The following is a 60,948-nucleotide window of genomic DNA, read 5'->3' as shown; positions in this document are numbered from 1 at the left end:
TCAACCTCATAAAACCGGCTCATGAAGTTGAGGTTGAGGTTTGCACCCATTTATACACAGTGAAAGGCTCTAATCTCTAGTCGATGTGAGATCTCCAACAATTTCTAATTTTAAAAAATTATTGCAACTACTTTATCAACTATTCATAAATGTTTAAAATTTAGGTTAGTCAGTGACTTTGACATAGTTCGAGAGATATAATAATAATAATAATAATAATAATAATAATAATTTTATAGGAACAAAAGTGGTGCCTCTAACCACCAGTTTTTCAAATTAAAGTTGTCTACCCTCTGGCATTTACCCATAATTTTTTTAAAAACGAAATAAAATTGGACCAGCTGTAAATTTCCCAAGACGTCCCTATCTAACTAGGAATAAATCATTTTCAATGGATTATGGGGTTTAATGTATGGATAATGATACATCAACAACTTCAAATTTTTCTAAAATTATTATATTTATAAATTTATTTTTTATTATATATAATTATTTTTAAATTCATTCTTTATATATAATTTTTAAAAGTTGTCAAATTATATTTTTTCTTAAAATTTTTTTTATCCCAATAAATATTAATATTTTAATTATTTATAATTTTTTAAATTTTAAAAATTATTTTAATATTTTTGCATTTTGTTGATATTTTGATTAAGGAAATTTTTTAACTTTTTTAATTTTTTATTATAAATATTAATATTTTGTTCTAAATGTAAAATGAAGTTGATTGTAAATGAATAAGGAAGAAGAAGACTGTGTACAAGGTAAGTGTAGATGGCAAGCCTTCCAAATTCAAGGTTCAATGGTGAAGAGAAGAGGAAGGAACCAGAAGAAGTAGAAGATGAAGAAAGCTTCCTGCGTGCCGCACAGCTTACGAATTCCGTGGTCCTTTCGATGGCACTGCAAACGGCGACGGAGCTGGGTGTGTTTGAGGTGCTGATAGAAGCGGGAGAAGGTGCCAAGCTTTCTGCTAAGGAAATAGCATCAAAGATTAGTTGCAGTAACTGTTGATTTTGGCTTAATCCCAAGTCCCACATCGGTGGGTTCATTGTTTGGGAAGGAGGTTTGGGGGTTATAAATTAAACTCTTCTCCTTCACTGTTAAATATCCCAATTTGTAATATCTTCTCTCATAGTAATAAAAGTGAGCTGTTTTTGCTGTGCTCGGAGATTAGGCTAAACAGGCCGAACTCCGTTAACAATTTTCGGGTGTGTTCTTTCCTCTTTATCTCTTTTATTATTCCGCTTTATTTATTCAATATTATTTGTCGGGTAGCTCTGTTAGAGTTTTGTTTTAGTGGGAAAATTACCCGTTTTTCCCAACAAGTGGTATCAAGAGCCGAAGGTTCGCCTTGGGTTGTTTGAAATTATTTGTAATATTGAATATTATATTGTGAGTCTGTAATGGCAAATTCGGATCAAGAAGGGAAGGCTCTGCAAGATGCAAATGTTGCAGAAAGCAAAAGTGATGTGTTGATTGTCTCGCTTTCAGCATCATTGCATCCAGATGAGTGGATATTGGATTCAGGTTGTACCTATCATATGTGTCCCATTCGGGAATGGTTCTTTGATTTTCAAGAACTCGATGGCGGGGTTGTTTACATGGGTAATGATAATCCATGTAAGACAGTCGGGATAGGTTCAATCAAGTTGCGGAATCACGATGGATCCACCAGAATTTTGCGGGATGTACGGTACGTGCCAAAGTTGAAGAAGAATCTCATCTCATTGGGGGCTTTAGAATCTAAAGGCCTAGTTGTGACGATGCGAGATGGAATTCTTAAAGCAACTTCAGGAGCACTGGTGATGTTGAAAGGCGTGAGGAAGAACAATTTGTATTACTACCAAGGTAGTACAGTGGTGGGGACAGTAGCGACAACAACTTCTAGCACTAAGAAGGATGCTGAGGCAACGAAGTTGTGGCATATGAGGTTGGGACATGCTGGAGAGAAATCCTTGCAAATTCTTACCAAGCAAGGATTGTTGAAAGGTACGAAGGCTTGCAAACTTGAATTTTGTGAGCATTGTGTTCTGGGAAAACAACGAAGAGTGAAGTTTGGCACTGCAATTCACAATACCAAGGGTATTCTGGATTATGTGCATTCAGATGTGTGGGGACCTGCCAAGACTCCGTCAATCGGAGGTAGGCATTATTTTGTCACTTTTGTTGATGATTTTTCCAGGAGAGTTTGGGTGTTTACTATGAAGAACAAAAATGATGTGCTTGGAATTTTCCTTAAGTGGAAAGCTCAAGTTGAAAACCAGACAGGAAGGAAGATTAAGGTTCTCCGAACAGATAATGGAGGAGAATACAAGAGTGATCCGTTCCTGAAGGTATGCCAAGATTGTGGCATAGTTCGGCACTTCACTGTTAGAAAAACACCACAGCAGAATGGGGTTTCGGAGCGTATGAACAAGACACTTGTGGAGAAAGTTCGTTGTATGTTGTCTAATGCTGAGTTAGGCAGAGAGTTTTGGGCTGAGGCTGTGACATACGCTCAACATCTCGTCAATCGTTTGCCATCATCTGCTATAGATGGCAAAACCCCGTTAGAGGTATGGTCTGGAAAACCTGCAACTGATTATGATTCTTTGCATGTTTTTGGTTCTATTGCATATTATCATGTGATTGAATCAAAGTTGGATCCACGGGCAAAGAAAGCTCTTTTCATGGGCTTTAGTCCTGGAGTGAAGGGATACCGTTTGTGGTGTCTAGAGGCAAAGAAGACGATTATCAGCAGGGATGTTACCTTTGATGAATCTGCCATGTTAAAGAAGGTAAATCCAGAAGGAGCTGATAGTACTCCGCAACAGGTGGAGTGTGCCCGGAAGCAGGTGGAGTTTGAGCCGACAGTGGTGATCCCAACACGAAATACCACAAGTGACTCTCCTATGGTAGAAGAAGAGTCAGATGAGGAAGAGGTTCCTACCCAAGAATCTCAACAGCAATCAGCGCCAATTGCAGTTAGAAGACAGAGACGAGATATTCAGAAGCCTGCTCGTTTCATGGATATGGTTGCCTATGCACTTCCAGTTGTTGATGACATTCCATCCACTTACCCAGAAGCCATTCTGAGTTCAGAGAGTGGTAATTGGGCAGGTGCGATGGAAGAGGAGATGCAGTCTTTGAAGAAGAACAAGACGTGGAAGCTGGCACAATTACCGAAAGGTAAGAAGGCAATTGGGTGCAAATGGGTATTTGCAAAGAAAGAAGGATTTCCTAATAAAGAAGATGTTCGCTACAAGGCAAGGTTGGTTGCTAAAGGCTTTGCTCAGAGGGAGGGAATTGATTATAATGAGGTATTTTCTCCAGTTGTTAAACATTCCTCCATTCGAATTTTGTTGGCCTTGGTAGCACAGTTGAATTTGGAGCTTGCTCAACTTGATGTAAAGACCGCGTTCCTACACGGTGATTTGGAGGAGGAAATCTATATGACTCAACCAGAAGGATACAAGGTTGATGGTAAAGAAGATTGGGTTTGTAAACTTAGCAAATCGTTGTATGGACTGAAACAATCTCCGAGACAGTGGTACAAACGATTTGATAAGTTCATGAAGGATCAGAAGTACAAGAGAAGCAAATATGATCACTGTGTGTATTTGCGCAGACTTGAAGATGGTTCCTACATTTACTTACTCTTATATGTTGATGATATGCTGATTGCAGCAAAGAGCCAAGTTGAGATTGACAGGTTAAAGGCTCAGTTGAGTAAAGAGTTCGAGATGAAGGATTTGGGGGAAGCCAAGAAGATTCTCGGCATGGAGATAAACAGGGACAGAGAGAGGGGAAAACTTTGGCTGTCACAGAAGCAGTATTTGCAGAAGGTACTACAACGTTTTGGTATACACGAAGATACAAAACCTGTAAGTACCCCACTTGCTCCTCATTTGAAATTGAGTAGCTGTTTATCTCCGACGACTAATGAAGAACGAGAATACATGGCGAAAGTCCCATATGCAAATGCAGTTGGAAGCTTGATGTATGCAATGGTGTGTACAAGACCAGATATTTCACAGGCTGTGAGTGTTGTTAGTAGGTACATGCATGATCCGGGCAAGGGTCATTGGCAAGCTGTGAGATGGATTCTACGGTACCTCCAAAATACCTTAGATGTTGGATTGACATTTGAGCAAGATAAATCACTTGGTCAATGCATAGTTGGATATTGTGATTCTGATTATGCAGGTGATTTGGATAAGCGACGGTCTACTACTGGTTATTTGTTCACTTTAGCAAAAGCGCCAGTTAGTTGGAAGTCTACCTTGCAGTCTACGGTGGCTTTGTCTACGACAGAGGCAGAGTATATGGCGATTACAGAGGCTGTGAAGGAAGCAATTTGGCTTCATGGGTTGCTTAAAGACTTGGGAGTTGGTCAGAAACAACTTGAGTTATATTCTGACAGTCAGAGTGCTATTCATTTAGCAAAGAATCAAGTCTTTCATGCACGGACGAAGCACATTGATGTTCGCTATCACTTTGTGCGTGAGATTCTCGAAGAAGAGGAGATTGTTCTCCAGAAGATTCACACTACGGAGAATCCTGCAGATATGCTCACCAAGGTGGTTACAAGGACCAAGTTTGAACACTGTTTAGACTTGGTTAATATCTTGCACATTTGAAGTTGGCGTCCGGAGGCGCAAATTTGAAGCACTGTAAAGTTTGTTTTTGTTATGTTTTGAGAAGATTTGTTTTAGGTGAGACTTGAAATTAAGCCAAGGTGGAGATTTGTTGATTTTGGCTTAATCCCAAGTCCCACATCGGTGGGTTCATTGTTTGGGAAGGAGGTTTGGGGGTTATAAATTAAACTCTTCTCCTTCACTGTTAAATATCCCAATTTGTAATATCTTCTCTCATAGTAATAAAAGTGAGCTGTTTTTGCTGTGCTCGGAGATTAGGCTAAACAGGCCGAACTCCGTTAACAATTTTCGGGTGTGTTCTTTCCTCTTTATCTCTTTTATTATTCCGCTTTATTTATTCAATATTATTTGTCGGGTAGCTCTGTTAGAGTTTTGTTTTAGTGGGAAAATTACCCGTTTTTCCCAACAGTAACCCACAAGCAGCCTCAATGCTACATCGTCTCCTCGCACTTCTTTCTTCTCACTCCATTCTTCACTCTTCTCTCATTTCCGACCACCGTGTTCCTCCCTCCTTTCACCGCCTCTACACCATCACTCCCGTGGCCGCATTCTTTGCTCCCAATTCTGATGGAGTTTCCTTGGGACCCTTGATGGCCTTATGCCAAGACAAAATCTTCCTACAAAGCTGGTTAAACTCTCTCTCTCTCTCTCTCTCTCTCTCCCAACTATTATAATCATTTTATCTACCTTTCCATCACAAACATATTGGTATGTTTTAAATTATGTCATTGGAAGTAAATGTTTCGTAGAGGATTTATGAACTGTGCAGAACTTTCAGGCTATGAACTGAAATAAGTTTCTTTATACATTATTAGGAGTGAGCTGAAAAATGCAATTAGGGAGGGGGGTGTTCCATTCAACAGGGTTTATGGCACTCATGCTTTTGACTATCCACGTTTGGACTCAAGATTCAATAAAGTTTTCAACACAGCAATGATGAATCACACCACTTTGGTGATGAAGAAGATTCTGCAATCCTACAAAGGTTTTGAGGGCATAAAAAGACTGGTAGATGTTGCTGGTGGTCTTGGAGTCAATATTAACTTGATCACTTCCAAATACCCTCATATCCATGGCATCAATTTTGACTTGCCTCATGTCATTCAAGATGCTCCTTCCTATCCTGGTATCATCCTTACACATTCCAATCCTGTGGTTCTGCAAAATTAAAAAAAACGATGTTCTTTTTGTCTTTTGAAGACTTATTTGGTAAATTTAGAGTTTTACAAGACAATAACATAAATAGAACATGTTACTAATATATGTTATGAAGCTATGAGGTGTGCAGTGTTAAAGAGGTTGAGTTTTGCAGGAGTAGAACATGTTGGGGGAGATATGTTTGAAAATGTGCCTAAAGGAGACGCCTTATTTATGAAGGTAAGAAAGTTTTGGTCAATTCATAATGATGGTTGCTGGGGAAATATAGTAGTATTTAATTTTAAAGAGGAGAGAAATCTCTCCTTTTATCAAACACCTTTTTTATTTGATATTTTATATAATTAATACAAATTATGAACATGTTCCTTATCTTGAATATGAATAGATATTTTAATCATTAATTTTTTTAATTTTAATTATAACTTTTTTTATTTTTTAATTATATATATTGTAATAACCGTTGGTTGAAAAAAGAGTTTAATTTAAACTGATGCATGAGTTATATCAACTTTATTGAATGAGCTTTGACATTAAGCAATTGTACAGTGGATACTTCATGATTGGAGTGATGAACATTGTGTGAAACTGTTGAAGAATTGCTATGATGCAATTCCTGATGATGGAAAGGTGATAGTTGTGGAGGCAATTCTTCCAAAGATACCAGAGAATAATAATGCTTATAAGGCAATTTCACAAATGGATGTTTTGATGATGACTCAGAACCCAGGAGGTAAAGAACGATCTGAAGAAGAGTTCATGAAATTGGCAAGAGAAGCTGGATTTAGTGGCATCAAATATGAATGTCATGTGAATAATTTCTGGGTTATGGAGTTCTTCAAGTAGACCACAACATATGCTATGCTTTGTGCCCCTACTTCCTCTGCTTTATTTCTTGTTTATGTGTTTTATGCATTTTGAAGTAACAGAACAAGCTCATGGTATGTAATATATTATGCTATATGCACTTTCATATTAATTAAATAATTGAAATATGCAAAAGATAAGATCAGTCCACAAATGTTGAAGAGATTTTTTTTATTTAAACTTATGATTTAAATACGGAATAATCCCTCCTTGTATTAGAAACATGAGTTGGAAAATTAGGATCAATTCATTACTTATTTGATTAAATTTGATTCGAAACATATATATAACTATCAAGTTTACCTTTCTTTTTTCTTTTTGAACCAATTTGAGTAACCTATTTTGAGTAATCCTTTCAAAAAAATGTCCAAATTTCCTAAAAAAAATATAATGATTGTTTATTAATTATTTCTTCTAGATTTTTTAGATGCTTATTAACTTTTAGCATCTCATTGCCTATATCATGTTTTTTCACAAATTTTTTTCTAGTTCCTTGATTTTCTTATGGCTTTCTTAAAAAATTAAGTTATTTGATGGGTTTCAATATCTTGTATAAGGAATTTTTCATTTAGACAATTCCAACATCTCATAAATCTTCTACAATTTTCTTATATATATATATATATATTAATGTAACTAACCTTGATTGAGTATAATTGGATCGATGGTGTCGGTCGGCCCACACGGTATTGACCATTCGACCCTTACCAGTACACTTTTCCCCAGACTCACTCGAACCTAAGTCCCAAATTAATACTTGAAGCAAATTGCAGTAGTTAGGAATTGAACCAAAGAAACTTCAACCACTAAACCATACAAGTTCTTTGGTCATATTACCATTTTTATTATACTTATTATTATTAATACAATTTATACATATTATTATTAATACAATTTATACATATTATTATTAATATAATTTATACTTATTATTATTAATATAATTTATACAATTTATAATAATAATAATATAAATTATATTCATATTATTAATATTATATTCAATATTTATATTCTTAATATTATATTCATTTTATTAACATTATTCATAATATTGTTAATATTATATTCATATTATTAATATTATATTTTATATTATTATGTTATTAATAATATTGTTAATATTATATTCATATTATTAATATTATATTTTATATTATTATATTATTAATATTATTAATACTAGCGGACACACAGGCGCTCTCGCGCCTGTGTATCCGCATTTTTTATGTGTTCATTTATATTGTATTTATATTTAATATTAAAATTAAAATAAGAAAAATGTTATTTTTCACACATTTATATTAACAATATAAATTTATAATACATTATGAATAAAAAATGACATTATCATCATCATTATGTAAAATCATTATACCTTGATGTCAATTGGCTTAACCAATGCGAATGATTGATCATCCTTATAATTAATCATCCTTATTCAGTAAAGTGTGTTACTTGGTGCTGCCTTGTTATTGTTTGATTCTTCAAATGTCAAGTTAAATGAAGGAATAAATAAAACTATATAAAAAAAATTAAAAATAATAGTTATGAAAAGTTAAATGTTTATATAACATTTTTGTTACCTGCATTATTGATTGATCGAGCCAAATGTCGAATTGATTTCAATCTTCTTTCTCTATAACTTCTGCTTTGTGTAGATAGTTCATTTGTCATTTGTTCCATGGTCATTCTTCGTCTTATGTTTGCAATATTTAGCTTCAAGTTTGGTTTTGTCGTTCTACTCTTCATCGGTATTTATATTTTCGATTTTGTTGTGTAATGTATTAAAATGTAGAAAACTAATAAACATTAGAAAAATTATTTAAAAAATTCTAAAATATAAATCAAAACTAAAAGCAAAACAAATTATAAAAACACTGTTGCAAACCAAGAATCACTAATGCAATGCAAACATACATACAGCAGCAAGAAAAAAAGATTAGTATGTGACAGAAAATAGATAGCTAAATTAAAAATATTTTCAGAAAATATTTTACAAAATGTGAAAATAAATATATAAAATATGATAATATTTAAAAAACACTTTGATCTATATATTAAATATTGTTTATATAAATGAAAAAATATAATTAAAAAATATCTTCATATAATAATTCGCAAAATGTAAAAATAAATATATAAAATATGAAATTATTTAAAAAAACATTTTAAATTTTAAATTTTATATTTTAAATTACCTATATAGGGGATCTCCTCTTAACTACCATTTAAAATTTAAAATTTTGAATTTTAATTTTAATGTTTTAATATTTAATTTTGAATTTTTAATATTTAAGTTTTAATATTTAATTTCGTATACGTTTTATGTACTAATAAATTTTAAATTTTAAATATTAAATTACCTATATATATAGGGATCTACTTTTAACTACCATTTTAAATTTAAAACAGTGAATTTTGAATTTTGAATTTTAAATAACATATATATATATGGGATCTCCTCTTAACTACCATTTTAAATTTAAAATAGTGAATTTTGAATTTTAAATATTAAATTTTAAATTTTAAATTTTAAATTACTTATATATAGGGGATTTCCTCTTAACTACCATTTAAAATTTAAAATTTAAAATTTTGAATATTTAATTCTTAATTTTTTAAAAAACTAAACCCCTAAGAAAACCATAATCCCTGCAACTCACCCATCACTGCAATGCCTCTTAATCACTATCCTTTGGATGGAAATTTCCTATATGTTTTCTCATATAGTAATACTTTCATTGGTTCAGTTTTTTCAGATACTTAATTTCTCTTTCAATTTTTTAATTGTTCTATTTATTTGTGTGAGCACAATAATTATAATATTGTCATCATATAATGCTAAAAACATTCATAAATGAATAATCAATAAAAGTAAAATCAGAATATATACTTTATAGTTGAAAAACAACACTATTTCGTGGTTCTGGAACGGAAGTGGTTATGGAACTTGCGACTTCTGGTAATTTGAATTTGAAAACAGAAAGTTTGATGGGATAAAAGTGAAGATGATCGGGAGAAAAAGATGATAGAAAGTTTGATGGGATAAAAGTGAAGATGATCGAGAGAAAAAAATGATAGAAAGTTTGATGGGATAAAAGGGAAGATGAACAGGAGAAAAAGATGATAAAAAGTTTAATGAAAAGGAGAAAAAGATGATAGAAAGTTTAATGAAAAGGAGAAAAAGATGATAGAAAGTTTAATGAAAAGGAGAAAAAGATGATAGAAAGTTTGATGGAATAAAAGTGGAAGATGAACTGAAAAAAAAGATGCAATTGTAGAATGTTTAAACTCTTTGAGATATAAAATTTAAACTCTTCACAAAATGACAAATAAAATAATAAGATATAAAGATAGAGATAAAATTAAAATAAAATAAGATGGTAGTTAAGAGGGGAATCCCCTTTATATATAGGTATAGATTATTAATATTATTAATATTATTAGTATTAGTAATATTATTAATGTTATTAGTATTATTAATGTTATTAGTATTATTAGTGTTATTAATGTTATTAGTATTATTAGTGTTATTAATGTTATTAGTATTATTAGTATTATTAATGTTATTAGTATTATTAGTATTATTAATGTTATTAGTATTATTAGTATTATTAATGTTATTAGTATTATTAGTATTATTAATATTATTAGTATTATTAGTATAATAAAAATCATAATAATACAAATGAAGTTGACTGTTGTAGTGGTTAAATTTTCCCTTTGTCATTGAAGGAACCTGTGTTTGAATCCCATTCCCGCTTCATGGCAACACAATTAGGCTTCTTTTGTTGACTACGGTTTAAATTAAAGGATAATGGTAATAAAAACTATTTTATTCTTTTAAATGTTTCTTTCCTTATATTTAATAATTTTACTACATTTATGCTTAGAAATTGCCAAAAAAAATAATAATAGAGAGAAGCAAGCATGATGGATCCAATAGCATTGCACGGAAGAAGGATGAGATCTGTTGTGTCCGAAGGTTTTGTTTTATTTGCCGCAAAATGAGCGACAAACAATCAGACAAAAACCTCCAACAATGTTACCAACCCCTCGGGCAAAGAGCTGATCCAATCCAACGTCGTTCCTATTAACGATCCTGCCAGCATTTTGCATCGGACAAGATCCGATCCTCCATGAATCAAAATTTGTGCCTTGGAGTTTTTAATGTGGGCATTCAGGTCCTGCTTTCCCATGAACGAACTAATATTTGAAAATACATAGCTTGTTGGAAATGGTTCATTCAGAATTTCCCCTGAAAATGATGTGAAATCTGGCTCCACTTCCTGCAATTCCCACCTTTTTGTCCTCCGATCTTCCAACTGCCTCTGCAACTCCTCATTCCGTCTTTGAAGTCGCTCTTGTCCTCTTAACGTTTCCTCCATCCGTACCCTTGTTTCTTCCTGCCCCCTTCTAAATTCCTCTGCACGCTCTTCATTTTGCCTCCTCATGGTTTCCATCATCTCCATCAGCACACATGTTGCTTCAGGCGGGGGCTCCTCGTTGGAAACCCCAATTGGCTCCTCTTCTGCCATTGTTCTCCTGGTTCCTCTCATTTTTTTTCCTCTATTTTGATTTTCTGGCACAGGAATAATTTTTCCTGCCCCACTAATGTGATTCCAATAGCAAAGAAGAGAACGATTCTTGACATTCTTAGGAATCAACTTGAGTTGGACAATTGTTAGGCACTTTTTCTTAGAATTGGATCAATATTCTAAGTCAAGAACTCACCAAAACTAGCACCAAATCCAAACTCACATGGAAGTTCCACATATTGTCAAATTGAACCAACAAAAAGAGGTAAAACTTAAAAACACCGAACAGAATTGGATAAGAATCAAATTGAACCGAACAAAATGAAATTAAAAGGCAAAGAACTGAAAATGATTGCTGGAAAATAAGAACAACCGAACCATAAACTCAAGAACACAAGACAGAATTTCAAGGAAACAAGCTTAAACATGAACAATTGAAAGAGAAGGAAGGAAGGAGAAAAGAATGCTCATGAAGATGGATGCAAGGTTGGATGATCACGCCACTAGAAGGATGGTTGCTCCTAGATGAGTGTGCTGCCGCCACTTGAGGACACCATGGATCCTTCAAGATAAGACTAGAGAAGAAGGCTCAAAAGCTCTCCAATGCTCACTCAAAATTTGAGTATAGTTTCTTTACTCTAAATTCCAATCTGAATTTTACAAAGGGAGCACCTCTATTTATAGCCTAAGGTGCTGAAAATGCAAGCTACACAAATTCAAAATTCCCTCCTAAAAAGTTTCTAGAACCAGCGCCAATTACAAAGCATGAGGAAGGTGTGACCTCTTCCTTCACTTTGGCACCTCCTATTCTACTCCTACACCTATCTACTAACGCACCCCCCTCCTAAAGCTCCTAACTAAAGGCTTAAAGATGCTATAACAAAAGAGGTTTCTAATGTTTGCCTCTAAGCACCTTCAACCAAAGAAATTACAAAAAGAGAAAATAATTGTCCCCTAGCTCCTAAAGCTTTGAACATGCTTCTTGTAAGCCTTTGAGGTGGGCTTTGACCTCCATGGGCGTCCTCCATTTGTGCTTCTACCTCTTCTTGATCTTGTTGATTGGCCTCCATGTCCACTTGAGCTTGATCTCCATCACCCACGGTGGGCACCAAATGTTTTAGACAAACGTAGCAATAATCTAGCCGTAGAACATCAATCAATAGGCTAGGGTAAGTGTACCATTTACAAGTGTGTAAAAGATAGATCTTCCTACTGACGCTCCTTACATATATTGATACATCCTGTGTAACGTAACCCGATTCTGTCTTTACTGAGCCATTAATTATGTGTGATTTAGTGTAATGAATAACGGATGACGCACGTTTCATGTTAATGATAGGATTTCGATTCTCATATTATGCATCGAGCCCAAACCCATCACTCTACTGCCCCTTAGTTTCTAACGTAAGCTATTGAGACTATTATTATCAAGTTGAACCAGTTCAAGTAACGACCACCCGATATGCGTCGGTCCATACCCATCACTCTACAAATAATAAGTCACCAATTTCAATATTAATTAACTTTATCTATTAATTTATTGTTACATATAGATTCTCTTTTATTTCTCATTCACTTATCCTCTCTTTTATCTCTCATCTATTATTAACTTCATTCTCCTATTAACTTCATTATTCTTAAGTGCTATAAAGAAATTGAGTTTTCCATGAAAACCGTAATTTACAAGTGTATTTGCCATTCATATCATCTAATCAATTATTTAAAATGATAATAAAGTTCTTATCTAGCTAGCACACCATAAACAATGTTTAACAACAAATGTTATTTATTACCTTCAAATATTAATGCTAGCTCTTTATTTAAATACGCTTCCGATCGGATCTGGAAATAATCCCTTAAAACCTAAAAAATCTAAAATAATATAGCCATGCACATGCACATACACATGCATTTCAACTTTAAATATTGGAGAAATGTCAATTAAACACATGAATAAGTATATTATAAATAATTACAGAAGTTGAGTCAACTAGAATGGTTTATTTTCACCCTAAAATCTAAACAAAAATGTTGATATCTATCTGTTTGTTGTTGAATAGAAAGTAAATGAAAACTATATTTATCTTACATTTTAATTATATAAGTATAACCTCAACTTAAAAGCAAAGTGTTAGAAACTTATAACAGAAATATTATGAATTTGAGTTAAATCTAAAGTTGATTTAAACGTGAATAATAAAGTATCCCAGATCTAGAATAATAAAATATAAAGGTTTTCAATGGATGGTTTAATATATAGTGGAGAAGTTGGTGAGTGATTGCACGTGTTGAAGTGGAGATGGCAAATCTTCCAGATTCAAGGCTCAATGGTGAAGAGAAGAGGAAGGAAGAAAAAGAAACAGAAGATGAAGAAAGCTTCTTGCGTGCCATGCAGCTTGTGAGTTCGGTGGTCCTTCCGATGGCAGTGCAATCGGCGACGGAGCTGGGAGTGTTTGAGGTGCTGAAAGAAGCGGGAGAAGGTGCTAAGCTTTCTGCTAAGGAAATAGCATCAAAGATTAGTTGCAGTAATCCAGAAGCAGCCTCAATGCTAGATCGTCTCCTCTTACTTCTTTCTTCTCACTCCATTCTCAACTCTTCCCTCATTTCCGACAACCGTGTTCCTCCCAGCTTTCACCGGCTCTACACCATCACTCCCGTCGCCGCATTCTTTGCTCCCAATTCTGACGGAGTTTCGTTGGGGCCCCTGATGGCCTTGATCCAAGACAAAATCACCCTAGACAGCTGGTTAAACTCTTTCTCTCTCTCAAGTATTATTATTATTTTATGTCCCTTTCCATCACAAACATATTCGTATTCGTATATCAGACACACGTCTATATAACCCTGTAAAACACATATGATTAAGTGTCAACTTTGTGTTTTATATTTTATATTTTAGAGATTACACGTATAATGTCCATATTCATGTAGTATTAGTGTTGTTACTGTTCATGTTATAACTAATGTGAAATAACTTTGTTTATACACTATTAGGAGTGAGCTGAAAGATGCAATTAGGGAGGGGGGTGTTCCATTCAACAGGGTTTATGGCACTCATGTTTTTGAGTATGCACGTTTGGATTCAAGGTTCAATAAAGTTTTCAACACAGCAATGATCAACACCTCAAATTCGGTGATGAAGAAGGTTGTGGAATCCTACAAAGGTTTTGAGGGCATAAAAAGACTGGTAGATGTTGGTGGTGGTCTTGGAATAAACATTAACTTGATCACTTCCAAATACCCTAATATCCATGGCATCAATTTCGACTTGCCTCATGTCATTCGAGATGCTCCTTCCTATCCTGGTATCATCCTTACACATTCCAATCCTGTGGTTCTGCAAAATTAAAAAAAAAAATGTTCTTTTCATCTTTTGAAAACTTATTTGGTCAACTTTGAGGTTTTACAAGACAGTAACATAAATGTGTTTTTTTATCAGCAAAACATTGATAAATTAAAGGGAAAACTTGTCCCAACTGTTATACATATCCAAACCATCTTACTTAAAACAACAATTCCAAAATTAATTTGAAAATGATTTGAACCAGTTCATAACTTGAGATTACCTCCTCATTTCAAGACCTTCACAAATTGTTTTAGTGCAGAATTAATTCTGCATCAGCTGCAGAAATAGTTACTGCATAATTATGCAGCTAAGTGTAGCATTTACTTTCTAATAATGCAGGAGTAGAACACGTTGGTGGAGATATGTTTGAGAATGTGCCTAAAGGAGACGTCATATTTATGAAGGTAAGTCTCGGTATGGGAAATATACTACTATTTAATTCGAAAAATATGGTTTGAAACTCTAAACTGATTCATTTCATAACACCTTACAATAATATAATAATATTTTAAATTAAAAGATAAAATAAATACAATTAAAATATTAATTTATTAAATTGAAAAGCACGTGTATTTATTTTTTATCTACTTTTCTGTTTTATCAAACACATTTTTTTTACTTAGTTTAAATTTTGTTATCTTTATTATGAATAACATTTGGTATTCAAATCTGATGCATGCAGTATAGAAAGAAAATCATTTAATAAAAACTAATTTTAGATAAAAAAAATATTAGTTGTTATATTAACAAAATTAGATACTATTTTAGACATTACAAAAATTATTGATATCTAAATTAGGTTATATTATTGATAAATAATTTTTAAGTTGGTATATAATTAAATATCAAGGTTTTAAATACCAACTTTAGAATCTAAATAATTGGTTGCTAAAACTTAGGTAGCTAACTAGATACACTGCAAGAAAACCATGAAATAGAAACCAATTTGTAGAAACCAAAATAATTAGTTGCAATAGTAACTAAATTAGAGACCATTTTAGAAACTAAAAAGAAATTTGGTTTCTAAATTAGTTTCTATTATTTTCTATTATTGTTAAATAATTTCTAAATTGGTATCTAATTAACAACCAAGATTTTTGCTACCAAATTTAGAAACTAAATAATTGGTAGTTAAAACCTTAGTTGTTAATTAGTTTTTTTTTTTTTTTTTTTATCAGCAATGAATAAATAAAATTAAAAGGGATACTTCAGGGGTATCCCAACCCATATACAGAACCAGAAGTGGACTTCCTATATCATCCATAAAAGAAACTCTCCTTTATGGTTGGAGCAAAACAACCATAAAGTGAGAAAAAACATACCCAAAAATATAACCAACAAGTTACCTCAAAGCAACATTCAACTTTACCGAAACCCCCAGAACCGAGGCCACCTACATTCACCTCGCCACACGACAAATTACCCGTGCAGGGAATAACTCGCCATGTAGCTTACTCTGGTGAGCACTAAGTGCCACGAGGAGCAATCTCTGCAAAATCGCCTGCCACCAATGCTACTCGCCATGTATGCTCTGACCTAAGGAAACCCCGCTCTCGACGAGGATCCACTCGGGAAATCCCCTCGTCGACGAGCGAGCTGTTAATAGGTACTAATTTAAAAACTATTTAACAATAATAGAGAATAATATAAACTAATTTAGAAACCATTTTTTTTTAGTTTCTAAAATGGTCTCTATTTTAGTTCCTATTGTAACTAATTATTTTGGTCTCTAAAAATTGGTTTCTATTTCATGATTTTCTTGTAGTGATACCAATTTAGAAATTATTTATCAATAATAGAAACTAATTTATATACTAATAATTTTTTTAATCTCTAAAATAATATCTAATTTAATCATTATAGAAACTAATAATTTTTTTAATAATTTTATAGTAGTGGTGATTTATACCAACCTCATTCAATGTGCTTTAACTCTAAGTAAATTGTGCAGTCGATACTTCATGATTGGAGTGATGAACATTGTGTAAAGCTGTTGAAGAATTGTTATGATGCAATTCCTGATGATGGAAAGGTGATAGTTGTGGAGGCAATTCTTCCAGAAATAGCAGAGACTAATGATACTTATAAGGCGATTTCACAAATGGATGTTTTGATGATGACTCAGAACACAGGAGGTAAAGAGCGATGTGAAAGAGAGTTCATGGAATTGGCAAGGGAAGCTGGATTTAGTGGCATCAGATGTGAATGTCATGTCAACATTTTCTGGGTTATGGAGTTCATCAAGTAGACCACACCATATGTTATTTCTAATTGCTTCTTTATGTATTTGCTTTTATGCATTTTAAAGTAACAGAATAAGCTCATGGTGTGCAATATATTATGTTATATGCACTTTTCATATTAACAAAATAAAATAGTTGAAGAATTTTCACTTTATTTTTTCAAGAAGAATTTTTTTTTATTTATATACTGAATAATCCCTCATAGTATTAGAAACATGAGTCGAAAAATTAGAATTAATCCATAATGTATTTAGTTAAATTTAGTTCAAAACATATATAAGTATTGAGATTACTTTTTTTTTTTTTTCTTGAACTATAAGAAATGATGATTATTATCTTTTCATTATTTCTTCTAGATTTTTAAAGATGCCTATATCATGTTGCTTCACAAATTTCTTTCTAATTTCTTGATCTTCTTATGTTTACATAAAGAACTAAGTTATCTTTTTAATTTTTAAATCTCGTTCAATTCCTTAATTTTCTTAGGTTTACACAAAGATCTAAGTTGTTTTCCTAATTTTTAAATCTCTTTCGGTCTTGAATTAACACATTATACAATTCATACATATTTCATTTATGGATCATGATAATAGGTCATTTAAAATGAGCTTGAATATTTTTTATAAGAAATTAATTTATCTGGTGACCAATGTACTCATTAATATTCCATAAAAAAATTATTTTTTCATTAACCCATAAAAAAATTATTTTTTCATTAACTACTGCAAGTTTACATTATTTAGAGTGTTGAAGTATAGAGTGTTGAAGTTATGAATATTCTTTTATCAAATATAATTTAGGTTTTAAATGTGTACATTAAATTTAAAATTATCATTTCATGTTAAATGAAAATTTTCTATTTAGTTTATACATTAATATCTATTTTGAATCAATGAATAATATTTATTTCATTGATATAAATATATTTTAAAATAACACATATTGATATTATATTGCGTGGTTATCTATTTTTTTTATTTCATATGTAAATAATTAATTAGTATCATATATTAAAAACAAAAATTGACAGTGTTTAATTTTAAAAAAAAATTATAAAAAATAAAATAAAAATATTCATTAAAAACATATTTAGTCATATATTATTAAAATAATACAATTTTAGTAAATGAGTTAGTATAAAGAAATCAAATTTGAATTATGAGGATTGATAATCATTATACAAGAAAAAAATTAGCATGTGAGAAATGTCGAAAGAAGTTTTAACCATTAGACTAGTCAAGTTTTATTGACACATTTTGATTATTATTATACTTATTATTAGTAAGATTGTCAATATTAATATAATTAATAATATAAAAATTATTAACATTATTAAATATTATTTATATTATTAAATATTATTCATATTATTAAATATTACTAATATTATTAAATATTACTAATATTATTAAATATTACTAATATTAATAAATATTATAAATAGTGTTGATATTATTAATACTAGCAGAAACAAAGACACTAAAGCGCCTGTGCATCCGCATTTTTTTTTATTATTACTATATTGTATATTATTATGTGTATTCATATCTTTTAAATATCAAATATTACTAAGTAAATATAAGATAAAAACATTTTCTCTCATCATTTATGAGTTTCAACCTACTTTTTTAATAATTAAGTTGTAGTAAAAAATATATTAAACAAATTTAAATTTATAACACAATAAACATAACCAATTTTGATTTGGTGTTACTAACATAAAACTAAAAAAGAGAAATATATTAATGAAAAGAAATAAAGAAGAAGAATAAGATGAGAAACTCCATAACAAACCTTAAGAAAATATTTATTTTCAAACCCCTTTCATTTCTCCGCAAGAATGTCATATTCAGAACGCATTCATCCTTCCCGTCGATGCCCACATCAATAATGGTGTCAAGATAACTTTGTACCTGTGCAGTATTCAGCTTTCGGTGTACGAAAATGAAAAGCAGAGTAAAAAAAATAAAAATGAGTAACATTAACAATTAAACAACCAAGAAAAGAAAACTCACTTACATATACTAACTCGGATGTGTGCTGTTCTTCTTACTCTTATCTTGAAAAATGAATCTTTTTATCTAATGAAAGTGATATAAACCGAAGAAATAAAGTGAGAAAGAGGGAGGAGAGAAAAACATAATAAATTTTTTTAAATATAAATTTAAATTGAAAAGAAACTGTGAGTGAAAACGGAAGAAATAAAGATATATTTCAAAAAACTAAATTCAAAAGTGTTTTAAGTTCAAAAACTCCACTCTAATAACTGTTTTAATATTTACAAAATAACTAAAAATAAAATTAACTTTTTTATATATAAAAAAACAGTTATATATATATATATATATATATATAAAAAAAACAATTATGAAAATATATAAAAAACAGTTATGCAGGAATCCCCATTATATATAGATATAGATTATAAATATTATTAATATTATAAATAATATTAATTTTATTAATATTTTATAAATATTATTTATATTATTAATGTTATTTTTTATTAATTTTATTATATTATTAATATTATTTATAGTATTAATATTAATAATTTTATTATTATTATTAATATAATACTAATTATATTATTATATAAATATTATTCATTTTATAATATTAATAATATGTTATACTTATTAGTTATAATTATCATTATTTTTATTATTATTTTATTTTATAATTAAATATTTTATAATAATATTTTTAATATTATGTATATAATTATTATGATAATAGTTTATAGGTAATAGAGATATGTAGGTAATAGTTGGTAGGTAATAATAATTGGTAGGTAATAGAGATCAATGAATAAAAGTCGTAAGTAATAAAATCGGTAGGTAGTTGGTAGGTAATGCTGAATTTACCAACGGATTCAGATCAGTAAGTAATATCCGTAGATAATGTTGTTTGTAAGTAATATTTATAAGTAATACTGAATTTATCTAAGAAAATTATTAAAATTCGGAAGTAAAAATCCATACTTTTTTAATTTTTTTTTTAGTGGATTCTTATTTTACCGAGGACAAGTGGTAGTAATTGATTAGTTAATTTAAATATAGTTATTTTAACCTCATTTATTTGTTGTTCGTAGAGATAAAGCTTGAATCTGATTATTGTTTCATGTATCGCTCTTCAGGTTTGTGAAGCGGTGGTGATTTTGAGCGTGGCAGTGGTGGTCCACGTGGCAGACAGGGAGCGTGTTTCTCCAAGAACAATTTTGGAGAATGTTGACACGAACAATTTTGGATTTAAAATTTTGTGGAAATATATGAAGAAGAAGGAAGAAGAGGAGTGTGTATATACACTAGTTTAGAGTGTAGAAGGTGGTGAGTGAGTGATTGCAGGTGTTCAAGTGGAGATGGCAAGTCTTCCAGATTCAAGGCTGAATAGTGAAGAGAAGAGGAAGGAAGAAGAAGAAGAAATACAAGATGAAGAAAGCTTCTTGCGTGCCATGCAGCTTGCGAGTTCGGTGGTTCTTTCGATGGCAGTGCAATCGGCGACGGAGCTGGGAGTGTTTGAGGTGCTGAAAGAAGCGGGAGAAGGTGCTAAGCTCTCTGCTAAGGAAATAGCATCAAAGATTAGTTGCAGTAACCCAAAAGCAGCCTCAATGCTAGATCGTCTCCTCGCACTTCTTTCTTCTCACTCCATTCTTCACTCTTCTCTCATTTCCGACCACCGTCTTCCTCCCACCTTTCACCGCCTCTACACCATCACTCCCGTCGCCGCATTCTTTGTTCCCAATTCTGACGGAGTTTCGTTGGGGCCCGTGATGGCCTTATGCCAAGACAAAATCTTCCTACAAAGCTGGTTCAACTCTCTCTCTCAACTATTATTATCATTTTATGTTCCTTTTCCATCACAAACATATTGGTATATTTTAAATTTAATGCGGGTGATAAGTGTTGTGATAAAATAAAAGAATAAAGTCACATCATTGAGTCAAAACAGAGTTTGCTATTTCAGTATTATGATTGTATGCGATCTGCTAAATTATGTGATTGGAAGTAAATGTTTACAAGAGGATTTATGAATTGTGAGGCACTTTTGGGCACGTTTCTTCATTTGCTCAAGTGAAATAACTTTGTTTATACATTGTTAGGAGTGAGCTGAAAGATGCAATTAGGGAGGGGGGTGTTCCATTCAACAGGGTTTATGGCATTCCTGCTTTTGAGTATCCACGTTTGGACTCAAGATTCAATAAGGTTTTCAACACAGCAATGATCAATCACACCACTTTGGTGATGAAGAAGGTTCTGGAATCCTACGAAGGTTTTGAGGGCATAAAAACACTGGTGGATGTTGGTGGTGGTCTTGGGATCAACATTAACTTGATCACTTCCAAATACCCTCATATCCATGCCATCAATTTCGACTTGCCTCGTGTCATTCAAGATGCTCCTTCTTATCCTGGTATCATCCTTACACATTCCAATCCTGTGGTTCTGCAAAATTAAAAACTATTTACTTGCTTAGAGTCCAATACTTTCTTTGTTAATAATATATGAGGTTGAGTTTTAAAAGCAAAAGGTACCTAATATTGCAGGAGTGGAACACGTTGGGGGAGATATGTTTGAAAATGTGCCTAAAGGAGACGCCATATTTTTGAAGGTAAGTGTGGCTGTGTTACTGGGGATTTTGGTCAATTCATAATGATGGGTGCTAGGGAAATATAGTAGTATTTAATTTTAAAGGGGAGATGAATCTCTCTTATCAAACACCTTTTATTTGGTTTATAAACTTCTAAACACAACGAACGTGTTTCTTATCTTGAATATGAATAACAGTTGATTGAAACTTTGATTTATTCAAACTGATGCATGAAACTTATACCAACATTATTGAATGAGCAGTGGATAGTTCATAATTGGAGTGATGAACATTGTGTGAAGCTGTTGAAGAATTGCTATGATGCAATTCCAGATGATGGAAAGGTGATAGTTGTGGAGGCAGTACTTCCAAAAATACCAGAGACTAGTAATGCTTATAAGGAGGTTTCACAAATGGATGTTTTGATGATGACTCAGCACCAGGGAGGTAAAGAGCGTTGTGAAGAAGAGTTCATGATATTAGCAAGTGCAGCTGGATTCAGTGGCATAAGATATGAATGTCATGTGAATAATTTATGGGTTATGGAGTTCTTCAAGTAGACCACAACATATGCTATGCTCTGTTATGCTCTGTGCCCCTACTTCCTCTGCTTTATTTCAAATTGCTTGTTTATGTGTTTCATGTTTGCTTTATGCATTTTAAAATAACAGAATAATCTCATGGGGTGTGTTTTCATATTAATAAAATAAATTGAAGTATGCAAAAGATAAGATTAGAACTTTTCCATTAGAGTTTTCACTCTTTCATGAAGATAAATTTTTTATTTGAATTTATGATTTATGCACTAAGTAATCCCTAGTAGATCCAGATACATTATTGTAGATTCAGAGAAATTGATTTTAAATTATTTATTATCGTTGAAATATGTTTATTCAAAACTATAAAATTAAAAGAAAATTGTTTAATTTGTAGAAAATTTATAATATTTTTGACATGTGTTTCAACCATAAATTTTTAGAAAAAATAATACAAAATATAAATTTACCACAAGTGGAAAATAGAATAGGTGTTGGATATTTAACAAAGAGACGTGTGGAGACCATTAAGTCACCACCACAATTTTGGGCTAAGGAGATTGAAGGATATGGAATTTTGATCAGAACATTCATTTCTAGTTTTTCTTATTTTCTTATGTAAATTTGTAGAGTAGTGTAAATTAGTAATTTTTGTGTTTTTCTTATTTTCTTATGTAAATTTGTAGAGTAGTGTAAATTAGTAATTTTTGTGTAGGATTTAATTGGGCTTGTATTTGGACTTGTACTCGAATAATGTATTAGACTTATTTTCATGAACCATGTATTAGATCAATTAGAATAAGGTGTAAATATTCGACTTAGGTCAATTAGAATAAGGTGTAAATAGAAAAAGAATGTCTAGCTAAAGTGACAATTTGACTTCATTGGATTCAATGCAATCCTCGATGAGGACATGAAGGTCCACATGGTATCTCTTTAATGAAGATGATCTCCACCAATTACCTTTAATGAAGATGATCTCCACCAACTAAGAAAGGTTACTTGTCAATCTCTAATTTAAGAGGATTTACTCCAATGAGAGAAAATTTATTGTTATCATGGAGAGAATTCTCTCTAATTAGAGGAGAACACTTGTCAAGTGAGGAGTTTTTAGGTTAAACTTTTCTGAATTTTGGCATCTTTTAGTACTATAAATGTCCTCTTCTAAAGGAGCTTAGATTAACTAGAAAAATGATGCCCAGGATTGTAAACAATTTGTCTTCTTTACTCACTTTAGCACACTATTTATTAGCACTAATGGTCTCACTTCTTGTGGGTCTCATTGACAACCAAATTATATTCTTCATTCAATTTTCTTCATCTATTTAACCCACACAATACATTCATCCAGCACAAAAAAACAAAAACTAAAATTACAAAAAGCTATATGAATTCAACAAATAGCTATGTTGATCAAAATTCTCATTAGCTTTTTCATTTTACACCAAGTGCATTTAAAAGCATTAGTCCTCTAGAAGAGCGACAAGCACAAGGAGAAACAGTTTTGAATGATGATGGTGGAAGAGAAAGTCTAAGAATTAGCACAATGCACATTTCAAGAGTAACATCATGTTAAAGGAAATAATCCCATTGACTCCAATTTGTATCCTTAATGCTTCTATTCATGCCAATATCTTTGAACTTCTTTTCAATTCTTTTCAATTCATGACCTTGCTGCATATTTGGTTCACCAAGATTGCAAAATTTAGATTTATTTTTCTTAATGTTATATATAATATTATCTGAAAATGAATTGAATTTTATTGTTGGAGATCCCACATCGACTAGAGATTAGAGCTTTTCGTTGTATATAAGTGGGTGGAAACCTCAATCCTATGAGCCGGTTTTATGGGGTTGAGTTAGGCTTAAAGTCTACTTTGTAATATTGTATCAGAGTCATTTCGAGCCTATCCTAACGAGTGTTTGTGTTGGGCCTATCGTGTCACCCGCTATCGGACCACCCAAAATATACATAGTCCCACACACGAGTTGGCAGTCTCGGCATGAGGAGTATGTTGGAGATCGTGGGTACAAACCTCAACCCTCTCAACCGATTTATGGGGTTGAGTTAGGGTTAAAGTTCACTTTGAGATAGTTACTTTACCTCTCGTAGGATGAACATAAAAGCATTCTAAATTTATGCAAGCATGAGATTGAAGAATCAGGGAAATAGGAAAGTAATAACAGTTATTGGGTAACTGTTAATTATTACAGGGTATTTATCGGAGTTTCTATGTTGCACGAAAACAAGAACGATGCTTACTCTACAAATTGAAGCTTTTTGCAGGAATCCACCTCAGCAGAGTACAAAGTAAAACAGAACATAAACATAAGCTTATATGCATCCTTCAATATTTCTTTCAAGGGTATAACATAACATAAACTTATTATTAAATATATGATTATTTCTATTGTTATTAAATAATAAAACTCAAGTTAAGAATGAGGTGATTAATAAATTATTTTTATTTAATTGCATAACTTTTCATCTTTCAATTTGTTGGTTTAAATTTAATATCCTTATTTATTTTTAATGGTGTAATATTTTAGTTATTTATTTATATTTATATTGGCATTTTCAGATTATGTGTGCAGTAAAATGAAATTAAGTATTTTTTTAAAAAAATCGATTTAAAAAGAACATATTTCTCCAATATTTGCAATTTAGGTGGACCTAATATTTTTATTGAGATTTTTAAATCAAATTTCAAGTTTTTCTTGTTGGTTATAAAAAAACATTTTGGTAGTTGTGGATAATTAATTACTTTAATGATAATTAATAAAATTCTTCTTGTGTGAGGGGCTGAAATAGTAGTATTAATCGGTTGAACAATTGATTTTTCTTCTTAAGTCAATCGTGTCGCCATCAAACTCGCACGACATCATCCCCTATCTGCTTGACGATGTAGCTGCACAACGTGGGTCCAGCACACAAAGCCCAGTTGTAACTGTACCGCGAGGCGCAGTCGGAGAAGAGGAAACGGGAGTGACGTTACCGCCCACCGAGAACGCCATCTTGAGCTCCGCTAGAACTGACCAGAGAGCAAACCCTACCTGCAGAGAAGCCTGTTGAAGATGGAAGCTTTGATGTATCAAATCCACATGAAGCCTAAAACTGTGCTGCTTTCTGGGTTTGGGTTTAGATTAGGTTGTTTAGAATCTTTGTTAAGATCACTCCTTGAAATTGAAGCCTACACAAAGCTTGATTAAATCTATTTTAAGAAACTAAGTGTTTTTTCAAGCAAAGAGAAAAAACTAGTTGATTTGTCGAAATAATCGGTTGTTTGTCACTTAGCTGGCTGGATGTTTTGAAACTGCTTTTTGAATCAGTTATGTAACTGCTTTGACTCGTTCAACCGGTTAAATCGTGGTTTCAACCGGTTAAATGTGTGTTTTCATAACAGTTTTTTGAAAACCTATTTTAACTGATTCAGTTGTTCAAATCTGCCTTAAACGACTGTTTTTCAAAGGCTATAAATAAGGCTTTTGTTCAAATCAAAATACATAACAAATACAGCAAGTATTGATTCAGATTTGAGAAAGAGATTTGGTTTTTTTGAAAGTGTTTTAAAAAAGAGCAAGAGTGCTTTCAAGCTTTATAGTGGTGACAAGTGCTGATCATAGGATCTCTGGTTCTGGTTCTATAATTCCACGTGTTTTCTATCATTGATTAGTGTCTTGTAATTGTACTTCTTTTACATACTGTTTGTGTTTGAAATCCTGTAAAGACAGAGGTTGTTTTGTCTTGAGGTGTGAAGTTTTGCAAAGGGGGTGGGTAGACTTTGTGGGATTCAAAGTCACCTCTTTGTGATGTGTGGTTGTAATCTGTGTTGATTACTAGTGGAAACTCAAAGGTTTGTCTGAGAACTGAATGTAGCTTAGGAATTGAGTGAACTAGTATAAAATTTTCAGACACTGAAAACGAATTCTCCCAAGGAACTAGAGAAACAAAAGTATTGTCTAGCCAATCTTTATTCCCTTCAATGACTTTCGCCAGATTATCTGCATCTTCACAAGACAACAGTACGAAATCTTCACCAAGAAACACTAAATTCACAAAACCACATCCGCCCAAAAAGAGACTCTCCTTAATCGCTTGAAAAAATTGATTTCTTAGAAAATCTTCCAATGTAACTACTCTCCAACCACTCAGAATCCTCCATCATGACCCTAAAGATAGGCGGGGATTCATCTAAATGCTTCTGGACAGTAGCAACAACCTCCTTCTGAGAAGAATCACCACTCCCATTCTTTACCTCTTGTGCGAAAGTCCGTTGGTCCGCCTTTTGGCTCCAAACTTTTTGAGGCCCCTACGATTGCTTTTTGAAGTTACGGACTTCTCTTGACTACTCTCACCTACTATATTTAGATATATTCACCCGTAATTTCCTATACACAATCCAAATAGTGTCTAGCTTTCTTTCCATCTCAAAACGTCCCTCGCCCCTTGAAACCTAACAAACCCAAAATGTTGGTTCCTAACGTTAAACTTCCTAGATATAAACACATCCAAAACTCTATCCCATCTTTAAAAAAATTTTCAAAAATCCTTTTCTTCATACTCATGAGAAAAATTAGTAAAGAAAAACGAAGTATCTGTCATGGTTGATGAACTTACATTTTCTCTCTCTCTACATTCTAGTGCACCAAGGAGACGTGAATCAAAGTCAAAAAGAAGCAGATCCGAAAGAAGACGTCTAACCGAAGTCAACCGGAGAGAACACAAATCATTAAAGACTATGAAAAATAAAATTATAATTAATTTTAAAAGATCTTTAAAACTCTATATGGGTTGAGACGTCTGTACGATAAAGCATTTTCATTGGATGGTATAATAGTGAAAAACTACGGTGTTACTGAGCGTGTTATCTGCATAGAGTACGAATAAGATATTTTAGACCTCTTCTTTATTGATCATGTTGCACGTACGTAGTGTGTTCCCTTCTCTTCTTCTCTCTCTTGCTTTCTCAACGGAAGAAGAAGAAGAATAGTGTGTGAATATAGACTAGTTTAAAGTGTAGAAGTGGTGAGTGATTGCAGGAGTTGAAGTGGAGATGGCAAGCCTTCCGGATTCAACTCTGAATGGTGAAGAAAAGAGGATGGAAGAAGAGATAGAAGATGCAGAAAGCTTCTCGCGTGCCTTTCAGCTTATGAGTTCGATTGTCCTTTCGATGGCGCTGCAAACGGCAACGGAGCTGGGTGTGTTTGAGGTGCTGAAAGAAGCGGGTGAAGGTGCTAAGCTTTCTGCTAAGGAAATAGCATCAAAGATTAGTTGCAGTAACCCAGAAGCAGCCTCAATGCTAGATCGTCTCCTCGCACTTCTTTCTTCTCACTCCATTCTTAACTCTTCCCTCGCTTCCGACCACCGTGTTCCTCCCACCTTTCACCGGCTCTACACCATCACTCCCGTCGCCGCATTCTTTGCTCCCAATTCTGATGGAGTTTCGTTGGGGCCCATGATGGCCTTGGGCCAAGACAAAATCTTCCTACAAAGCTGGTATCTCAATTATTATGCTCATGATATTTTCACTTCTTACTTTACACTGTAACAAAATATTAATATTTATAATAAAATAAATTTATAAAAAATAAATAAAATACAAAATATTCATATATTTTTAAAAATTAAAAAATTATAAATTTTAAAATATTAATATTTATTGAAGTATAAGGTAAAATATGAAAAAAAAAATTGTTATTATTATATTTTATCACTCTTTCCATCACAAACATATTTGTATAATTTAAATTATACCAACAAAAAACTAGTGATGATTCCTTACAAACTTTTTCATGGTCCGTGTGCAGTTTGTTTGTCGTTGGTCCACTCACCAACTATTGGACAAAATTACATTGTTTACACTTTTGACTCCTTGTTGCAATCTTTCATTCTCTCTCTTGCTAATCATTGGGAGATAATAGTTCAAATTTAATGCGGGTTGTTGTGATAATAAAAGAATAAAGTCACATCATTCAGTATTATGATTTTATGCGATCTCCTAAATTATGTCATTGGAAGTAAATGTTTCCAAGAGGATTTATGAATTGAGAGGCACTTTCGGGCAATAACTTTGTTTTTACATTATTAGGACGGAGCTGAAAGATGCAATTAGGGAGGGGGGTGTTCCATTCAACAGGGTTTATGGCACTCATGCTTTTGACTATTCACGTTCGGACTCAAGATTCAATAAGGTTTTCAACACAGCAATGATCAATCACACCACTTTCATGATGAAGAAAGTTCTGGAATCCTACAAAGGTTTTGAGGGCATAAAAAGATTGGTGGATGTTGGTGGTGGTCTTGGAATCAACATTAACTTGGTCACTTCCAAATACCCTGATATCCATGGCATCAATTTCGATTTGCCTCATGTCATTCGAGAGGCTCCTTCCTATCCTGGTATCATCCTTACACATTCCAATCCTGTGCTTCTGCAAAATTAAAAAAAAAAATGTTATTTGGTTAACTTTGAGTTTTACAAGACAATAATATTAAGAGTGTGTAGTATTTACTTTCTAATATTACAGGAGTGGAACACGTTGAGGGAGACATGTTTGAAAATGTTCCTAAAGGAGACGCCATATTTATGAAGGTAAAGTGTGAGTGAGGAGGGAAATATATGAATAATAGTTGGTTGAAAGTTTAATTCAAAGTGATGCATTATACCAACCTCATTCAATGATTGTACAGTGGATACTTCATGATTGGAGTGATGAAGATTGTGTGAAACTGTTGAAGAATTGTTATGATGCAATTCCTGATGATGGAAAGGTGATAGTTGTGGAGGCAGTTCTTCCAAAAATACCAGAGACTAATAATGCTTATAAGGCAGTTGCACAATTGGATGTTGGGATGATGACTCAGCACGAGGGAGGTAAAGAACGGTGTGAAGAAGAGTTCATGGAATTGGCAAGAGCAGCTGGATTTAGTGGCATCAGATATGAATGTCATGTCAACAGTTTATGGGTTATGGAGTTCTTCAAGTAGACTACACCACATGTTTCCTCTGTGTTATTTCTAATTTCTTGTTTATGTGTTTCATGTTTGCTTGTATGCATTTTAAAGTAACAGAATAAGCTCATGGTGTGTATTATATTATGTTATGTTCACTTTTCATATTAATAAAGAATAAAATTAAAAAAAATTTAAAGATGTGAAAGATAAATCACGCCGCTTCCACTAGAATTTGATCACTTTATTTTTTATAAAAAAATAAATTATTTAATATTATGATTTAAACACTAAGTAATCCCTCTTTTCATTAAATTTTATTAGTATGTAAACATTAACTTTAACTTTTTTTTGAACTAAAACTTTACATTTTGAGTAATCCTTGTCAAAATGTACAAGTTTTTCACATAAATGACCGGTATTGCCTTTTCACTATTTCTTTTAGATTTTTAGATGTTTAATTAACCTTTAACATACTTAAACCTTGTTCTTTGCTAAACCTAACATGTTTGTGCAGTTCAGACATATTCCATTTTTTTAGTATGGTATTATAGGTGATTTGAAATAATCTATTCACACTCAATCCCAAAGTTTTAAGTCTTCCTACAATTTGTTTATGCATAACCTTATGGTAGTCAACATACTTATTCCATCAAAATTTTATTTTTTTCATTTTCATAACAGGTTTGTCTCTATTATTCATCATTATTGAATCCATTTAAAATGATGATTTTGTGATAAATTGTCATTAAAACACTAATAATGATGTTTTAAGTCGGCGTTGAACTATAAAACTTACAATGACATTTTCATTAACAAGGTAACTCCATTTTACCTACAGTAATCATTTGTAGGTATGTCTAAATTTATCTATAAATCTAAATCTATAGGTAATTATCATTATGTAAAAAAAAATTATTAATAACAATTTCAATAATTATCTAAACCAATGTAACATCACTTAACTCTAAACATTCCGGTCACATCTTTTAACATTTTCTGTAAAGCATCTTTGGCTACTATTATCAAATACCATTGTTTATTAGGTCTATGTAGCAACAAAGCACCATTTTACTTTGTGAAAATAAATTATAGGTCCAATTTGCTTGATACAACATGAAGATAAGTGTAAGGGAAAAAGTGAAGTTCTTAGCTAGCTTGCACAAGATCATATACGCATATGCTAATTAAAAAAATGTTATTTGTTACCTTAAAATATTAGTGCTATCGCAAGCTTCGGATATCGTATCTGGAAATAATGCCTTAAAATAAAATAAATATTGACCTATAATTAATGTGGCTCACACTTTCTATATAAATAATACTTATTCTAGTTATAATGATATAGAATATCTAAAATAATATAGCCATGGAACATTAATTTTAATTTTAAAAAAAATGGAAAATTTAATTATAAGAAACTGTTATATACGGATATAATTTGTATGTAATTTATTTTAAATTTAATTAAAAAATAATAAAAAGTGTTACATACTAATTATACCCATATATAATGTATTAAAAATTTAATTAAAAAAACTGTTACATACAGTTTAAATCCTTATGTAACTTATTTCAAATTTAATTAAAAAATAAAAAAAAGTGTTACATACGAATTATATCTATATATAATGTATTAAAAATTTAATTAAAAAAAAACAGTTATTAAAAATTTAATTAAAAAAAAACAGTTACATACAGTTTAAATTCATATGTAATTTATTTTAAATTTAATTAAAAAATAATTTGTATGTAATGAAAATTAAAAAAAAATTGTTGGATAAATTTCGTATGTAACATATTTCAAATTTAATTATAAAATAATTAAAAATGTTACGTACAGACTTTATTTGTATGTAATTTATTAAAATTTAATTAAAAATAACAGTTACATACGATAATACAATCCACATGTAACTTATTTAAAATTTAATTAAAAAATAATCAATAATAAATAATGATATTATAAATATTAATAATATTTATATTATTATTAATATTAATATTAAGAATAATGATAGTAAGTATAATAAAAATCATAATGTGATAAAAGAACTTGTTTAGTGTAATGGTTGCAAGAAATGTCAGTATTTCCTATCCGCTATTTTGATGTTCATATAAGATATATCTTTGAATCACTTAATACAAAATGGATTGAGTATAAGCAACAACTATTTTGTAAAGATGAAAACTAGCATTCTCTCTTCATCGTCTACTACCAATATGAAAATACTACAAAATCCAAAATTAACATATTCAAATATCAAAATATACATCCACATAGCTAAATATAAATCCTAAATCCTAATCCTAATCCTTAAATATAAACAATATAGAAAAAAAAACAAATCAAACAATTCAAATTATGAAATATAAGGTCTAATGTTTCATACCGTCTAATACCTACATTCCATCTACCATACCACAACTGTATACTTATTATTATATTTACAAGTTTATTTTACCCATAAAAATATACATTTAATTGTATGTTATTTTTATACACTACTTTATAATATTCTTATAATATAAATTTATTTTTTGTTAACTAATGTTAAGTAAAAAATGAAAAAGACGTGTGTTGCACGGGTCAAAGAGTAGCACCTTACAAAAGAAGCATTCAAAAGATCATTGGATTGTTCAATATATTGTGGAAAAATAGGGAAGAAGAGTATAGTTTCAAGCGTAGAAAGTGGTGAGTGATTGCAGGTGTTGAAGTGCAGATGGCAAGCCTTCCAAATTCAAGGCTCAATGGTGAAGAGAAGAGGAAGGAAGAAGAAGAAACAGAAGATGAAGAAAGCTTCTTGCGTGCCATACAGCTTACAAGTTCAGTGGTTCTTTCGATGGCAGTGCAATCAGCGACGGAGCTGGGAGTGTTTGAGGTGCTGAAAGAAGCGGGAGAAGGTGCTAAGCTGTCTGCTAAGGAAATAGCATCAAAGATTAGTTGCAGTAACCCACAAGCAGCCTCAATGCTAGATCGTCTCCTCGCACTTCTTTCTTCTCACTCCATTCTTCACTCTTCCCTCGTTTCCGACCACCGTGTCCCTCCCACCTTTCACAGGCTCTACACCATGACTCCCGTCGCCGCATTCTTTGTTCCCAATTCTGATGGAGTTTCGTTGGGGCCCGTGATGGCCTTGATCCAAGACAAAATCTCTCTACACAGCTGGTTAAACTCTCTCTCTCTCAACTATTATTATCATTTTATGTTCTTTTCCATCACAAACATATTCGTATATCTAACGTGCTAAGAGTTTAGGACAAGTATCTTAAATGGTATGCATATCGATACATGTATTACATATCGACACTTGTAGAATATGTATATGACACTTGTAGAATATGTTTGTAGAATATGTATATGTGAAGTGTTCAATTCAAAAAATATTTGTTGGATTTCTGACAATTCTAGTATGGTTCTAATACAATCTTAAAAAAAAAAAATACATTAAATTTTTAAAAACTCAAATTTATTATATAAATTTTTATTATAGTTATAAAAATAAGGAACAAATCCTTTTTAACTAGTAATGAGAAACATATTTTTACTAAAAATAAGTGATACTTGTGCACATAAGTATTTATTGTCAAATTATATAATACTAGCGAAATCAGAGGCATTGTAGTGTATGTGTATCCGCATTCCTTCTTCTGTTTAACTTATATGATGATAAAAATTTAACATACATACAACAATAATTTTGGATGAGTCAAAATTGAAAAACAAAAAATAATATGTAAAAAATAAATGATAAATTGATTAATCAACATTTTGTTTCTCCTATGGTTTGAGTTCTCTCCTTCAAGTTTTTTATTTTCTTCCATGGGTGGTTTTGGAATCGGAGAGTGTGATGATGTTCATGTTAATGTTAAGATTCACTTGATGGTAGATAAAAAAGAATGATGGTTTTACCAAAGAATAGAGTTGTTTGAAATGAACTCGAGAGAGTGATTGAAAATAAATGTATGTTATTTTGTTGTATACGTTAGATTTGGTGTGAGAATGGAAGAGTGAGGGTGAGAGTATGATCTCTTTATTTCTGTTGTTGCTAGATTTGGTGTGGGAATTAATAGAGGAGTGAGGGTGAGAGCACCTTTATTTTTGTTGTTGCCTAATAGGAAAGTAAAGGAAGAGTGAGAAGTTAGTTTACATATAAAGACTGTCACATAACATTAATTTAACAAATTAATAAATAATTTTATTTTTTTAATAATTTATATGAAATGATAAAATACTAATAAGATGAGATATATTGAATAAGGATAGAATCATAAAAAAATTGTGTATACCAAAAAATGGTTATAATGAAAAATCATCTTTATATATAGTTATAGATATAGATTTATGTTTCCGTATCTTATATTTTTAAAGATTTCATGTATTTCTGTATGGTACTAGTAATTTGTTTATATATTATTATAGGAGTGAGCTGAAAGATGCAATTAGGGAGGGGGGTGTTCCATTCAACAGGGTTCATGGCACTCATGCTTTTGAGTATGCACGTTTGGATTCAAGGTTCAATAAAGTTTTCAACACAGCAATGATCAACACCCCTTTGGTGATGAAGAAGGTTCTGGAGTCCTACGAAGGTTTTGAGGGCATAAAAAGAGTGGTGGATGTTGGTGGTGGTCTTGGAATAAACATTAACTTGATCACTTCCAAATACCCTAATATCCATGGCATCAATTTCGACTTGCCTCATGTCATTCGAGATGCTCCTTCCTATCCTGGTATCATCCTTACACATTCCAATCCTGTGGTTCTGCAAAATTTAAAAAAAAAATGTTGTTTTTTCGTCTTTTGAAGGTCAACTTTGAGTTTTTACAAGACAATAACATAAATAGTGTGTACTATTTACTTTCTAATATTGCAGGAGTGGAACACGTTGAGGGAGACATGTTTGAAAATGTGCCTAAAGGAGACGCCATATTTATGAAGGTAAGTCTCGGTCTGGGAAATATACTACTATTTAATTGGAAAAATATGGTTTGAAACTCTAAACAGATTCACTTCATAACACCTTATAATAATATGATAATATTTTAAATTAAAATATAAAATCAATATAATTAAAATATTAATTTATTAAATTAATAAGCATGTGCATTTAATATTGTTTTGACCATGTCAAAATATCATAACTCTAACCCCTTTGTTTGACTTTATTAGTTTAAATTTCTAAACATTAATATTCAAACATTATTTGGTTTTTTTTTATGTATTTAATACAAAGTATGAACATGTTTCTTGTCTTGAATATGAATAATAGTTGGTTGAAAAAAGAGTTTAATTCAAACTGATGCATGACTTATACCAACTTCATTCAATGCGGTTTGACATTAAGTAATTGTACAGTGGATACTTCATGATTGGAGTGATGAACATTGTGTGAAGCTGTTGAAGAATTGCTATGATGCAATTCCTGATGATGGAAAGGTGATAGTTGTGGAGGCAATTCTTCCACAGATACCAGAGAATAATGATGTTTATAAGACGGTTGCACAAATGGATGTTGCGATGATGACTCAGAACCCGGGAGGTAAAGAACGATCTGAAGAAGAGTTCATGAAACTGGCAAGAGCAGCTGGATTTAGTGGCATCAGATATGAATGTCGTGTCAACATTTTCTGGGTTATGGAGTTCTTCAAGTAGACCACATCATACGTTATTTCTAATTGCTTGTTTATGTGTTTCATGTTTGCTTTTATGCATTCTAATATATTATGTTATATACACTTTTCATGAAAAATAAGTCAATATTAAGCCTGTGATAAAGTTGTGTGATGTGGCTTAAGATTAAAATAAAGTTTGTTATGAAGATTTTTCTCTTGTCTCTTTTTCTTAAACAATAATATTTTTCACTTAATTTTTACATTCAAACTGAGTAATTAATCATTATTTGAGTAATGAATTTCAAGAGAAGAGATTATTATTATTGTCTCTCTTACTTAAATAATAATACTTTTCACTTAAGGTTAAAGTTTGCTTAAGCATCACTCTAACAATCTTTACGCTAAAATTTAATTATAGAACAATAACAATATATACATTGTTGTATTGTAAGGCAAATAGCAAAAGTGTTTTTAATATAAAGGTAACGTTGAACTATTTTGAATTGGTATATGGTCTTAAGGTGAATTTTTCTAAGAGTAAACTTGGTGGGATTGGGATGGAGCAGTCGGAGATTCTCCACTTTGCGACAATTCTAAATTGTGAGATGATGAGAATTCCTTTTAAGTATTTGGGGATGCCTGTAGGGGGGTGTCATAAGAGGGGTGAGTTATGGGATGAAGTGGTTAACAGGGTAAAGAAAGATTTATCTCGATGGCGGGGAGGATATGCTTAATTAAGTCGGTCTTGTCGTCAATACCTTTGTTTTATCTTTCTCTATTCAAGATTTTGCCTATTGTTTTAAAGAAGATTGTGAGCCTGCAGATGAATGTTTTGTGGGGATGGGGGTTAGATGGAAGGAAGATTGTCTGGGTGGCATGGGATAAGGTTTGTAAATCCAAGGAAGAAGGAGGGCTTGGTATTATGAATGTCAGGCAGTTTAATTTGGCTCTAATGGAAAAATGGATTTGGCGTTTGAAAACGGAAACAGGGGTTGTGGAGGGAGGTATTGGAATCTAAGTATGGAGGATAGAGAGGTTTGAAGGAGCAGCGAGGTAATAATAGTAAGGTCTTTATGTGGTGGAGAGATTTAAGGAAGGTTTGAGGAATGGGGAAGGAAGTTTGAAGATCGTTTGAATTTGGAGGTCGGAAACGGGAGAGAGGTTATGTTTTGGTCAGACAATTGGATAGACTCAGAAGCCTTGAAGATTGGATTTCCAAGATTATTTTCTTTGTTTGTTAATAAGGAGGCAAATTTATGTGATTGTGGTATATGGGGGAACAGGACTTGGGAGTGGAACTTAAGGTGGAGAAGGGGTATGTTCGCTTGGGAAGAGGAGCAAGAAAGTCAATTCTTAGAGATGATCTCTACTAAGATGCTCGAGATGGAAACAATGGATAGATGTGTTTGGAAGGATAGTGATTCAATAGAGCTTTCAGTTAAGTTCGCTTATGGTTTTTAAAGGGGAGAAGGAAGTGAGGAAGACTCAAGAAGTTATAATTTTTTCTGGAAAATTAGGGCGCTTCCCTCAGCTCAAGTCACATCTTGGAGAGTGATTGAAAACAAGGTTGCTTGTAGGGTTAATCTGAAGAGAAGAGGAATCGAGGTCGAGAGTAATTTGTGTTGCTTGTGTAGGAGGTCAGAGGAGTCAACAAATCATTTGTTCGGCGAATGTAGAGTTGCTTGGCTAATTTGGAATCTTTGTTATGACTGGTTAGGACTAAGATCAGTCGATTTTATGGATCTTGGGTCTCATTTTGAACATTTCAAGATTCTGGATGCACCCACTTCAGTTAATCTTATTATGGGCAACTTGTGGATTGCGTTGGTTAGCGAGATATGGAGGCACAAGAATAACTGTTTATTTAAAGGTGGAGTGGTTGATCATACTGAAGTGTTCTCTCTGACACAGATTAAGGTTTGGTCCTAGATCTCTTCAAAAATACCGTCAGCTAATTTTTCATTCTCTGATTGGTGTCTAGAACCCTTGGTATGTATGCATTCAATTTAGTTTTTTATATTGGTTGATCTTTGTTATTTTTTTGGTTGATATGTAGATGGAAAGGTACTTTGTGAGCATCATTTTGCTGTATAAGGGTTGGACCACCCCTGAATTTGTCTCATTTAATTTCATTACTATTTGCTGATAAAAAAAACATAAAGCTCAAAATAACTAATATTACTCAAGTTGACCTTCACATACTCTTATCAATTTCAAAAAAACCCTAAACCTCAATGTCTATTTCTTTAATTTCAATACTCAAGCCACCAATTTAAAACAATAAGACTCATACAGTTTAGAAATCAATTTCAATTTTGAAAAGTTTTTATGTGAAAGTTACTAAATATCCAAATAACAGTTACAAAAAGTTAAAGATTCTTCAAATCTATACGTATGGAATAATAAAATCAAATAATATAAAAAAATTAATCTAGAGTTAAACTATTTGAGATGAACTTTTTTTTTAAATGATGAAGCTAATAATATAAGTTCAAATACCTTCTGAATAAGGAATTGAACAACTTATTTCTTAGCATGATGGGTTGATTTAGTTGGTTAATATGGTGATTATTGAATTTCTAGTTTATATATTTAATGTGTACAAATGGTATATATGTTTCACTTTTTAAGCAAGTTGAGAAGGGTGTCGAAATTTTATTTCGATTGGTGATATTTTGAAAAAATGCATATCTACCACTAATTGGGTTACGATTTGTTTTCCTTTTTAGAATGAGGTTTGAAGATTATTAACCTTCATCGTGAAAATAATATATATCTTCTTAAGCTTGCTTGGAACTTTGTTTATAGTAACAGACCTTTGTCTTTTCTCCTGAAAGTCAGGGTTCTTAAATCAAAATATGAGTTTAGAATGGTTTATAGATCCTCATATCTTTGGCCTGGAATTATACAATTTTATTCTCATATACTTGATTATATTTCTTAGACTATTGGTACATGTACTTTTATTAATTTTTGAAATGATAAATGGTGTTCTACTACTTCTTTAACAAATATTGTAGGATTTGTGATTGAAATATTCCCTTATCTCCTGAGCAGTTTGGTCGGCACCTAACCAAAGTTTTTAACTCAGTATAATAACGAACCTGAACAAAACAGTTCGGTCATTAAAACCTTGATATTAATTAGATACCAATTTAGAAACTAAAAAATATTTTAGTCTCTAAAGTGATATTTAATTTAGTCACTATAGCAACTAATTATTTTTTACTCTAAAATTGATTTCTATTTGATGATTTTCTTGTAGTGTATATTATTAAAATAATACAAATTTCATAAAGGAGTTAGCTTAAAGAAATCAAATTTAAATTTAAATTATGAGAAGACTTTTGAGACTCAATTCCTCATATAACACTATTTACATTTTTATTTTCCCATCTAACACCCTTTTGTTTTTATTTCCTTATCTAGCACCCTTTTGTTTTTATTTCCCTATCTAACACTATTTCAAAAGTAAAAAAATAAATTAAAAAATTAAAAAAATTGATAATTTTAATTTTGAATAAATTAAAAAAATAAATATTTTTAATGTTTAAAATAGTTAGAAATATAATTAATGAATAAAGAAATATTTTTTACAAAAAAATAATAATAAATTAAAAACGTTTAGTTTAAATATTTTTTAAGAATGAAGAAAATAAAAAATTAAACCCTACACCAACATACAAGTTGAATCTATAAACACAAATGAATATTTGTATTTATTTATTATTATTGATGATGTAATCATGTTAATTTCAAGTAAAAAATACAGGACATAATTATAAAAAAAAACAAAGTAAATTAGTATTAATTAGTAGTTGACACCCATATAATATTGAAGTGTCTACCCTAAATGCAAAATCCTAAAAAAAAAATTAATGCAAATGTTATACTTAATGCTTAAAAATGAGTAGACACTATAATATTATCTATGTGTCCACTACAAATTAATATTAATTGATTTTGATTTTGATTTTTTTTATAATTATATCCTATATTTTTTACTTGAAATTAACATGATTACATCATAAATAATAATAAAAATAAATACTAATTTATGTTTATATATTCAACTTTTATGTTGTTGTAGGCTTAAATTTTCATTTTCTTCATTTAAAAAAAATTAAACTAAACATTTTTAATTTATTATTTATTATTTTTATTTTTTAGAAACTCATTTCTTTATTCATTAATAACTATTTTAAACATTAAAAATATTTATTTTTTTAATCCATTCAAAATTAAAAAAAAAATTATTATTATTTTTTTACTTTTGAAATAGTGATAGGTAGGAAAATAAAAATAAAAGGGTGCTAGATAAAGAAATAAAAACAAAAGAATGTTAGAGAGAGAAATAAAAGTGTAAATAATGATATTTGATAAATTGAGTCGACTTTTAATCAAGGTGGTAGTGATTGATTGCATACTTTAATATTTATTTTTCGTAGAAATAAAGCTAGAATATTATTGTTTCGTGTATTAAATAGTGGACAAATTTTATAAATATTTCAAATAATAAAAAATACATTTTTCAAAATTATAAAATTATCTTGTGCATAAATTAATTTAGAAAAAGATTGTAATTTTTTAATTCTTAAGTTTTGTATCAAACACCAAATTTTTGCCAAAATTATATTAATAAAGCACTAACAAACCATGACAAAATTGGAACTCCATTCCAACAATTTGACTATAAGAGATTGGAGTAATGAAATTTTCGTAATATGCATCACTTTTAATGAAAAAAAAGGTGAATTTTTGACCATTTATACAGAATCCGAAAAAACTTTGTGCATATTGTTTTAGAATAAATACATTACTTTTATCTTTATTATTATTATTACTAACTAATGAAAACACAGACCTATAAGTGCATTTTTATTTTATTTTATTATAAAATATTATATAATTAATATGTGATATAAATTTAAAATATTATTATAAATCTTACTATGTACAAAAACATGAATTTAAAATATATTTTATTCTTTATTTAAAAATATTTATATAAGGTAGAAATTATTATCCATATATATCAATTACTTTTAAGAAAAATTATTTATTATTTTAAAATAAAATAAAAATAAATTATTTATTTTATATAGTAAACAAATATATTTTTTTAAAGAGGAATAACTACACTTTTTTTCTTTATAAAAAAATTATTATTAATATGTGATATAAGTGCATTTTTATTTTATTTTATTATAAAATATTATATAATTAATATGTGATATAAATTTAAAATATTATTATAAATCTTACTATATACAAAAACATGAATTTAAAATATATTTTATTCTTTATTTAAAAATATTTATATAAGGTAGAAATTATTATCCATATATATCAATTACTTTTAAGAAAAATTATTTATTATTTTAAAATAAAATAAAAATAAATTATTTATTTTATATAGTAAACAAATATATTTTTTTAAAGAGGAATAACTACACTTTTTTTCTTTATAAAAAAATTATTATTATAATAACTATTGAAATAAAATTATAAAAATATTTTTATTAAAAATTATTACAAAAATAATTAATTTTTTAAGTTTGTTGTATGCAATTTTTTTTATTGTGTAGGTTATTTTTTATTGGAAAGAATTATTTGAATTTTAAAAAAAATAGTTATTTAAAGGGTAAAATTGTAAAATTTGGATTCTTTATATTTTTTTTCAAATTCAAATTTCTCTAATTTTTTTAAATATTCAAAAAATTTAATTTAAAATAGTTTTTAAATTTGTTAGAATAGGAAATTATAATTTTTGTTATAAGAAATAAAATATTTTTTTGTTATTCAGAATATTGTACCAAATATCATAAGGTTTTTTAATATTGTTCTAAATCAGATATAAAATTTTATTTTTGCACTCTACATTACTATTTAATGAAAATTTATTACAGAAGTTATGAAAAGGTAAATCTTTGATTATAATGGAAAAGAAAAACTATTTATAATACTGATTCTACTTGTTACAAACAAAAATTACTCTTGACAAAACTATACCCTTAAAATACTCTTATAGAAAAACATACTCACTACAAAAATAAATTAATTTTAATGGGTTATTTTTTGCAGTTTTAACCCATGTTAAGTGTATTACTCGCGGTTTGCTTTTTCTATGAAAGATTCAACGTCGCTAAGTGATTACTGTTATTCCCGACAATTTGAAAACCCCTACTATTTCCAACAGTTTTGAAAACCTTCGTTATTCCCGACTGTTTTGAAAACCCCCGCTATTTTCAACTGTTTGAAAACCTCACTATTTCCGACGATTTTGAAAACTCCCGCTATTTCCGGCAGTTTGAAAACTCCTATTATTTCTAGGAGGTGGATATATAAAAAATATGTGACAAATAATAAAATTTTTGAATAAAATAACCCTTCAATTTGTCTTTTTATTATTATTATTCATATAATGAGTAATATTATAATAAAAAATCTATTATTTTGAGATGAAGTACTGATGAAACCGAGGCATATATATATATATATATATGTTTATATCATAAGTTAAATCTAGTTGGTCGTGATTGTGTTTTAGATTTGAATTAGTATGTGGTACTTCATCACTTATATATATCATCATCAAGATAATTTTTTGAATGAAAATAATCAAGTCTTACATTGTAGAGTTTGTTCTGAACCTCAAATAATTGTGCAAGACTTGACTCATAATAATCCCATATATTTTTGGAAAATGTTTCCGTGCAGAACAAAAGTTTTGTACCTACCTCTAATTATGATTTTTTTTCTTGTTCCTTCATGGATCTACGTTCATAGAGAATATAATAAACTTATTTCATAAAAGTTATAATAATGAGAATATCATAAACATTGTAAACTCATTTAATTCGCATCAAAAAGTAAAAGTATTAAATCCAGTACAAGTTTATTCAATTTATTTTTGCTAAATAGGAAAACATAAATTAATATTTAATACAACTAACTACCCAACAAAATAATATAATGAAGAAACATGGTACCTTCTAAGTAATACATTATCTTTTTTTTTATCAAGAGTACATAGTCTTTATAATCAACTAATTTTCTTGATCATTCCAAATCTTAAAAGTAATGCCTAATGGATTATTGTTGTTGTTATCAGCATTAGAAATGTGAACCTTTGAACTTTCACCTCTTTGCCTGAGATACTCCAAACCACCAGATTTCTTCACAGCTGCAACAGACAATGATGAAAGAATATGAGAATCAACTTCCAAACATTAACAACTAATGCAGAAACCATGTTTCAGGCTAAAACATTCTAAACTGAAAACTCAATTTGAGTAGTTAAGTAGGAACTCTCACCATCATAGTTTTCAACACAAAATTTTTGACAGATGGACTTCAACTCATTAGCACGATAACGATTTGCAAGAACCAGAATATATGGAACAAAATATATAGATATGTCACTACAAAATATTGATTCACACATGAGCTTCAATCTTGGCAAGTCAAACTATTCCACTACAGCTAATAACTTTGTCGGAAATGATTATGATATTGAAGAATAGGAGCATGATTGCCACAGAAAGAGCTCTTCATCTTCCATTAGAATATAGAGACTTTCATTTCACACATTAATACAAATATCAAAACAGATTCAAACTAACTCAATGCATTTTCAATTTCTTCCTTTTTTTTTCATAAATCTCATTCACCATTTCTTCACAAATTCCATCTCTCATTGTTAAAACTGGGTTTCATTAACTAAATTCTAATATGCAATGGAAATACTGATACAATACTCTAATACATTATTGCATCACTCTATACACGTTACTCTATACACGTTACTCTATCGTATTTTCTTGTTAATATTTTTGTTAAAGATTACATATGTTAAGTAAACAGACAAGTCAAAGTTAGAGGTTAAAATTAAGTGAGAGATTTCTGTCTTACTTGATAGCTTGGTGAGTCCTCACGACTTCCTCCATTACATCACCAAATCTTCCTTCAATCAGTTTCTATCAGAAAAATATGAAATTAGTTTCTTCGTATGTGTACATAGTTTGGAATGATGAAATAGAAGAAGTTATATATTGACTCGCTCTTCCTGGAATACAACATTGCCACTCTCTTCCTGAAGGCTTGGAAAAGTGAATCTGAGCCAGAGTCAAATAGAAGATGATGATGAAAATAATGCGAGAGAAAGAGATGATTGCTAGATGAGGATGAAAATAGAAGACGAAATAGAGAGTGAAAGAAGAGAATGGGGTCTTGTTGGATTTTGAAAGTTGGAAATGAAAACAAAAAATGTGAGAAATAACCTAGGGTTGACGTTAGAGAGCATTGTTTCTCTAGGAGAAAGGAAGAAAATTGAAATATTTTACTTTGACTTATTAAAAAACTATTGATGTTTATCAGGGATTTAAGAAACCTCTACTAACAGTGTCCATTACCAGATGTTATAAAAACCTCCACGAATAAATCTCTATTAAAATAATAAATTTTTGTAGTGACTCTAGTAGAAAAAAAGACTTGAATTTTGATATAGTAGAATTTTCAAAAAGAACATTCATCAATAAAACAAAAAAAACTTGGGTATTGAATGGTCAAAATAACTAATTAGAAAATAAGTTTTGTTAAATTAAATAAAAACATATTTTCATTTTTTCTTATAATTAAAAAAAAAATTCAATAATCACATTACTCTTAAAAGTTAAGTTGTCAAGTGATTATTTATTTTTTTCCGTGACCAAATAAGCTTTAACCACTAAACCAGACAAATTCTTTTGTAATATTATGATTTTTATTATACTTATTATTATTAATGTGAGGCACTTGAAAATTTTCATAAGTATGTAGCTTAAATATAATTTAATAAAAATTATATTCAAACTTTCAAAAATTTAATTTATTTTATTTTAAATTTATATAACAAATAAATAAATTTAATGTATAAAAAAATGATATAATTTATAAGAAAAACTTTCTTTAATTTATACAAAACAATTAAATTCAATTTATACAACAAAAATTTATTTTAATTTATAGAAAAAAAAACTTAATTTCATTTATAGAACAAAACATATATTTAATTTATACAACAAAAAATAAATACATAATATTTTAAAAATTTAAATATGTATTTTTTTACCCAATTATTATTTTTCTACATCTTTCAATTCTTTATAAACTTTATAGGATAATTCTTTAAATAATTTTAAATTAAACTATTAATCAATTTAATAAATTTAATTTAACTAATTTATATCTAAATACTTATTATAAATGAAATTAAATTAAAATAATTAATTTTTAAAAAATTTAAGTATTTTGTATAACATTTATAAATTTAATTACATTTTTTCTTTTACTCAATTATTATTTTTTAACATTTTTCAATTCTTTTTAAATTGTTTAAGATATTTTTTTAAAATAATTTAAAAATAAACACGTAATCAATTTATTAACTAACATATACCAAAATTATTAAAAAAATTAAAATAAATACAATAAACAAGTAAAAATTATAATATTTTTTACCATATTATACATTAAATAAATATAAATTATAGTCCATTTTTTATTTAAATCTATATTTACGTCTATTATGCGTCAGATTTCCAAAAAAATATACTTTTGCATCAATTTTGCATGGATTTGGTCTAAAAAAATCACGTTCACACTTAACTCACACATACATATGAAAGTTAAATGTGAACTCACACATACATATGAAAGTTAAATCACCGTGGAAGGTAAATGATCGTTTTTTAGTGGATTTAACTCATAGTATTATCCCTAACAGGGTAATAATGGATGGATTCCTTTACAAATAAGAGTTAAAGGATTTTTTTTTAAAAATTTGCAAATCATCACTAACAGTATTATCAATTTGATCATAAGGGTAATATATTTTATTTTCAGAACGGTCAAATTGAACAGCAGTAATTTAGTTTATTACTTTACTTTACAGTGATAACAATAAGCACAATATTCAGAACTTTATTTTACACTTATAATATGATCTACAATATTACATAATTATAAAATTTTTACTATAGTTATATAATTTTGTATAAAATAATCAAAGTACTCATGATCATTCTGATAAACTTGACTTCAACTTTTAAAGATAAAAAGTATCAAAATATTCTCACTAAAAATCAATTTTAGACTTCTTAAATTGATTAATTAGGAGTATTTTGACAATTTATACAAAATCTAGCCAATTACAGAAGAAATAGTAAAAATCATTTCCAATATTATAATTAACATTCTGCCTTATTTTTACATTAGATTGAAAAGATATTCCATTTTTATACTTTTATGACATCACAAAAACTTATGATAATTTTTCGGGTTTCAATTAAAAAACATATTTAAAAATTATTTTCAGACAGTAGTTAATTGTATGAATCATGATGGTCTTCCTTCTCAAATTTTTATTCCATTCTTTTCAATATAAACTTCTGAATAATTCAAAAGAAACCTATATATAACATATTGTAAAGTTAACTCAACAAAAAATTTACAATATATTATTAAAGAAAATATATATATTCATTAATGAAAACACATATAAAAACTATAAGAAAAAAAGTGGTTTCTTTTTACATTATTCGAGGTAAAATTTTTTATTAAGTTATTTATCTAAAGTTACACGCTAAACCATTCATAAAAAAAACATGTTCTTTAAGGATTTTTTAATTTCATCTTTTAGAACCTCGGTTAAATATAATGGGTTTAAGAATCTCCATACAATATCATAAGTTTCAAAACCTCCGTATAATATTTAAAAACATAAAAAAAAAAATATCATAGATTTAATTTTAAAGATTTTAACTATAAGATAGAGGTTTTTAGTTCACAATTTTTTTATTGTTTATTGATAATTATTATAAGCCACATTAAAAATTCTGTGGTTTAAATTATCCACCTTTTATGACACATGATGTATAATATTTGTAAGTTACATTTCTAAAAAAATTTCCTTCTATTTTCAAAATAGAAAAATTTCCATATTTTTATTATTTTAGGTCACACTACTTTTCCCGTGATGCATTTTTTTTAAAAGTCATTTCACAAAAATGTAGCTTAAAAATCATGGCTAAAAAATGATGATCAATATTGATTCGTAAGTCATGTTTGTTTTACAAGAGAGTTACCATAGATAGTTTCACTAAAATAATAAATATTGCAGTAATTATTCATAATTATTTTTATTATAAAAAATACACATTATATTTACTTTAGCTAAACAAGTATCATTTATTTTAAATTCAGAGAAATTAATTTTAAATTATTTATTATCATTGAAATATGTTTATTCAAAAGAGAAAAATATTGCATGAACACATAAACAGTAAAAAAAATTACATTTGACACTGTTTATAATAATATAATAATATTATTAAATTAAAAAATAAAATAAAATATTAACTTATTATAACGGGAAATGTGTGTTTTTAGGGTTGAATGTGTTAATATATAGCAGCCTATTCAAAACTATAAAATTAAAGAAGAAAATTGTTTAATTTGTAAAAAAATACCTTAAAAAAAAGCACTGAAAAAGGAAGGTTAAGGATAAGATTTTTTCCCTTTATATATAGACCTCTTCTTTTTTCTTCCCTTCTCTTCTCTTTCTTGTCTTCGTAAGGGAAAGAAGAAGAGTAGTGTGTAAATATATACTAGTTTAAGGTGTGGAAGTTGTGAGTGATTTGCAGGTGTTCAAGTGGAGATGGCAACCCTTCCAGATTCAGAAATAGAAGATGCAGAAAGCTTCTCGCGAGCCATGGAGATTGTAGGTTCGGTGGTCCTTCCGATGGCAGTGCAATCGGCGACGGAGCTGGGAGTGTTTGAGGTGCTGCAAGAAGCGGGAGAAGGTGCTAAGCTTTCTGCTAAGGAAATAGCATCAAAGATTAGTTGCAGTAACCCAGAAGCAGCCTCAATGCTAGATCGTCTCCTCGCACTTCTTTCTTCTCACTCCATTCTTAACTCTTCCCTCGCTTCCGACCACCGTGTTCCTCCCACCTTTCACCGGCTCTACACCATGACTCCCGTCGCCGCATTCTTTGTTCCCAATTCTGATGGAGTTTCGTTGTGGCCCGCGATGGCCTTGGTCCAAGACAAAATCTTCCTACAAAGCTGGTTCAACTCACTCTCTTTCAACTATTATATTATTTTTTTTAAAGGATCAAAACCTTCAATTGATCTAAAGTAAAATCTTAAAGAAATCCAACACTTCACTCTTAAATTATACCAAAAAAACTAGTGATGATTCTCTACAAACTTTGTCATGGTCTGTGTGCAATTTGTTTGTCGTTGGTCACAGTTTTGACTCCTTGATGTTGCAATCTTTCATTCTCTCTCTTGCTAATCAAAGGGATACAATAGTTCAAATTTAATGCGGGTGATAAGTGTTGTGATAAAATAAAAGAATAAAGCCACATGATTGAGTCAAAACAGGGTTTGCTATTTCAGCATTATGATTGTATGCGATCTGCTAAATTATGTGATTGGAAGTAAATGTTTCTTCATTTGCTCAAGTGAAATAAGTTTGTTTATACATTATTAGGAGTGAGCTGAAAGATGCAATTAGGGAGGGGGGTATTCCATTCAACAGGGTTCATGGCACTCATGCTTTTGACTATCCACGTTTGGACTCAAGATTCAATAAGGCTTTCAACACAGCAATGATCAATCACACCACTTTGGTGATGAAGAAGGTTGTGGAATCCTACAAAGGTTTTGAGGGCATAAAAACACTGGTGGATGTTGGTGGTGGTCTTGGAATCAACATTAACTTGGTCACTTCTAAATACCCTGATATTCATGGCATCAATTTCGACTTGCCTCATGTCATTCGAGATGCTCCTTCCTATCCTGGTATCACCCTTACACGTTCCAATCTAAATTTAAAAAAAAAATATGTTCTTTTCGTCTTTTGAAGACTTATTTGGTCAACTTTGAGATTTTACAAGACAATAAGATTTTGCAGGAGTGGAACACGTTGAGGGAGACATGTTTGAAAGTGTGCCTAAAGGAGACGCCATATTTATGAAGGTAAAGTGTCAGTGAGGAGGGAAATATATGAATAATAGTTGGTTGAAAAAAGAGTTTAGTTCAAACTGATGCATGAGTTATATTCAATGGGGTTTGACATTAAGTAATTGTACAGTGGATACTTCATGACTGGAGTGATGAACATTGTGTGAAGCTGTTGAAGAATTGCTATGATGCAATTCCTGATGATGGAAAGGTGATAGTTGTGGAGTCAATTCTTCCAAAGTTACCAGAGACTAATAATGCTTATAAGGGGGTTGCACAAATGGATGTTGCGATGATGACTCAGAACCCAGGAGGTAAAGAGCGATGTGAAGAAGAGTTCATGGAATTGGCAAGAGCAGCTGGATTCAGTGGCATCAGATATGAATGTCACGTCAACATTTTAGAGGTTATGGAGTTCATCAAGTAGAAGAATCTGTCTCTTATCATATGAAATAAAAATCAATTTTAAAGATAAAAAATAATTAATATTTTTTATCAGTGAATATATAAAATAAAATAAATGAAACATTTTAGGAGTGTTCCAACCCTTATACATGCATTATCTCTACAAATACAATTCACCAAAAAATCAACAAACACATATACCTAGGATACTTTGGTTGTAAGACATAAAAAAAAAATTGGGAGTTATAGTGACTAAATTAAAGAATATTTTAAAATCTAAATAATTGGTAGTTTAAACTTTGGTAGTTAATTAGAGAAAACTATTTAATAATGATAGGAACTAGTTTAGAAACCAAAAGTTTTTTTAATTTATAAAATGTTTCTAATTTAATCACTATAACGAACTAATTATTTTTTGTTCTTAAAATTAGTTTTTATTTCATGAATTTCTTTAACTGAGATAATTTCCTTAGTGTTATTTCTAATTGCTTGTTTATGTGTTTCATGTTTGTTTTTATACATTTTAAAGTAACAGAATAAACTCATGGTGTGTAATATATTATGTTATATTCACTTTTCATATTAATAAAATAAAATTAAAAAAATTAAAATATGTAAAAGATAAGATCAGACCGCTTCCACTAGAGTTTTCATCACTTTATTTTTTTATAAAGAATATTTTATTTAAACTTATGATTTAAACACTAAGTAATCCCTCCTTTAGTTAAATTTGATTAGTATAGGTAAACATTAAGTTTTACCTTCTTTTGAACCAAAACTTTATGTTTTCAGTAATCCTTCTCAAAATATGAAAGTTTTTCACATAAATGACGATTATTGTCTTTTAGATTTTTAGATGTTTGATTAACCTTTAACATACCTATATCATGTTTTCTCATAAATTTTTTTCTAGTTCTTTAACTTTTTTTATGACTTACATAATAAACTAAGTTACTTTTCCTAATTTTTAAACCTTGTTCTTTCTTGAACCAAGTTGTTGTGCAATTTGATACATTCCATTTTTTAGTATGGTATTATAGGTTATTTGAAATGAGCTATACTCAGATAATGATAAGTTTAAAATAAATTTTATAAGGATTTTTTCATTCATAGTCAATTCCAATATCTTAAGTTTTGCTACAATTTGTTTATGAGTAGTATTTGACTCCTCAAACTTTATGGTGGTCAACGTACTTATTAGCATTCCATCAATTTTTCTTTTTTATTTTCTTGACAGATTTGTCTTTATTATTCATCATTATTGAGTCCATTTAGGATGATAATTTTGTGCTAAATTGTCATTAAAACACTAATAGTGACGGTTTAAGTCTTGATTGAACTATAAAACTTACAATGACATTTTCATTGACAAGGTAACTCAATTTTACCTGTAATAATAATTCGTAGGTAAAATTTGAAGGTAGGTGAAAATTTATATATGAATCCAAATCCAGTATAAATCAATCAACTTAAGTGAAGATAGGTTGCCTAAGTAACTAATAAAAAAACACATGAAAATATGTCACCAAAGTTTCTTCACTCAAGTTGTATTTTTTTTTATCAACAATAAAAAATAAATAAAATAAATGTGAACCACTACTCAAGTTGTGTAATGTGGTTTGAAAGAGTTTTTATCACTTAAGCGTCTAACCCATGCTTTGTGTACTATCTAAATTAAAGCAAAATTATTTATCAAGATCTTTCTCACTCAAGCTACAATATGTTGCTTGATCAATATTTCTCATTACTTGAATTTTAAAACAACACTTTAATGATACACCCTTCTCTAACTTAAGAAAAAGGTAAATGAAAACTTAGTCAAACCTCCAAAACTCCATTGCTAAAGTGATCATCACTTTAGCGACCAATCATCATTTGAGCGATAAATTTCAAGAGAAAAAGAGAATTGTTATTTCTTCTCTCTTACTCAAGTAATGATATTGTGCACTTAATATTATAGTTATCGTGTGAGTCGAAAAATCTCAAGACTCAAATAAGATATGGAGAAAACAACAATTTCTACATAAAGCTCAAAACTCATCGAAAACCAATTCTAATAAATTTCATAGTCCTAACAAGGGTTAAACATAGTTTTAGACTAAGTTAAATAATATTTTACACTACAAAAAAATAATTAAATAACAACTAATTTAAAGATAAAAAATAATTAGTCATTATATTATTAAGTTAGATACTATTTTATAAACTAAAAAATTATTAGTAAATAGTTTCTATTATTAATAAAAATTTATAAAATATTTTTCAAATTGATATATAATATTAGCTACCAAGATTTTAGTTACTAACTATTTTAGAGTCTTTAATTAATTAAATAAGTGACTAATTTATAATGTAAAGTAATTATTATTAAAACCTTTATAAACTATTTATAGTTAATATTAAATATCAATTTAAAACTATTTTATAAACTTTTATTACTAATAAAAACTTATGTAGCCAATAACTTTTTATTTTATAAAATAGTATCAAGTTAATCAATATAATAATAATTATTTTTATCCAAATTAATAACTATTTAATTATTTTCTTATAACATTATTAATAATAATACTCAATTTGAACCTTACTTTACATACCATCATCAATTTCAAGAATCCATCTAATTTCAGTACTCAAACTACCAAGTACACAGATCAATAAATCAATGTACGGTAAAATTGTTTTACAAATGTGGTTCTAGAGTAAGATCGCATTTGTAAATCAATGTGAAATTAATTACAAATGCGGTCATAGTAAAGACCGCATTTGTAAATAATTTGAATTGATTTACAAATGCGGTCTTACTCTAGAACCGCATTTGTAAAACAATTTAATTTCAAAAATGTCACCGCGTTTTTTGCAAATGCGTTTAAGCGCAAAGCCGCACTAAATAAATGGTCATTATTTTCATATTTTGTACTAGTGTTTCTTGAACCAACTTGTTGTGCTATGGTATTATTGGTCATTTAAAATGAGCTATACTCAGATAATGATGAGTTTAAAATAAATTTTATAAAGATTTTTTTCATTTATAGTCGATCCCAAAATCTTAAGTCTTGCTACAATTTGTTTATGCATAGTATTTGACTCTCGAACTTTATGGTCGTCAACGTACTTATTAGTGTTCCATCAAAATTTTATTTTTTATTTTTTTGACAGATTTTGCTTTATTATTCATCATTATTGAGTCCATTTAGGATGATAATTTTTTGTTATATTGTCATTAAAACACTAATAGTGACAGTTTAAATATTGGTTGAACTATAAAACTAATAACGGCATTTTCATTAACAAAGTAACTCAATTTTATCTGGAGTAATAATTTGTTGGTAAAATTTGAAGGTAGGTGCAAATTTATATATGAATCCAAATCCAGTATGAAATAACAAATTTTCTTGTATTGGTATTTTATTAATAACAATTTCAATAATTGTCTAAACCAATGCAACATCATTTAAGTGAAGATAGATGCTTAACTAACTAATAAAAAAACACATGAAAATATGTCACCAGAGTTTCTTCACTGAAGTTAGTTGTGTAATGTGGTTTGAAAGAGTTTTTATCACTTAAACTTCTTACTCATGCTCTGTGTAGTATCTAAATTAAAGCAAATCTTTCTCACACAAGCTATAATATGTTGCTTGATCAATATTTATCACGGCTTGAACTTTAAAGCAACACTTTAATGATAAACCCTTTAAGAAAAGGTAAATAAAAAACTTAGTCAAACCTACAAAACTCCATTGCTAAAGTGACCATCACTTTAGCGACCAATCATCATCTGAGTGATAAATTTCAAGACAAAAGAGAATCGTTAATTTCTCTCTCTTACTCAAACTGATGTTGTGCACTTAAGATTAAAGTTATCACTTGAGCATCACTAGAGCAATCTCAACACTCAAATAAGATATGGAGAAAACAACAATTTGTGCATAAAGTTAAAAACCAATCGAAAATCAATTCTAATAAATTTCATAGTCCTAACTAGGGTTAAACATAGTTTTGGACTTAGTTAAAGAATATTTTACACTATAAAAAAATCATTAAATAAGAACTAATTTAGAGATAAAAAACAATTAGTCATTATATTATTAACTTAGATATTATTTTATAAACTAAAAAATTATTAGTAATTAGTTTCTATTATCAATAAAAATTTATAATTTTCAAATTGATATATAATATTAGCTACCAAGATTTTAGTTATTAACTACTTTAGATTATAAAATAGTCTTTAATTAAATGAATGACTAATTTATAATTTTAAGTAATTAGTACTAAAACCTTGATAGTTAAGGTTAAATAATTTAAAAACTATTTTATAAACTTTTATTACTAATAGAAACTAATGTAAATATTAATAATTTTTTAATTTATAGATTAATCAATATAATAATTAATTTTTTTATCTAAATTAATTGATATTTAATTATTTTCTTATAGCGTTACTAATAATAATACTCAATTTGAACCTTACACTACAAGAAAATCTTGAAATAGAAACCAATTTTAGAAACAATAAATAATTAGTTGTTATAATGACTAAATTAGAGACCATTTTAGAGACTAAAAAAAATTCGTTTCTAAATTAGTTTTTATTATTGTTAAATAGTTTTTAAATTGGTATTTAATTAGCTACCAAGGTTTTAACTACTAATTATTTAGAATCTAATTTGATACCAAAAACTTTGGTAGCTAATTAAATACCAATTTATAAACTATATAACCATAATAGAAACTAATTTAGAAGGCAAAAGTTTTTTTTAGTTTCTAAAATGGTCTCTAATTTAGTCACTATAACAACTAATTATTTTTTTTTTTCTAAAATTGGTTACTATTTCATGATTTTCTGGTAGTGTTACATTACATATCATCATCAATTTCAAGAGTCCTTCTACACATCTACATTTATCTATTTAATTTCAGTACACAGACTACCAACTTCAATAATCAAACTATTGAAAGTTACTTTTTATCCAAGTAATAGTTAAAAAAAAGTTAAAAATTCTTCAAATCCTTGAGACCTAAACCAATATAATCAAATAGATACAAAATTTTAATTTGAAGTTGAACTATTGGATATGATTATTTTTATCAACTAACTAAAGTGTTTTGTGTCAGACCAAGGAGGGATCATGTCAACATCTATTTGTGTCAGACCAGTAGTCTTCTGTTTTTAATGCTTTCTTTATCAGTTTTCAAATGTCTGTAATGCTGAACAATATGGTTTTATTTTCTGAACTATTATGGTTATGGTTTTTGTTTCATTTTTGTTTTCCCTATGCTTATATGCTGTTTGATGAATCCAAAGGGGGAGAAAAATAGCTGCTGAAAAATAGCTCACCATGCTAGGTGAAGCTAGCTGAAACAGGGAGTTAATTCTGCACCTTAAAACCATTTCTCATGTTATGCAATACTGCTGTTTTTTTCTGGTTTAAAATCTGGTGCAGTGCAGGTTCTTAAAGCAACAAAGCTATGAGGTTAGCTATGGGGATTTGTCTCCATCAAACAGGGGGAGATTGTTGAAGATGGTTGCTGCCCCTTCAAGATTGTGTTTGATGAAGACTTTTATGTACATTTCATGTGTATTTTTGTTTTGCTTTAAGTGTGTCTTAGGCAGTGCTTAGAGGTTGTTTAAGAGGGCTTTTTGCTGAGTAACTCACCTCATAACCACTGGCCATGTGATAAGAACAAGCATAAGTTTTCTTAAACTATTTTACAAAAAACACGTTTACTGCATAAAAAATAAATCTGTTCTTTTCTAAGTAAACAAATTCATTTTTACACTGATGCCTTGGTTAAGTCTTGTAAAAAATAGATTTTGTGCATCATGTATTTTGACTAAGTCTTCTATCTTTCAAAACAACTGAGTTTTAAATAGTTAAACTTTCTCTGTTTTCGTTTTGAAAAATAAATCTGTTCATCTGTAAATGAATAGATTCTTTTTGTCTCTGGTGCCATGTCAAGCTTAAACGATTTTCAGTTTTATCTCAGCACCAGAATGGTTGACTAAGTCTCCTCACTTAACAAATTCTCTAACTGCTTTTGAAAATAAATCTGTTCATTTTATTTTCAATCTGTTCATTTTATAACAGCTTTAACTGTTTTTCAAAAATCTGTTATAAGTTGGTTTTCTATAAAATGCAAACTTGTTTCTGAGTTTAAAAGTTGTTCATACATTTGCAAAAACAAGTTTTGACAGCAGAGAATTAAGAGTTTACAAAGGATTAGCATTTGTTCTTAAAAGATTTCAAAAATCACAAAGTGCTTGTTCTTGGTTTGGTTCCAAAAGCTTGGTGTGAGGTGCTGCTACTGTTCTAGCAATCTTGCCTACTGGTTTAAGGCAGATCTTTGTATCCTCAATCAGGTGTAGTCGTTTCACTTCTCATTTCTTGTAATTGTTTGGTTGAACACTCTTCTTGATAGGTTTTCTTGGAGAGTGTGTGTGAGCTGAAATAGGTTTTTTCAGCAAGAGTACCTAAGTTCTTGTAGGTTTCAAGAACAGTGGGAATTGTACTTGGTTGTACTGTGTTTTAGTGATTTCCACCTGGTTTTGGTGAAGACTGGATGTAGCTCAGTTGAGTGAACCAGTATAACTGCTTGTGTTCATTCTCTCTCACTCTCTGCAATTTCGTTTCTGCATAATTGATAAAACAGCAAAGAAATAAATCTGTTCAATTGAAAATAAATGTGTTCTTTCTGGGCGCTGTGCATACTGTTCTTAATTTCTGGAAAACTGTCTGGTTTCAATAAGAACACTGATAATCTGTTAAAGGCTAGTAAAACAAGTTGAGTGTGATAGATTGCCTCACTAATTGTCAAGCCCTTAACTGAACCTAAATCACATTATTTGGAATTAAGGTTTGCTGTTTTTGTGTTTCACTGTTTTTCAATCTAATATCAGTGTGTGTGCATCTGGAAAATATATCTGCATAATCTTGTAATTAACTAGAGAAACTCTATTCTTTTTAAGGAGGGAGTTGTAAATGTTGAAGAGGTTTTTCATATGACTCAGCTCAAGTCGTGGTTATGGATGAAGCATAGGACATATACCTTCAACTACTCTTTGTGGATTGGGTACTTAATCCGTCTATATGCGTTAAAAGCTTTAAGTAACTGGGTGTGAGCTTAAGCAGGGTAGAAAGTGTTTCTTTGGATTTTATTTTAGAGGAGTTGTGTCTAGAAAAGAGGGTCCAAGACCCACTGCCGTGGTGCAGGCTCTAGTGCTGCAGGGGTTGGTAGCAGAGTGCTAAGAGGGTGGTTCTTGTGCTGGGTGTTGTGTGGTGTAGTCCTGACCATACAGGTTTCTGCAGGTCAAGGAAGGTATAGACAGGAAATGGTTCGGATTAGTGCTTTCTGGAGGATAGATTTTATTACTCTGATGCAGTAATTTAAAGCTTGATGCTGCATGCGGTGGTGTTTGGTATAGTTGTCTGCCATGAGTGGAGAGCAAGTCTAACGACCAAAAGAGTTGTTTCTTGTTTTTCGGTGCAGAGTGAATTGAACAGGTATAGGTTCTGGTATAGTCTATTGCTTTTTTTCAGGTCATGCAGCAGTGAGCTGGTGGTCAATCACAGCCAAGCACACATGTTTTTCCTCTGTTTAATGTGTTATGTAGATTCTATAAAAGTGTAGCTTTATCTTGTTGATGTTTTTCTACTAAGGGTTTCCTGGTAGAAGCTGGTTACAAAGGTGCAGATATGCCATATTGTATAGAATGTAAGGGAGAAGAGATCATGGAGTAGCAACTGCTTTCTCATCTGGTTTCTGCTTACCGAGGAAGGTGTCTGAGATGTTGTTGTTTTGCTTTCTGGTTAGAGTGTTAGTGGCTTGCTTGGTGGGCTGGTAGCAAGCTATGCCTATATGTACTAACAGGTTTTGTTTGTTGGTTTGAAGCAGGTTTTGGGGTTGTAATTACATAGCTCTTTTGGAACTAAGTGGTGTGTCTCTTAGTTAGCATGCATGTATTGTAGGTAGTTTTATTAGGAGTTCTATGTATACATGTTGGAAAGAGTTTCTTTTTATTTAATTAATTCATTACAGATAAAAAAAAAATCAAATATCAACAGAGAAAAAGGAATTGTGAGATTTTCAAATAAGAAGAAGATAATTTTCTAAATTAAAATATGATAAAGATGAAAGTGATCTTGAACACACACAATAAAATTTGGTTTTGAAAAAAAAAATACAAATGAAGCAAGAAATTTTAAACAAAAGAATGGAAAAGTGTGAGGCAGAGGAAACTTTAAAAAAAAATAAAGAATAATAATTAGAAAAATATATGAAAAGAAGAAATAATGATAAGGAAAGAATTGAACTAAAAGTCTATTTTTTTTATACAATTTTTTTGATCCATGCTAACTTGATGCAAGAAAAGGAAATAAATTAAGATTTATTTAAGTAAGTATAAATATTTTGAAGTTAAATCATAATTTTGATTTTCAATAATTCTTGATCTTCAATTTGAGTCTATCTTTGAGGGATATACTATCTCATTGGAAACTGTTGTACGCACAATTTTCCATCAAAATGAATTAAATTGTGGCGGTCTGATTTCACTGAATACCTAGCTAAAACACCGCATTCAGATAATATTATTTTGTCTACAACTATTTCTGCTACTACATATTTCATTATATTAATTTATAAGGATTGAAAAGCTTTTATATATCAAAAACCCTAATCCATGCAACAAACTTCTCAAGCTCCATCAAAGGTCAGAGGTGTTATTTATAAGGAAATTGGGTTTTCCATTTACAATTGTATTAATTTGCCAATCATCTAATCAATTATTTAGACTCATAATAAAGTTCTTAGCTAGCCACCACACCACCATAAACAATGTTTATTAAAAAATGTTATTTATTACCTTCAAAATATTAGTGTTGTCTCTTTAAAATAATGCCTTATAACTAAAAAATATTATCCTACACACAATAAAAAGCATATACTTAACATTATATTATAATAATATTTGAAAATTTAAAATAAATTAAATATAATTAAAATATTATTTTATTGATTTGTCAACGAATGGTTTTTTATTGTGGTGTTGACATATCAACACCCAAATTATTATAAGTATCTCAGAATAATAAAGTATAAAGGTTTTCAATGGATGGTTTAATATATAGTGGAGAAGTTGGTGAACGATTGCAGGTTGAAGTGGAGATGGCAAGCCTTCCAGATTCAACGCTGAATGATGAAGAGAAGAGGAAGGAAGAAGATGCAGAAAGCTTCTCCCGTGCCATGCAGCTTGCGACTTCCGTGGTCCTTTCCATGGCAGTGCAATCGGCGACGGAGCTGGGAGTCTTTGAGGTGCTGAAAGAAGCCGGAGAAGGTGCTAAGGTGTCTGCTAAGGAAATAGCATCAAAGATTGGTTGCAGTAACCCAGAAGCAGCCTCAATGATAGATCGTCTCCTTGCACTTCTTTCTTCTCACTCCATTCTTAACTCTTCCCTCACTTCCGACCACCGTCTTCCTCCCACCTTTCACCGCCTCTACACCATCACTCCCGTCGCCGCATTCTTTGCTCCCAATTCTGATGGAGTTTCCTTGGGGCCCGTGATGGCCTTACTCCAAGACAAAATCTTCCTACAAAGCTGGTTCAACTCTCTCTCTCTCTCTCAACTATTATCATTTTATCTCCTTTTCCCTCACAAACATATTGGTATGTTTTAAAATAGGAGTGAGCTGAAAGATGCAATTAGGGAGGGGGGTGTTCCATTCAACAGGGTTTATGGCACTCATGCTTTTGACTATCCACGTTTGGACTCAAGATTCAACAAGGTTTTCAACACAGCTATGATCAATCACACCACTTTGGTTATGAAGAAGGTTCTGGAATCCTACAAAGGTTTTGAGGGCATAAAAACACTGGTAGATGTTGCTGGTGGTCTTGGAATCAACATTAACTTGATCACTTCTAAATACCCTCATATTCATGGCATCAATTTCGACTTGCCTCATGTCATTCAAGAGGCTCCTTCCTATCCTGGTATCATCCTTACACATTCCAATTCTGTGGTTCTGCAAAATTAAAAAAAAAATGTTCTTTTTGTCCTTTGAAGACTTATTTGGTAAATTTAGAGTTTTACAAGACAATAACATAAATAGTGTGTACTATTTACTTGCTTAGAGTCCAATACTTTCTTTGTTAATAATATATGATGTTGAGTTTTAAAAGCAAAAGGTACCTAATATTGCAGGAGTGGAACACGTTGGGGGAGATATGTTTGAAAATGTGCCAAAAGGAGACGCCATATTTATGAAGGTAAGTGTGGCTGTCTTACAGGGGATTTTGGTCAATTCATAATGATGGGTGCTAGGGAAATATATAGTATTTAATTTTAAAGAGGAGAGGAATCTCTCCTTTTATCAAACACCCTTTTTACTTTAGCTTAAACTTCTAACCACTACGAACGTGTTTCTTATGTTGAATATGAATAGCAGTTGATTGAAAGTTTGATTTATTGAAACTGATGCATGAAACTTATACCAATCTTCAATGAGCTTTGACATTAAGTAAACTGTGCAGTGGATAGTTCATGATTGGAGTGATGAACATTGTGTGAAGCTGTTGAAGAATTGTTATGATGCAATTCCTGATGATGGAAAGGTGATAGTTGTGGAGGCAGTTCTTCCAAAAACACCAGAGACTAGTAATGCTTATAAGGGGGTTTCACAACTGGATGTTTTGATGATGACTCAGCACGAGGGAGGTAAAGAACGATGTGAAGAAGAGTTCATGAAATTGGCAAGAGCAGCTGGATTCAGTGGCATCAGATATGAATGTCATGTAAACAATTTTTGGGTTATGGAGTTCTTCAAGTAGACCATTATGCTCTTTACCTCTACTTCCTCTGCTTTATTTCTAATTGCTTCTTTATGTGTTTTATGTGTTTATTTTTATAATTTTAAAATAACAGAATAAACTCCTGGTGTGTAATATATCATGTTATATTCACTTTTTATATTAATAAAATAAAACAATTGAAATATGCAAAGATAAGATTAGAACGTTTCCACTGGAGTTTTCACTATTTTCATGAAGAATTTTTTTATTTATTTTGAATTTATGATTTATGCACTAAATAATCTCTAGTAAATTCAGAATCAATCCAATGTGTATTATGAAAACTTTAGTTAAATCTCATTAGAAACATGCATAATATCCTTCTTTTTTAACGTCTTGAGAAATCCTTCTAAAAATGTTCATATTTCTCAAAAAAAGGATATTTATTGTCTTAATTAATATTTCTAGATTTTAATAGATGCATATTAACCTTTTAACATCCTTTTCCCTATATCATGCTTCTTCACATAAAAAATTCTGGTTTTTTTTTATGATTTTCATAATCAACTAAGTTACTTTCCTAATTTTTAAATTCACTTTCTTCTTGAACATGTTGTGTAATTCATACACATTTGTTGATGATTTTTTTAGTGACTAAATAAAAATAATAAGGTATTTCATTAATACTCCAACCTTTATAGAAGACCCAGTAAAAAGTTCTTCCCTTGTCAAAGTTTATTCCCCTACACTTCTTTAAACCTTTCCAACTTTGTCTAACAAAATATGAGTATAGAACTGCTAAACAAAAAACAGAACTAATATGGATACTAGGTATAAGGCCACATATATTAGCCCTCCTTCATCTTCCAAAAAACACCAGCAACACCTGGCCCTCCATAATCCCACATACTTCTGCACCTTCTACAACAAGAGGTTGCACAACTTCTTGTCGTCCATATAGAGAGGATTGTAATCTGCAAGCTTCCCATAACAACATCCTTAACAGAGCTTAACAAATAACAACCAATACCTCTTATTTCCCTCCAGCTTTTTAATGAGTTCAGAGTCCTCCCATCCGACAGATTCCGTGCTAAACAGAATGCTTCTAATAGTAGCATGACTGCTTCAAAACCGCAGCATACTGAACCTCATAGCACATCTCTTCTGCCCTACTGTAGCTTCCTCATAGATTGACAAGATCTGTGTTATTTGGAAGATTTCTTCCGCGCGTCAGGGACTTACTACGGCCACTCCACAATCCTGTCCACACCTTATTCTTCTTAGAGCTCAAATGCACTAAATATAAGTTCTTGAAATGGAATCTCAGGTCCTTATATTGGACGAACAAAATATCTATTCATCTAAAGCATAGGCACCATACACGTTTGTGATGTTACCTCCCCACAATTGACAGTCTTGTGCCTCCATGTTCAGAAAATCTGTGAAGATAAGCCTTATCATTTCTTCTTCTTTGTAAGGATTCTCACTCGAATTTAGTTCTCCTCCATCTAAGCCACCATTTTCAAATTGAGTTTTCCCACCCTCCAACCTCACCCACTGTCAGCCTTTTGTTCAAAGATATAGAATGCAACCTCGAATACAACGAGATAAGCTTATTATCACCTGCCCAGACATCCTAATAGAATCTGACTTTATCCCCAAAGCCCACTTTCCAGACCAGAGCTTCTTTAAACCACCCTTCTACATTATCCTCGCCACAAACTTTAGACAAATCCCTCCACCACCAAGACTGGTACTTCTTGGGTTAGTGACGTTGACTTGATTCAACTCCATATTTAGAAATTAAAATATCCTTTCACTTTCCTCGTTCTTCACTCACCAAACACCATTTCCATTTGGCCAAAAGAGCTTCATTGAACTTTCTAATGTCTCTGACCCCAATCCACCTTACTTCATAGGTTTGCATACGTTTTCCGAACTGACCCAAGAGATAACTCTATTATCCTTTCCCCAACCCCAAAGAAACTTCCTTTGAATACTTATGATTCTACTATATACGGACTCTGACGCTTTATAGAAAGAGAGATGAAAGAGAGGTAAGGTTGTGAGCACCAACTTAATTAAGCAAATTCTCCCTGACAAAGATAAGAATCTACCCTTCCAAACACTAAGCCGCGTACTAATTTTATTCAAAACTGGCTCCCAAGACTCCTTTTTTCTCATATTAACACCAACTTCAAGACCCAGGTATTTAAACTGTGTCCACATAAGAGTACAGTTAAGACATCTTGCATAGCAA

At 30.3% G+C, this 60,948-nt stretch overlaps 7 protein-coding genes across 7 annotated transcripts; all 7 read left to right on the top strand.

The window, feature by feature from the left end:
- Positions 1-720: 720 nt before the first annotated feature.
- LOC137822093 (cathecol O-methyltransferase 1-like) lies at positions 721-6,799 on the top strand. The gene is made up of 6 exons (XM_068626997.1): positions 721-1,006; positions 1,339-1,344; positions 5,058-5,265; positions 5,453-5,763; positions 5,950-6,014; positions 6,342-6,799. Exons 1-6 carry the CDS (start codon positions 775-777, stop codon positions 6,636-6,638), a joined length of 1,119 nt encoding a protein of 372 aa, XP_068483098.1. The 5' UTR covers positions 721-774; the 3' UTR covers positions 6,639-6,799.
- Positions 6,800-13,469: 6,670 nt separating this feature from the next.
- LOC137822088 (cathecol O-methyltransferase 1-like) lies at positions 13,470-16,952 on the top strand. The gene is made up of 4 exons (XM_068626993.1): positions 13,470-13,945; positions 14,195-14,505; positions 14,886-14,950; positions 16,498-16,952. The coding sequence occupies exons 1-4, from the start codon at positions 13,500-13,502 to the stop codon at positions 16,792-16,794; spliced, it is 1,119 nt and encodes a 372-aa protein (XP_068483094.1). The 5' UTR covers positions 13,470-13,499; the 3' UTR covers positions 16,795-16,952.
- A 2,962-nt stretch (positions 16,953-19,914) lies between these two features.
- On the top strand, positions 19,915-22,110 carry LOC137822086 (caffeic acid 3-O-methyltransferase-like). The gene is made up of 4 exons (XM_068626991.1): positions 19,915-20,599; positions 20,892-21,202; positions 21,336-21,400; positions 21,643-22,110. The coding sequence occupies exons 1-4, from the start codon at positions 20,151-20,153 to the stop codon at positions 21,937-21,939; spliced, it is 1,122 nt and encodes a 373-aa protein (XP_068483092.1). The 5' UTR covers positions 19,915-20,150; the 3' UTR covers positions 21,940-22,110.
- Positions 22,111-26,754: 4,644 nt separating this feature from the next.
- LOC137822089 (anthranilate N-methyltransferase-like) lies at positions 26,755-29,060 on the top strand. Its single transcript, XM_068626994.1, has 4 exons — positions 26,755-27,412; positions 28,005-28,315; positions 28,444-28,508; positions 28,607-29,060. Exons 1-4 carry the CDS (start codon positions 26,970-26,972, stop codon positions 28,901-28,903), a joined length of 1,116 nt encoding a protein of 371 aa, XP_068483095.1. The 5' UTR covers positions 26,755-26,969; the 3' UTR covers positions 28,904-29,060.
- A 2,447-nt stretch (positions 29,061-31,507) lies between these two features.
- Positions 31,508-34,686, top strand: LOC137822090 (cathecol O-methyltransferase 1-like). The gene is made up of 4 exons (XM_068626995.1): positions 31,508-32,036; positions 33,291-33,598; positions 33,742-33,806; positions 34,224-34,686. Exons 1-4 carry the CDS (start codon positions 31,591-31,593, stop codon positions 34,518-34,520), a joined length of 1,116 nt encoding a protein of 371 aa, XP_068483096.1. The 5' UTR covers positions 31,508-31,590; the 3' UTR covers positions 34,521-34,686.
- An 11,371-nt stretch (positions 34,687-46,057) lies between these two features.
- Positions 46,058-48,039, top strand: LOC137821888 (cathecol O-methyltransferase 1-like). The gene is made up of 4 exons (XM_068626682.1): positions 46,058-46,588; positions 47,016-47,326; positions 47,439-47,503; positions 47,619-48,039. Exons 1-4 carry the CDS (start codon positions 46,179-46,181, stop codon positions 47,913-47,915), a joined length of 1,083 nt encoding a protein of 360 aa, XP_068482783.1. The 5' UTR covers positions 46,058-46,178; the 3' UTR covers positions 47,916-48,039.
- An 8,897-nt stretch (positions 48,040-56,936) lies between these two features.
- LOC137822085 (caffeic acid 3-O-methyltransferase-like) lies at positions 56,937-58,899 on the top strand. The gene is made up of 4 exons (XM_068626990.1): positions 56,937-57,498; positions 57,580-57,890; positions 58,102-58,166; positions 58,431-58,899. Exons 1-4 carry the CDS (start codon positions 57,008-57,010, stop codon positions 58,725-58,727), a joined length of 1,164 nt encoding a protein of 387 aa, XP_068483091.1. The 5' UTR covers positions 56,937-57,007; the 3' UTR covers positions 58,728-58,899.
- Positions 58,900-60,948: the final 2,049 nt, after the last annotated feature.

The sequence above is a fragment of the Phaseolus vulgaris genome, chromosome 9 (assembly GCF_000499845.2).
Source record: "Phaseolus vulgaris cultivar G19833 chromosome 9, P. vulgaris v2.0, whole genome shotgun sequence".
Taxonomy (NCBI): domain Eukaryota; kingdom Viridiplantae; phylum Streptophyta; class Magnoliopsida; order Fabales; family Fabaceae; genus Phaseolus; species Phaseolus vulgaris.
This window is presented reverse-complemented; position numbering and strand designations above follow the sequence as displayed.

Bases quoted from the DNA above. Each gene is read 5' to 3' on its own strand.
- LOC137822089 (XM_068626994.1), top strand. From the start codon at position 26,970: ATGGCAAGCCTTCCGGATTCAACTCTGAATGGTGAAGAAAAGAGGATG. The intron at 27,413-28,004 runs GTATCTCAATTA...TTACATTATTAG, and splicing joins AAAATCTTCCTACAAAGCTG to GACGGAGCTGAAAGATGCAA. The intron at 28,509-28,606 runs GTAAAGTGTGAG...ATGATTGTACAG, and splicing joins GAGACGCCATATTTATGAAG to TGGATACTTCATGATTGGAG.
- LOC137822093 (XM_068626997.1), top strand. From the start codon at position 775: ATGGCAAGCCTTCCAAATTCAAGGTTCAATGGTGAAGAGAAGAGGAAG. The intron at 5,266-5,452 runs GTTAAACTCTCT...ATACATTATTAG, and splicing joins AAAATCTTCCTACAAAGCTG to GAGTGAGCTGAAAAATGCAA. The intron at 5,764-5,949 runs GTATCATCCTTA...TGAGTTTTGCAG, and splicing joins AGATGCTCCTTCCTATCCTG to GAGTAGAACATGTTGGGGGA.
- LOC137822090 (XM_068626995.1), top strand. From the start codon at position 31,591: ATGGCAAGCCTTCCAAATTCAAGGCTCAATGGTGAAGAGAAGAGGAAG. The intron at 32,037-33,290 runs GTTAAACTCTCT...ATATTATTATAG, and splicing joins AAAATCTCTCTACACAGCTG to GAGTGAGCTGAAAGATGCAA. The intron at 33,807-34,223 runs GTAAGTCTCGGT...GTAATTGTACAG, and splicing joins GAGACGCCATATTTATGAAG to TGGATACTTCATGATTGGAG.
- LOC137822088 (XM_068626993.1), top strand. From the start codon at position 13,500: ATGGCAAATCTTCCAGATTCAAGGCTCAATGGTGAAGAGAAGAGGAAG. The intron at 14,506-14,885 runs GTATCATCCTTA...CTAATAATGCAG, and splicing joins AGATGCTCCTTCCTATCCTG to GAGTAGAACACGTTGGTGGA. The intron at 14,951-16,497 runs GTAAGTCTCGGT...TAAATTGTGCAG, and splicing joins GAGACGTCATATTTATGAAG to TCGATACTTCATGATTGGAG.
- LOC137822086 (XM_068626991.1), top strand. From the start codon at position 20,151: ATGGCAAGTCTTCCAGATTCAAGGCTGAATAGTGAAGAGAAGAGGAAG. The intron at 21,203-21,335 runs GTATCATCCTTA...CTAATATTGCAG, and splicing joins AGATGCTCCTTCTTATCCTG to GAGTGGAACACGTTGGGGGA. The intron at 21,401-21,642 runs GTAAGTGTGGCT...TTGAATGAGCAG, and splicing joins GAGACGCCATATTTTTGAAG to TGGATAGTTCATAATTGGAG.
- LOC137822085 (XM_068626990.1), top strand. From the start codon at position 57,008: ATGGATGGTTTAATATATAGTGGAGAAGTTGGTGAACGATTGCAGGTT. The intron at 57,891-58,101 runs GTATCATCCTTA...CTAATATTGCAG, and splicing joins AGAGGCTCCTTCCTATCCTG to GAGTGGAACACGTTGGGGGA. The intron at 58,167-58,430 runs GTAAGTGTGGCT...TAAACTGTGCAG, and splicing joins GAGACGCCATATTTATGAAG to TGGATAGTTCATGATTGGAG.
- LOC137821888 (XM_068626682.1), top strand. From the start codon at position 46,179: ATGGCAACCCTTCCAGATTCAGAAATAGAAGATGCAGAAAGCTTCTCG. The intron at 47,327-47,438 runs GTATCACCCTTA...AAGATTTTGCAG, and splicing joins AGATGCTCCTTCCTATCCTG to GAGTGGAACACGTTGAGGGA. The intron at 47,504-47,618 runs GTAAAGTGTCAG...GTAATTGTACAG, and splicing joins GAGACGCCATATTTATGAAG to TGGATACTTCATGACTGGAG.